The following is a 72089-nucleotide window of genomic DNA, read 5'->3' as shown; positions in this document are numbered from 1 at the left end:
TTTCTAAGACCAAGGATTATAAAAGAGAGGGAGGGGTGCCTTCAAGAGATAACAACTCTATTCTATTTCCCTCCCTCTCTTTCTTGGTGGTGGTCGGCTCTAGTCCTTGCTCTTCTCCTCTTCTCTTCTTTTTTGGTGGCCGGCGGCATCATCCCTTGGAGCTTTGTGGTGGTGGCCGGATCTTGGTTAGAGGAGAAGGATAGAAAGGATACTTTGTTTCTAGCATCCCTTGGAACTTGGTGGTGGTGGCCGAAACTTATCATCTCAAGGAGAGGTGCTTGGCCGAAACTTGCAAGAAGGAAGAAGAAGGGCTTGGTGGATTCTCATCTCGGTAGATCGTTGCCCACATAACGTCCGAGATAAGAAGAGGAATACGGTAGAAGATCAAGAGGTTGTTGCTTACAATGAAAGGTATAATTAGTAGTTATTTTTCGCATCATACTAGTTTTTCTTTGTATGAATTCCAAACACAATAGGTGTATGATTCTAGATTTCAAATTTATGATTCGAGTTTGTGTTTTTTTTGTTTTTTGAATTTGTGATTCGATTGTTCTATTTGGTTAAACCTAGAGTTATATAAGGAAATTAAATATTAGATTTCTTTAAAAGGCTTTGTCTAGGCGGTGGTGGATGATCTCATACCCAAGAAGGCTTAGTACCTCGCCATGTAGTCCTGGAAGCCAATTTTAGAAATTAATATTTAATTGAATTTATAACATAGATGGATTTGGATCAATAATGTTAAGCATCGTTTGCAATCCAAGTCTAAACCTTTAAGAACAGATAAGTTAAATTTGGAATCAATAATGTTAAATTCCGTTTGCGATTCCGAATTTAATATCTAAAGAACACAATAGGTTGTTAGGAAAGGTTCATGATTTGTACAAAATTTTTTATACAGTGGAACCGGTACGATCTTCCTAGGATCAACCAACAACACCATGCAATCTAATGATCTCTCGACAATACAGCTCTGCCAATCGATCCAGAGAATCGATCTTCCGGATCACTAAGAACTGTGCAGATTTGGTTAATCGGTCAACAACTACCCAAATCATGTCGTGGCCTCATCGTGTCCTAGGCAATCCCACCATAAAATCCATAGTGATGTGCTCCCATTTCTACTCTGGAATTGGAATCCTCAGAAGTAATCTGGCAGGTCTCTGGTGCTCAACCTCCACCTGCTGACAAACAAGACATCTAGCTACAAATTCTACGATGTCTTTCTTCATGCCGTTCCACCAATAGGAACGCCTCAAGTCTCGATACATGTGGGTTCCGCTTGGGTGGATAGCAAATCGAGAGCGATGAGTCTCCTAAAATAACTCCTCCCTGACCGGGTGAGATGGTGGTACGCATAATCGGCCTCAGAAATATTTAATACCCGCGTTATCTCGGGTGAACTCTGTCTACTGCCCGGAAGCTATCTGGCTGCCAATGGATTGTAAGTGCTGGTCACCGGCCTGGGCCTCTCAGAGCCTCATCCTGATCGACGACTGAGCAACCATGGTAGTCAGAATACCCTGCTCCTCAAGACCCAACTCGGAGAAACCTTGAATTAAGTTTGTGACCATAACTCGGTGGAAAGCCAAAGTCCCTCTGGACTTCCTGCTAAGTGCATCAAGTGGCTTACAGCCATGAAGTAGGAAATGAATTCCATGTACGAAAACCAAGTTTGAAATTTGGTGGACCCACCTGAAGGCATTATGCCTATAGGGTGCAAGTGGATTTTCAAGAAAAAAAACTGGCATAGATGGTAATGTAATTACCTATAAGGCAAGGGTGGTGGCGAAAGGTTATCGTCAAAGACAAGGCAAGACATTGACTATGATGAAACCTTCTCACCTGTAGTCATGCTTAAATCCATTTGGATACTCCTAGCTATATCAGCTCATCATGATTATGAGATATGACAAATGGATGTGAAAATAGCTTTCCTTAATGGAAACTTGCTTGAGGAAATGTATATGATAAAGCCCGAAGGTTTTATATCTGTTAATAAGAATAAAGTATGCAAGCTTCCACAGTTCATTTATGGACTAAAACAAGCACCCAGGAGTTGAAATATTCATTTTAATGAGGCGATCAAAGAGTTTGATTTCTCACAAAATCCAGACGAACCTTGTGTGTATCAAAAGGTTAGTGGGAGTATGATCATATTCTTAATATTATATGTTGATGACATATTACTTATAAGAAACGATGTACCAGTTCTACAGTCAGTGAAAGTTTGGTTGTCCACGACATTCTCCATGAAAGATATGGGAGAAGCAACTTATATCCTAGGGATTGAAAAGGTTGCTTAGTCTTTCACAGTCAACATATATAGACAGAGTGCTAAAATAGTTTAGCATGTCTGAATCCAAGAAAGGTTTCATACCTATGAGGCATGAAATTCACCTTTCGAATTCTATGTGCCCACACACAAAAGACAAGAAAATTTGCATGGATAAGATACCTTATGCATCCATAATAGGATCTATCATATATGTTATGTTATGTACAAGGCCTGATATATCGTATGGTCTGAGTGTTATGAGCAGATACCAGTCAGATTCAGGAATGGATCATTGGACGGTTGTTAAGACAATCCTTAAGTACTTGAGCAGAACTAAGGATATATTCTTGGTATATGGAGATGGTGATATGATCATACACTGGTATACGGATGTCAGATTCTAGACGAACAAGAAGTTAGAATGTATACTAAAAGTCTAGCTTTTTGTATAAATATTTATTTTGAAATAAGAATCACATTGGTCAAATGTCTACATTTATATGCTGAATGTAGTTGTTCAAGTAATTTATATTGAAGATAACATGGTGTGTGGTGTCACACAGAAGATCATGTTATCAGTTCCTTATAAATTATAAATAGTTGCTCACAACCAAGATGGAATGGACAAACTATTGGAATAGTTGCAGTGTAATTTGGTATTAGTTTATCTTGACTATAAAATTACACTAGTACACTCTGAGTGTATTGAGCAGGACCATTTGAGGTTGTTCTTTTTATACTGACTGTAAAAAAGAACAGGACCTCTGTTATTATGGAAGTGTGTACTCTTAATCATGATATAATAACAAACACGTATACTTAATATTTATTTCTTTAATTTATCAAAGGGTGAGATTTAGTTCGTTGAATCAAAATGCCCGATAAGTTGGGAAATGATATTATTTATATGGTGTGTTGTTGATTATAGAATGAAACTATGTCCTAGTGATCTAGGTTGATGATGCCCCCTTGAGGAGCTCATAAGGATTGTCATGTAAACCCTGCAGGTGGACTTAGTTCGACATGGCAATAAGGTTGAGTGGTATTACTCTTAGAGCTAAATATTAATTAAGTGAGTTGTCAGTAACTCATTTAATTAGTGGGCATTCGATATCTTAAACATAGGAAGACTAACACACTCATGATAAGAAGGAGCTGATATTGTAATATGGGATTGGTGCGGTAGTATAATAATAACTTTTGAGTGGTATGAGTTATTATTGATGAACTTGAGTTGGGTGTTCGAGGCGAACATGGGAAGCTCAAGCTCATCGGGAGATCAAAACCAATTCCTCCTCTCGATCCCTGTTGTAGCCTCTTATTTATAAAGCCTTATATCTACCCAAAGCCCAGTTTCTTAACCAAGCTTAAGGTCCGACCACATCCTTGTTTGGAGCCCAAGCAAGGGGTCAACCAAGCCAAGCTTGGAGCCCAAGCTAGGGTCGGCCAAGCCTTGCTTAGTGCCCAAGCAAGGGGCCGACCATCCACACATAGAAAAGGAAGTTTTATATTTCGTAAAATCTTTCCTTTTATAGAGATCCATTAAAAGGATTTAAAATGATGATTTTAATTATAAAACTTTCTTTTTTTTAGATCAGTCACAAAAGGAAATAAAGGGAGTTTTTATTTTGTTAAAAACTTTCCTTTTATGATGCTTTCCACATGATTTTAAATGAGATTTTAAATGAGAGTTTTAAATTTTAAAATCTTGCCTTTTATAGCTTTCTACAAAGGATTAAAAGAGAGATTTGAAATCTTTCCATATTTGTAGTTATCTATAATGTTTAAAAGAAAGATTTTAATTTTTAAACTTTTATTTTTGTAACCATGATATAAAAGGAGTTTTATTTTAAATCTTTTCTTTTATAGACATCCACAAAAGGATTTAATAGAGAAGATTTTAATTTTATAACACATGCCTTTTATAGCTAACTACAAAAGGGATTTTAAAAGAGAGATTTTAATTTTTTGTTTAAAATCTTTTCTTGTTTGATGCACAAGTAGGTGGCCGGCCATGTAAAGGAATAAAAGGAAGTTTTAATTTTTATTTTAAAACTTTTCTTTTTTGGATTCACCAAGGATTATAAAAGAAAGGGAGAGGGTGCCTCATTGAGAACAACCTAAGCCTTGCATCCTCTCTATTGTGGCCGAAAGCCTCTCTTCTATTCCCTTGGTTGCCGACCCTCTTCCTTCTCACTTCTCCTTTTGTTTTCTTTCTTGGAGGCCGACAACATTAAGCTTGGTTTTCTCTTGGTGACCTGTTGCTTGAAGGAGAAGAAGAAGAGAAGGAAGCTCTCTTGTCTAGCATCCCTTGGAGGTTAGTTGGTGGCCGAAACTTGGAAGCAAAGGAAGAGGCTTGGATGGATTTCATCTTGGTAGATCGTCGCCCACATGACGTCCAAGAGAAGGAGAGGAATACAACAGAAGATCAAGAGGTCTATAAGCTACTAAGAAAGGTATAACTAGTTATTTGTTTCTGCATCATAACTCGTTCATCTTCTTTGTATAGATCTTGAAAAACCAAACACAAGAGGCTATCAATTTTAGGCTATCATTTTTGTTATCGATTTCGTGTTTCGATTTCATATTTCGATATTGTGTTTCTATTGAGGTCTCTATAGTTAAACCTAGTTTACTGTAAGAAGTTAAATATCCGATTTCTTTGAAAGGCTTTGTCTAGGAAGTGGTGGATGATCCCATACCCAAGAAGGCCTAGTGACTCGCCATGTTTAACCTGGAAGCCGGTCTTTGAAATAGATATTTTAATTAACTTCCGTAATATGGTTTAACTTATGAAGAACACATCAGTAAAACTTGGAGTAAAAATGTTAAGACGTTTCCAATCCAAGTTTAACTTCTGAAGGACAATTTGGATTAATAATGTTAAGTATCGTTTGCAATCCAAATTTAACTTTAGTAGAGCACATGGGTAACTAGGACAGTTCTATGCTTGTATAAATTTTTGTATAGGGGAACTAGAACGGTATTTCGAGTAGCAACCAACACAAGGATGACTTCAAGTCCCCGTCTGGATTCATATTCATATTAAATGGAGGCGTAGTTAGTTAGAAGAGTTCCAAGCAAGACACTATTGTAGATTCTCCTTGTGAGGCAGAATATATTGTAGCTTCAGAAGGAGTAAAGGAAGTAGTTTGGATCAAGAAGTTAGTTACCAAACTTGGTATGGTTCCATCTACTATTGAAGCATTACCTGTTTACTGTGACAACACTGGAGCCATTGCACAAGCAAAGAAACCTAGGTCTCATCAGAAATCCAAACACTTGCTTCACCTCTATCATCTGATCAGAGAGATCATTAGTAGAAAAGAAATACAACTCGAGAATATTCCCACTGAAAGGAACCTAACGGATCCTTTGGTAAATGCTCTACCATAAAGCAAGTTTGAAAGTTACATCTATTGGTGTAGGTTGCACTAATGATCTAACCCATATTTTGATGAATGACAAAGTAAGTTAAGTTAGATTTATTGTGATCTAACGGGTTAACTAAGCGTGCAGGAGAAGTCCAGATAGGTCGACGAGCTGACCGGATATCTGGCAAGTAATCCAACTAGGTCGACGGGCTGATTGGATAGCTAATACGAAGCGAAGTCCAAATAGGTCGACAGGCTGACCGGATATCTGGTACGAAGTCCAGATAGGTTGACGGGATGATCGGATGTCTGGCAAAGCGGTAAGTTAAGGTAAGTCACTGGAGGGGAGTGACTTGGTGAGGACATGTTCCCCACTGGAGGGAATAGTAGGCGTTGATCCAACTTAGATCCATTTCGAAAATCTAAGTTGAGATCTTGACTAGATTCTGGTCTTGGGGAGACAAAATCTAATTACTACCCTACTTGGTATATATTGTGCTAACTTTATTTTGTAGGATAGTATAATTTTTATTTTCCCTGGACTAACTTTTTTGTGCTAGAAAAGGTGGTCCCGACGCTTGGAAGGGATCCAGGCACTCGGAGTGGTCCTAGTGCCTGGAATGGCCAAGGCTTATCTGCTCACTAGTTTGGAGCACGCTGATTGGTTGGTCAACGTCACGGTCTAGGCGCCCGGAAGGGATCCAGGTGCCCAGAACTTCCTATATAAGTAGTGTCACGCCCCAGGTAGTCCCTGCCAGAAGACATTTCAGCAGCATCTCCCTTGTACAGTTGACAATATGTATCTCAGAATACATATATCAATCCATCGACCCACATGGCCGGAACAATACAATACAAACACTATAACAATCCACGCAGTTTAATATACAGCCTCCGGCTGTCAACAAAATTTACTAAAAGAAAAGATGATATAGAAATCATCGTAGATATATATAAAACCTCCTACTCCACTACAACGAAGAATAACAAAATCCAATAGATACGTACAACAATATATAACCACCAGCAACAATCTTATGGTACAGTATCCTAATAGTACAACATATAGTACAGTCTCCTAACGGTATAGCAGGTATCCATAACTGAATAAACTGCAGTAACCAACAATAGGCATGTAATATAGTCAACTGCAAGAATAGTAAGAAATGCAATACTGAAATAAACTGTACTCACCTGCGAGGCTTGAGCAAATAACTGTGGGCATACACAGATAAAGATAGTCAGAGCAAATAAGTATGTATCCTATATGCATGTCAATCATATACAGTCACCAAAATGCATCATCCAATATGCACAATCACAATGAATGCAATCTGTGCATATGATACAATATGACATGGCCACCCCTTACGCCAGTCAGCCATCTCACACGCGATGGTGAGACCGAGTGGGTAGGGCTGTGACACTGTGCACTCTGCCATCACTACTCCTGAAGAGTGACCGAGTGGACGGGATGATGTCGGAGTACACCTATCCTCCTACCTCAAATCATAGTGAGGGAGCGCAATGCTCTCATCTCCCGGTACACGATGACGGGGAGGGACCCCGGCATGCTACCACGCTGCCTATCGCACTACCCATGAGTGGAGCCTCCGGCGGAGCACCACCGAGCAACCTACACACCCTGTGTGTTATGCCACTACCCATGCAGTGGTCACGTGGTGTGCAGGTCCATGTAGCCGGCCGATGAGCTCAACAATAATGGAGTCGTCAATCGCCCAGCATGTAATCATGCGATATGGTGCATGCGGCTACAGTATATCATACCTGAACATATCCTCATCCATATACGTAGGTGCCGAAAAGATAAACACATATATAACAAGGATAATAAACTATAGGAATCCAACATCACATATCCAACATGTCTATCTACTAAACCAGTATCAAGAGAAACACAATAAATAGCTTTATCTCTATGAACACAGATAAGCATGGCGAGAAAGAAAAGCATACTAAGGTATAGCAGCTAACAGTAGAAATATGTATCAGGTATCAACTAAACTAAAACCAAGGGAAGTACTAAAACTACCAATCACTAGTAACCGCCTATAGGTATCGAATAACTATAACCAAAGAAGTGATAAATCTACCAATCACTAGTAATTATATATAAACTGCATGTATCATATGACAATATCAACAAGATAAGTCAAAGGGTACCCGCCTCAAATAGAAGGTACAATCAACGCAATCCAGAGTCGACGTCGAGACGCCCGTCTCGAATCAGAGTCCTGTGTCAAACAATATATATATATTATTTAGCTAAATCCAAATGAATAGCTAAATAAAATTCCTAAAATTAAATTAGGGCAAAACCCTAATCAACACAACCTCAATCTACCTAATTAAATCTAAAGGTTAATTATGATTAGTTATCTAATCCCTAATCATCAATTAGATTAGATATCTAAACTTATATTAGATCCAATAGTTGACTAGGGTTAATTGTCTTAACCCTAATCATTCCATTAGATTAAATCGAAGTAAATATATCTAATCACAATCAAGATCTAACTACAACCTCCAATCAAACCTAATTCAACTAGTACTCCAATTTATCCCTAATCCAATGTATAAACCTAATTTATTAGTACATCATGTATCAAAATCCCTACCCATACCTCAATCAAGCTGCTGGAATGGGGTTGCTGCCGAAACAGGAACACCCCACAAAATAGAACAACCTACTGGAATCAACTCCTCTGTTCGGATCAAACAAAAGGAGATCATGGATTCAACCAAGCATTCCAACAACAACCTAATTCAAGAAAATAATCTATTCATCTTACCTCAATCTCTCTAAACCAGTGACCCTAATCAACAGTAAGGCAGAGGAGATCCAAGATCCGATCAAGGGAAAAAAAAACCAGCACAAGTCTAATCCAAGTCTTTCCCCAAACTAGAACAAGAAGAGAAAAACCTAATCTAGCTAAAATCCTTAAATCAACACAGATCCAATGAAGCCTTACCTCTCTGGATCACCTCTCGATGGCGTCGTTGTTCAACTCCAGCAAGAAGGGAGGCGGATCACCCTGTGAGCAGCGCGAGGGGAGGAGAGGGAAGATCAATTGGTTGGGGAGACAACACGAATCAAACCTCCACCGTGCCCTAGCGGTCGACGATCAGCGCGGTATCCGTCGAATAGATTCTCCTCGGTCGGAGAAGATCTGGACTCTACCAGTCCCGAAACCTCCTCATAAGTAACGTCAAGATGAATGGGAACTGATATATCTAACAGAACATGTGTCGGATTGGATACGTATCTCCTCAGCATAGATACATGGAATACATCGTGAATGCCAGCTAGAGATGGTGGTCGCGCTAGATGGTAAGCTACTACTCCAATCCTCTCCAAGATATAGAATGACCCAATATATCGTGGAGCTAGCTTACCTCGAAGACCAAATCTCTTCACCCCTTTCGTGGGTGAAACTCTCAGAAATACATGATCACCAATAGAGAACTCTAGGGGTCTCCGTCTCTGATCAGCATAACTCTTCTGACGATCCTGAGCATCTGACATCCTCCGTCTGATAGTACAAACCAACTCTGCCTTCTGCTGAGCTCTCTGAGGTTCTAGCAGCTGTGCCTCCCCAACCTCCTCCCAGAGGGTGGGTGTCCGACAAGGTCTACCATACAACGCTTCAAACTGTGCCATCTGGATAGCCGAATGATAACTGTTGTTGTAGGCGAACTCCACCAAGGGTAGGTGGTCCTCCCAACTGCCTCCAAAATCCATAACGCAAGATGTTAATAAGTCCTCTAAAGTCTGAATGGTCCGCTCTGACTGTCCATCTGTCTGTGGATGGAATGTCGTACTGAAACGAAGTTGTGTGCCCAAGACCTGCTGCAGACTCTACCAGAATCGGGACGTGAACCGTGGGTCTTTATTCAATATAATACTCAAAGGAACACCATGCAATATGATAATCTCTCGACAATATAACTCTGCTAATCAATCCAGAGAATCAGTCTTCCGGATCGCTATAAAATGTGCGGATTTGGTTAATCGGTCAACAATTACCCAAATCGCATTATGGCCTCGTCGAGTCCTAGGCAATCCTACCACAAAATCCATAGTAATGTGCTCCCACTTCCACTCTAGAATAGGGATCCTCTGAAGTAAACTAGCAGGTGTCTGGTGCTTAGCCTTCACCTGCTGACAGACAAGACATCTAGCTATAAACTCCGTGATGTCTTTCTTCATATCGTTCCACCAATAGGAATGCCTCAAATCACGATACATAGGGGTTCCACTTGGGTGGATAGCAAATCTAGAACGATGAGCGTCCTGAAGTAACTCCTCCATGACCGGGTGAGACTGAGGCACACATAATCTACCTCAGAAATAAACAATACCCTCGTCATCTTGTGCAAACTTGGTCTGCTGCCCGGAAGCTATCTGGCTATCAATGAATTGTAAATGCTGATCTCCGGCCTGGGCCTCTCAAATCCTCATCCTGATCGACGACTGAGCAACCATGGTAACAAGAATACCCTGCTCTGTCCGTCCCTGCTCCTCAAGGCCCAACTCGGAGAATCCCTGAATCAAGTCCGTGACTACAACTTGGTGGCAAGCTAAAGTCACTCTGGACTTCCTGCTAAGTGCATCAGCAACCATATTAGCTTTACCCGGATGGTAGCTAATAGTACAGTCGTAATCCTTCAGGAACTCCATCCATCTCCTCTGTCGGAGATTGAGTTCCTTTTGTGTAAAAAGATATTTGAGATTCTTATGATCAGTAAGAATATCAAAAGCAATACCATAAAGATAATATCGCCAAATCTTCAAAGCAAAGATAATAGCGGCTAGTTCTAAATCATGTACTGGGTAGTTCTTCTCATGCTCCTTCAACTGACGAGAAGCATAAGAGACTACCCTACCATGCTGCATTAAAACGACGCCCAAGCCCTGAAGAGATGCGTCTGTGTAAAGTATGAATCCGTCATCACCAGAAGGTAAAACTAACACTGGTGCTGATACTAATCTCCGCTTTAGCTCCTTGAAGCTGGTCTCACAAGCTTCTGACCATGTGAACTTTACACCCTTCCTAGTCAGACGTGTCAAAGGCATAGCAATGCTGGAGAAACCCTCAATGAATCGTCTGTAATATCCGGCCAGTCCCAAGAAACTACGGACCTCCTGAACTGACTTCGGCTGTTCCCAGCTAGTGATAGCCTCGATCTTCTGAGGATCTACTGAAATACCTCGGCTAGAAACCACATGTCCTAGAAAACCAACTGAGAATAGCCAAAATGCACACTTGCTGAATTTCGCATACAGATGATGTCGTCGAAGAGTCTCCAAGACTACGCGAAGGTGCTATGCATGTTCCTCCTCGGAACGTGAATAGATCAATATGTCATCGATAAAAACAATAACGAACTGATCTAGATACTCTAGAAAGATACGGTTCATCAAATCCATAAATACTGCGGGAGCATTGGTAAGCCCAAATGACATCACCAAAAACTCATAATGTTCATATCTAGTATGAAATGCTGTCTTCTGAATATCAGAATCTTTGACTCTCAGCTGATGATATCCAGACCGCAGATCAATCTTAATACACTGATGTATCTCTGAGCTGATTAAATAAATCCTCAATCAGTGGCAAGGGGTACTATTTCTAATAGTTACTGCATTCAGCTGCCTATAATCTATGCACAACCTCAGAGTACCATTCTTCTTCTTAATGAATAGTACAGGAGAACCCCATGGAAATACACTAGGGCGAATAAATCCCCTATCTAATAACTCCTGGAGTTGAACCTTCAGTTCGTCCAACTCTTTCGGTGTCATACGATAAGGAGCTTTCGATGTTGGTGCAGTCCCTAGAATCAACTCAATAGCAAACTCCACTTGCCTTCGGGGAGGCAAACCTGGTAGCTCGTCTGGAAAAACGTCTGGATACTCTCGGACCACCGGAACATCTGAGAGCTGAGGACTACTGCTGTCGTCAGCATTAATCAACGACAATAGAAATCCCTGACATCCATGTGACAGCAGTTTTTGAGCCTGTATCGCAGAAATGGTCGATATCCCATCGTCTCTGATGCTAGTGAAATTCCACGAGGGTAGGTTCGGAGGTCGGAAAGTGACCACCCTCTTCTGGCAATCAACTATGGCATGATATGCAGACAGCCCATCCATGCCAAGGATAATGTCGAACTCTACCATTTCCAGTACTAACAAATCTACAGTGAGTATAATGCTACCAAAATCTAACGGGCAACCTCTGACCTCCTGAGTGACATCCAAGGTATCACCAGATGGTAAGGAGACGATCAGTCACCGCGGTCTATGAGAAGGTAGTCTACCAATCTCTCTCATAAATGCACATGATATAAAAGAATGTGAACTACATATATCAATTAACATATCAACAGAAAATGCGTAAAGTAAAACTGTACCGCGGAAAACAGATCCGTCGGCCCGCTGCGCATCCTCTTTGGTGATCACGTGTACTCGTCCAGTATCTGACGGTGGTAGAGGTGGTAGTACTGCCAAAGGCTGCTGCGTCGGAGCCTGAGCCTACCACTGAGTCGGTACTGGATACTGAGTCAGAGATGGGACTGAGGGTTGCAGTATGTACTGAACCGGTGGCTGGGGCTGCAACTGATACTGTACCAATGGCTGAGGCTGCAACTGATACAGATGAGTCAGATACTGAGGTCCCGAAATGGAACTCTGGGACTCCATAAGGACACCAGAATGCTCCTGACCATGTATGCCATAAGAACCTATTGCAGGGGGAGCTATCCTCTGCTGACGATGCGAAGATTGGCCTTTCGGCCCCCCTCGCTGAGTCCTGGATTGACCAGCCTGTCTTCCCGAAATAGAAATCCCGGAGGCTACCTGTTGAGACTTCAGCGCACAGTCTCGTCTTATGTGTCCGGGCAGTTTGCAATGATAGCAAGCTGACTGTCCCAAGGAGCACGCAGAGGTGATGTGATCTCGGGATCCGCATCGGGTGTAGAAAGGGTCACTAGTGGGTTGTTTCCGATTCCGCTGAGCAGACCGGGAACGTCCTGACGAAGATTGTCTGGACTTCTGGGGTCGACCAAATGACCCAGAAGTACCCTGACCCGTCTGAGTGTGACTGCTCTGCTGCTGCCCAGTAGTCTGTGTCTGCTGGATCTGTCCGGAAGTCCGATCAGTCTGCTTCCTCTTCTTGTCTACTTTCACTCTCTGATGAGTAGACTCAATCATAAGCGCTCTATCCAGTGCCTCTGTGTATGATGCAATAACAAGATCGGCAATCTTCACCTGAAGATGTCCATCCAGTCCCTGGATAAACTGAAGCATACGAGATCTGTCATCGGCAACCAACTCAGGACAGAATCTGGCCAACCGGTTAAATTCAGCATTATACTCCATCACTGAGCGGTTATTCTGTCGAAGACTCAGAAAATCCGTCCATCGTGTCATCTGATATGCTCGGGGAAAATACTGACTCTCAAATGCTCCTCTAAATCTCGGCCATGTAATATGCTACTCGCCTATAATCAAGCGCTGTGTGTCCCACCAGATCTCCGCCCCGTCTCGTAAGTGGTAAGCAGCCAGCTCAACCTTCTCCCACTCGGAGCAGGCCATATAAAAGAATGTCCGCTTCATAGTCTCTATCCAGGACTGAGCTATGCTCGGATCAGTCTCCCCACGGAACAATGTGAATCGGCTCTTCACCGACTCTGCCAAGGCTGGGATCCATGCTCGTGCCGCAACTATATACGTAGGGGGCGCTGCAGAACTGGGCAGAACCACTGGAGCTGATCCTGTGGGTGGTACAGCTGGATATGTCGGAAGAGGTACCCTCGGTGCTGCCGCATAAACTGGGGTGGGTACTGCTGGTGGAACTACTGAGTAGACATAGGTAGGGGCGACTGAAGGTACAGCGGGCGGTACCGGATAAGGAACAACGGGTACTGTTGGTACTGGTGCCGAATCTATAGTAATCGGCACAAGTATCTATGGTGCCGAGTACGCAGTAGCAGGCATGGCTAAAGAGGGTGTCGGGTACACTGCGGGTATTGCTGATGGGGGAGGCGTCGAATATGTCGACGGTGGTACCACTGGTGGTACAATTGAGGTAGATACCTCTGTAGTCAGAACTATCGGAATCTGAGGATCTGACGTACTCCCAATAACTTGAGGAGTCTGTCCCAGCCGAATAGGCTCGACCCTAGCAGACCTCTCTGAAGACTCTGTTTCAGGAGAATCTATCGGCCTCTTACGTGGTCGCCCACGTCTCGGCACTAGAACACGTGTAGGTGTCATATCTGTAAACAAAATGTTACCCAGATATCACTACAAGTATGAAAACTATAAAATTACTTAATTTTACCTATTTGTCGTCTGGAGATGTCCTATCGCTGCTTAGTCCCCCAAATAGAACCTCATCAAAATATACCTCGAAATTCCAAATCAAAAAATCGATGGAAATCCATACAATCTGAAAATACCTAGATACGCTGACAAACTCCAGAACACAAAAATTCAAAATCGGAACCTCGGAAATCCATAACACATCAAACAGGCATCACAAACCTGTTCTGATACCAAAAATATTGTCACGCCCCAGTTAGTCCCTGCTAGAAGAAATTTTGGTAGCATCTCCCCTGTACGGTTGACAGTATGAATCTCAGAATACATATATCAATCCATCGGCCCACACGGCCAGAATAATACAATACAAACACTATAACAATCCACGCAGTTTATATAACAATCCACGCAGTTTAATATACAGCCTCTGGCTATCAACAAAATTTACTAAAAGAAAATAAGATATAGAAATCATCGTAGATATATGTAAAACCTCCTACTCAACTACAATGAAGAATAACAAAATTTACGAAGTAATGAAAATATATCCGCAACGGAAAACAAAAGTAGCAAACCCGAATGTTCAACATAAAGTCACAATACAAAACCCACATCACCGGTATATGCATAGAAACAATAATAGAAATCAACAACAAGAAATCCTCACGACAAGGGGGCTAGCGACTGGAATCTCCCGACGGCCTCAACCTGAAAAGTAGTAGTGTAACGGTGTAAGTCCAAAGAACTCAGCAGGTAATCCAATAGATACATACAGCAACATATAACCACCAGCAACAATCATATGGTACAGTATCCTAATAGTACAACATATAGTACAGTCTCCTAACAGTATAGCAGGTATGCATAACTGAATAAACTGCAGTAACCAACAATAGGCATGTAATACAGTCTACTGCAAGAATAGTAAGAAATGCAATACTGAAATAAACTGTACTCACCTGCGAGGCTTGAGCAAATGACTGTGGACATACACAAATAAAGATAGTCAGAGCAAATAAGCATGTATCCTGTATGCATGTCAATCATATGCAGTCACCAAAATGCATCATCCAATATGCAACAATCACAATGAATGCAATCTGTGTATATGATGTAATATGACATGGTCACCCCTGACGTCAGTCAGCCATCTCACACGCGATGGTGAGATCGAGTGGGTAGGGTTGTGACACCGTGCACTCTACCATCACTACCCCTGAAGAGTGATCGAGTGGATGGGATGCTATCAGAGTACACCTATCCTCTTACCTCAAATCATAGTGAGGGAGCGTAATGCTCTCATCTCCCGGTACACGATGACGGGGAGGGACCCTGGCGTGCTACCATGCTGCCTATAACACTACCCATGAGTGGAGCCTCCAGCGGAGCACCACCGAGCAACCTACACACCCTGTGTGTTGTGCCACTACCCATGCAGTGGTCACGTGGTGTGCAGGTCCATGTAGCCGGCCGACGAGCTCAACAATAATGGAGTCGTCAATCACCCAGCATGTAATCATGCGATATGTGCATGCGGCTACAGTATGTCATACCTAGACATATCCTCATCCATATACGTAGAGGCCGAAAAGATAAACACATATATAACAAGGATAATAAACTATAGGAATCCAACATGTCTATCTACTAATCCAGTATCTAGAGAAACACAATAAATAGCTTTATCTCTATGAACATAGATAAGCATGGCGAGAAAGAAAAGCATACTAAGGTATAGCAGCTAACAGTAGAAATATGTATCAGGTATCAACTAAACTAAAACCAGGGGAAGTACTAAAACTACCAATCACTAGTAACCGCCTATAGGTATCGAATAACTATAACCAAGGAAGTGATAAATCTACCAATCACTAGTAATTATATATAAACTGCACGTATTATAAGACAATATCAATAAGATAAGTCAAAGGGTACTCACCTCAAATAGAAGGTGCAATCAACGCAATCCAAAGTCGACGTCGAGACGCCCGTCTCGAATCAGAGTCCTGGGTCAAACAATATATATATATATATATTATTTAGCTAAATCCAAATGAATAGCTAAATAAAATCCCTAAAATTAAATTAGGCCAAAACCCTAATCAACACAACCTCAATCTACCTAATTAAATCTAATGGTTAATTATGATTAGTTATCTAATCCCTAATCACCAATTAGATTAGATATCTAAACTTAGATTAGATTCAATAGTTGACTAGGGTTAATTGTCTTAACCCTAATCATTCCATTAGATTAAATCTAAGTAAATATATCTAATCACAATTAAGATCTAACTACAACCTCCAATCAAACCTAATTCAACTAGTAATCCAATTTATTCCTAATCCAATGCATACACCTAATTCATCAATACATCATGTATCAAAATCCCTACCCATACCTCAATCAAGCTGCTGGAATGGGGTTGCTGTCGAAACAGGAACACCCCACAGAACAGAACAACCTACTGGAATCAACTCCTTTGTTCGGATCAAACAAAAGGAGATCATGGATTCAACCAAGCATTCCAACAACAACCTAATTCAAGAAAATAATCTATTCATCTTACCTCAATCTCTCTAAACCAGTGACCTTAATCAACAGTAAGGCAGAGGAGATCCAAGATCCGATCAAGGAAAAAAAAACTAGCACGAGTCTGATCCGAGTCCTTCCCCAAACTAGAACAAGAAGAGTAAACGCTGAGAAAAACCTAATCTAGCTAAAACCCTTGAATCAACATAGATCCAACGAAGCCTTACCTCTCTGGATCACCTCCCGATGGCGTCGTTGTTCAACTCCAGCAAGAAGGGAGGCGGATCGCCCTGTGAGCAGTGCGAGGGGAGGAGAGGGAAGATCAATTGGTTGGGGAGACGACACGAATCAAACCTCCACCGTGCCCTAGCCGTCGATGATCAGTGCGGTATCCGCCGAATATATTCTCCTCGGCCGGAGAAGATCTGGACTCTACCGGTCCTGTCGTGCTCCAGCAAGCTCTGGCGAATGATGATGATCGCAGAAGGAGAAGCTCTGCTCCGGTCGCCTCCGATTCGTTCGCGAGAGCGAGAGAGAACAGAGAAAGATGGAAGTCGAGGTCGCGAGGGGTTTGGGAAGAAAGGTTCGGCGTTTGGGAAAGAAAATAAGGAAAAAGTATTATATAAATAAAGCATTTCCTCATTTGAACGGGTATCCCAAACATGCTTTATCCGCGTCGTCAATTCGTCCCCTCAAAACCCGTCGTACGAGCTCCGAAAAATTTCCAGAAAATTTCTAAAAATTCCGGAAAAATTTTATAAGGCTATTTCCCAAATAACCTTATTATTTAAATTTTCTGATATCTTACAAGTAGCCTTCCACTAGGGGCAAACAGATAACTTTCTTTTGCAATCGCCGTCTTACGCACTGCTTAGACGACGTTCCGACGACGCTGTGAAACTTCTCTAACAACCTACAATTCTGATTTTTATTTCCCTTGTTGTCGGTAATTTTATACTATAGTTCTTGTATTTATCGTGTAACCTTTTTTTGCGAACTATTAGTGGATTGCCCAACGAAAGCACTCGACAAGTGTGGGTCTTAGAGTAGGAGTCAACAAAGGCTCTGAACCAAGTAAAACTTGGTTTGTTAGCTTTGTTCTTATTTTTCTCTTTCGCTGCATACTCGATTTAATTCTTGATCTTTGTCGATCGCTATTCACCCCCCCTCTAGCGTTCTTTTCGATCTAACAAGTAGTATCAGAGCTGGTACCACTCTGATTTGGTGCAACCACCAATCAGGCAAAGGGGGTGAAAATTTTGTTTTCTTATTTTCGATTATAAGTTTTTTTTGAAATTATCCAAATTGGTACAATTACCTCTTTGGAAAAAATTTTCTCGTAGCAAACCAATCTGAATTGGAGCAACACTAATTCAGTCTTAATATTCTTATTTTTAATTCCACACTACTAATCCAAGACCAAGTCTTGGGACCCTCTCTGTTTTTCCTTTTTGTGTGCAAGAGCAATGGCCCAAAACGAGGGATATAGCACTGTCCGTCCTCCCCTCTTCAACGACGATGACTTCCCATACTAGAAGAAGTGAATGAAGGTCTATCTGAACACCGACTTCGACTAGTGGTTCAGCGTCATCATAGGCTACAAGGCTCCCATCGATAACTCTGGAAATCCAATGGACCCGGAACATTGGAATCCGAAAATGAAGAAGAAAGTCCAGACCGACTTCAAAGCTGTCAACACACTACAATGCGGCTAACGAAGGAAGAGTTGAATTGTGTTGTCCCACATGAAAATGCGAAGGAACTGTGGGACAAGCTCATCGAATTGCACGAAGGAACTAGCAACACAAAGGTAACCAAAAGAGACCTCTATTTGAATAAATTATTTAATATAAAAATGTAGGAGGGAGAAACTGCAAGTCAATTCCACACGAGGATAAAGGACATCCTCAATGGGCTTCACACCATTGGCCAGTAAATGGAAAATCACGACTTGATAAGGTATGCCCTTAACACGTTTCCTCAAAATGCACTATGGGCATCCATCGTGGATGCTTACAAGATTCCGAAGAATCTTTCCCAATTAAAACTAGATGAACTATTTTGTGAACTTAAACTCCATGAAAAGACTAACTCAAAATAGGTCAAGAAAGGATTTGCTCTTTTTGTAGGTTCCTCTAAAGACAAGTCAAGAACTAAACCTGAACCTAAAGATGAGGCTGACCAAGACCCAGAAGATGAAGAATACCTAGTGAACTTGGTAAGAAAAATATTCACTAGGAGAAAGAAGAACTTCAGCAGAAATGATCTACAAAAGATCAACTCCACCACCGATCCTAACCACAAAAATGTGACCTGCTTCAGATGCAACAAGAAGGGGCACTACAAGAATGAGTGGCCATAGCTGAAGAATGACATAACCAAGAAGAAAGCACTCAAGGCGACATGGGATGAATCATCTTTGGATGAATCAGACGCCGAAGAACAGAACCACCAAAGTTACCTCTCGTTGATGGCCTGTGAATCAAAATCGGAAGGGGAATAGGAAGACGGGTCCGAACCCGAATCGAGCCATGAGTCCGTACTCATTTCCGAAGGTTCCGATGAGGTATACTTTAATTTAAGCATAAAGTTTTTTAAAGTCATTGCATGCTTAAATAAAAAATTAACTGAACAAGAAAATCAAAACAAGATTCTCCTTGAGGAAAATCAACACCTCAAGGAACAAATCGAAAATTCCAATCCAAATCAAGTTGTAAAACTTGAGGAAAACTCAATATTAAAAATTGAAATTAACAAACTTAAAGGACTGTTAGAAAATTTTATAATAAAATCTAAAAACTTGGATCTAATCCTTAAAAATCAAAAGGTTGTATAAAATAAATCTGGGCTTGGATACAAGTCTACTTCAACAAATAAATCATTCATATCACTCGTAACATAAAATAAAACACAAATTAAAGCTTAAGTTCCAAAAGAGTGTCTAACCATGCAAGTAGGAATTAACCAATACTATATACTCAAAAATAAAATATATTATGTAAAATCAAATAACCTAAATCAAAATCTGTAATACAAAACTAAATCAACTAAACCAAAGTCAAACCATAGAAATAACTGCAAGACCAACTCAAACTCAAACTATCATCAAGTCTATTATAATTATAAAAGTAATCGACGTAAATCTAAAACCAAAATTTAATAAATCCAGATCAATAATTCAGGGAGAGGCTCCAAACTAGTTGACACCTCCAAAAATAACCTACCCGACAGGGTAATTAGGATTAGAATAAAAAGGGATAAAAGTTCAACTTGACCTACGGTACTTGTGAAGTTTTGGATAATAGTATATTAGGGAAGCTTTGTCTATGCATGTCTAGGAAGATATGGCTTCAACCTGGTGTATTTGACTTAGTGGAACTAACTGAAGCTACCTCTTATAGATTCTAACTAGTTAGACCAAGGTTTTGTACTAAGTTCAATGGATGAGACTATTTGGAAGACCTCGAAGGTATGGTTACTCTAATGATGTCCATATGACTCACCATATCTCATAAGTTTATCCAAAGAATATTTGTTTGTTGAGCTCAAAGCTAAATATGAATCTAACACAAAGTCGAACCAAATCCTAAAATTGAACTTAACTCATCTTACAAAAATTATAAGGATTCCCTGATTAAAAACATAGATCGAGTGAGATGACTAAGAAATTAATTTTAAAATTAAAATTAAATTAAAACTAAAATTAAATTAAAAATTAAATTAAATTTAAAATAAAATTTAAACTAAATTAAAACTAAAATTAAAATTAAAATTAAAATTAAAATTAAAATTTAAACTAAATTAAATCTAAAATTAAAATTAAATTTAAACTAAATTAAAATTAAAATTAAATAAAAATTAAAATAAAATTTTAATTTAAACTAAATTAAAACTAAAATTAAATTAAATTAAATTAAAATAAAATTAAATTAAAATTTAAATTTAAATTAAATCAAAATTAAATTAAAAGTTACATTAAAATAAATTAAAAATAAATTAAATTAAATTAAAATTTAAAATTAAAACTATATTAAACTAAATTAAAATTAAACTAAAACTAAATTAAAACTAAAACTAAATTAAAATTGAACTAAAACTAAATTAAATTAAAACTAAAATTAGATTAAAATTAAACTAAACTAAACTAAATTAAAATAAAAAATTAAATTAAAACTAAAATTAAGTTAAATTAAATTAAAATTTAAAATTAAAACTAAATTAAATTAAACTAAACTAAATTAAAATTAATTTAAAGTAAAACTAATCTTAACTTCTACCTATTGTAGGAAACCAAGTGGATATTGAATAGTGGTTGCTCCAAACACAGGACTGGAGATCACACCAAATTCATCCAATTAACCTACAAAAGTTTATGAACAGTTGCCTTTGGAAATAACAGCAAACTCAAGGTAATTGGGATAGGTAATATTGAACTCAAAATTGATTTCATTGTTAAGAAAGTATTACTTATTGAAAAACTCAAATACAACATTCTTAGTATAAGTCAATTGTGTGATTCTGAATATAAGGTTAGGTTTCTTTCCTCTGAATGTTTAATTAAAAACCTAGATAACCCTACTATAAGCCTAAAAGGATTTAGAAAAGACAATATCTATGCAATTAACCTAACATCTTCCTCACTTAAGTGTTATTTAACACAAAAAGAATAAACCTGGTTATGGCATAGAAGGATGTCACACACAAATTTTAGAAATTTAAGTAAATTAAATGGATTAGTTAGAGGTCTACCAAAATTACCTAACTTAGACTCAACAATCTGTAATGCTTGTCAATAAGGAAAACAAACAAAATCTACTCATCAATCAATTAATTAACTTCAAACAAATTCAATACTAGAACTATTGCACTTAGACCTATTTGATTCCTATGGGGTCAAATCAATAAATGGAAACCTATATTGTCTAGTAATATTAGATGACTACTTTAGATTCACTTGGGAATTTTTAAAAAAAATAAAGATGAAACATTTGAAATCTTTACTAATTTTTGCAAACAAGTTGAAAATGAAAAAGACTTAAAAATTAAAATAATTAGAAGTGACAACGGAGGTGAATTTAAAAATCATAACTTTGACCAATTTTACCTTGAAAATGATTACCATCATGAATATTCATGTCCTAAAACACCTCAACAAAATAGAATAGTGTAAAGAAAGAATAGAACCCTACTTGAAGCCTTTAGGACAATGCTAAATGAGTATAACCTACCAAAATACTTTTGGGCAGAAGTTGTTAACATAGCCTGCTATGTGTAAAACCAAACCACAATAAATAAAAGTCATAATAAAACTTTATTTGAAATATATTATAACAAACAACCTAATATTAAATACTTTAAAATATTTGGATGTCTAGCCTACATACTAAATACAAGAGAACACTTGAGAAAATTTGCATCAAAAATAAAAAAATGAGATCTTTGTAGGATACTCATTAAACAGTAGAGGTTATAGAATATATAATAAAATTACACTAAGAATTGAAGAAACCTCAAATGTGAAATTTTAAGAGTCCAACCAAAACTTAGAACAAACCCAGATTCAACCAATTGATTTTGTTCAAAGTAACACTAGTCAAGGGAGAGCCAGTGAAAACCAAAGTCAAGAAGAAGAAGATCAACCTCAAAGGAATGAACCTACTAGAACTATAAGAGTGAACCTAAATCATCCAATTGACCAAATAATTGATGACCCAAACTTAAGAGTTCAGACTAGGTCATCCTTAGTCAGATATCCCTAATCTCAAAAATTGAACCTAAAATAATAGTTGAATCTTTACTTGACCCAGACTAGATCATAGCTATGCAGGAAGAGTTAGCCCAATTTGAGAGAAACTAAGTCTAGGACTTAGTACCACCACCTAAAAAAAAAGATAATAGAAACAAAATGGGTATTCAGAAATAAATTAAGTGAAAATGGAGAGATTGTTAGAAACAAGGTTAGACTAGTTGCTAAACAGTTTAGTCTAAGTAGAGGGACTTGACTATGATGAAACAGATTCCCCAGTAGCCAGACTAGAGTCCATTAGAATGCTACTTAGCTATACAACCCATAAAGGATTTAAACTTTATCAAATGGATGTAAAATCCACCTTTTTAAATGGGTTAATGAAAGAGGAAGTTTATGTAGGTCAACCACCTAGGTTTGAAAGTTTAGATCATCCTGACCATGTATTTAAACTTAAGAAAGCCTTATATGGTCTTAAACAAGCACTTAGGGCATGGTATGAAAGGTTAACCTCTTATCTAATTCCTAAAGGGTTCGACCAAGGATAAATTGATCCAACTTTATTTGTCAAATCAATCAACCAAGTTATTTTTATAGCTCAAGTATATGTAGATGATATAATATTTGGGTCAACCAATTCAGAATTTTTACAAGAATTTATAACCCTAATGGAACAAGAATTTGAAATGAGCTTAGTAGGTAAACTAACTTACTTTTTATGATTACAAATTAAACAAACAAATGAAGACACTTACATTTATCAACAAAAATATATTAAGGAATTACTTAAAAAATTTGGAATGAAAAATATTAAAGAAATAAAGACACCTATGACATCTAACACAACCTTAGATGATGACCCAAATGGAAAACTAGTTGACCTAAAATACTATAGGAGTATCATAGGTAGCCTTCTAGACTTAACTGTAGGTCGACCTTATATTTTATTTGTAGCTAGTATGTGTGCTAGATACCAAACTTATGCTAACGAATCACATTTGACTAACGTCAAAAGAATTTTTAGATATCTCAAAGGAACATCAAATGTAGAAATCTGGTATCCCAGAATACCTAATTTTGAACTCATAAGCTACTCTGACTCAGACTATGTTGGCTGTAAATTAGACCGTAAAAGTACAAGTGGTGGGTGTCAGCTACTTGGCCCATCACTTATCAGCTGATTTAGTAGAAAGTAACACTATGTTGCTTTATCTACTACCGAGTCAGAATACATAGCTATAGGAGAATGTGTTGCCCAATTATTATGGATAATGCACACTTTAAAAGACTTCAATCTAAACTTTACAAATATAAAAGTACTAATTGATAATGTCAATTCAATTAATTTAACTAAAAATCCTGTGCATCATTCAAAAAATAAACACATCGAAATTAGACATCACTTTATCAGGGATCATATCACTAAAGGCGACATTAAACTCAAATACATTAAGTCCAAGTCAAACCTAGCTAACATATTCACTAAACCCCTCCCTGAAAGTGAATTACTAGGACTCTTAATTTCAAAATTGCTTTAAAAAATTATTCGTTAAACATTCTAGGGTAAAATTCTTTATTTATTTTTCTCAAAAATTCTCTTATTTTTAGAATTTTCAAAATTACTTTAGCTTTAGTCTAGATCAAACCCTTAGAAAGCATGTTCCAATAGATCTAGGACTTGAGCATCTCACCAGCACACTAGGGCTGTAAACAAGCCGAGCTAAGCCGAGCTTTGGGGTGTTCAAGCTTGTTTGATAAGATAACTGAGCCGAGCCGAGCCGAGCTTAAAATGAACCAAGCTTTTGAAATGAGTATTCAAGCTTGGCTTGGTTTACTTTTTATGAGCTTGAGCTTGTTTGAAGTTTGGCTTGAGCTTGGTTCGTTTAGATGTTATCAAGCTCTCAATTCAAACTTGGCTTGAGCTTGGTTCGAGCTTGGCTTGAGCTTGGTTCGTTTAGATGTTATCAAGCTCTCAATTCAAGTTTGTTTGATTGTTTGAAACTTTTAATTGTTTAATTGGTTATTAAGATTGATAATTTAAATTTATTTATTAATTTAATTTAATTATTTATTTAGGATATTGAAAAGAATTTATTAATAAATATGGTTCGTGAACATTGTTCACGAACAATGTTCACGAACAATATTCACGAACGTTGTTCATGAATATTGTTCACGAACGTTGTTCACGAACGTTGTCCACGAACATTAACGAGCTGAACACATATGTGTTTAAGCTTGTTTGTTTAGCTTAACGAGTTGTTCAAGCTTGTTTGTTTAATTAATCTTACGTATATTGAACGAACATAAACAAGCTCTTACCAAGCCGAACACCAAGCTTGTTCATGAACGCTTGGTTCATTTACAGCCCTAGGGCTATCTTGTTTGTGTATTGCTAAACTTAGAAAGGGGGGAGATGCATAGGCAAAATGCATGGACTTAAGATGCTGATATCAGTGCATCAATACAAGTCGGGGAGTTAAAAAACAAACTAATAGTAATCAAGTTTAAGTTCTTCAGCTTAGTCAAACACTAATTGAATAAATTATTTTAGCCTGACTAATCAAGTGAAAACTGGTATCTTCTGATAGTTAGTAAGTAACAAATGGTTAGACAATTAAGGACACTTTTTAGTTGTTTATTTTGAAATAATGTCATGTTCGAGGGAGGATTAATAACTTTAAATATTTTTTAAGAGTTTTCAAAGCTGTAATTTTTTTTTCAAGAGTGTTTTAAAGATAACTTTTAAAAAATAGTTTGACAACAATTTAAATTTTGAAATATTACTTTAAAAGATATTTTTAAAACAACTTGACAACTATTTAAGTTTTGAAATATTGCTTTAAAATATATTTTTAAAAACAACTTGGCATGGTGTTCAAGGAGTTTCAAAATCTTACTTCAGTTTTATCATTTTATTCATCCCTTATATCTTTTTCAAAAATCCATTTCTTGAAAAAGGTTTCCAAATGTTTTGAAAAAGTTATCTTCGAAACCTAGCTATTTTCAAAATATTCTTTTTGTTGTTTTGCAGAATATTTTTTTTTGAATCCTCCAACTTTAATGTTATTTTCTTGCAAAACTCTTATGTTTTGAAACGTTTGTAGATTTTTAAATTTTTTAAAAAATCTGATATTAAAATCTTTAGTTTTTTGAAATTCAAGCTTTCTTTTAAAGAGTTTTGACAAAGTTTGAGTTTGACTACCCTCATGTTCAAACCTTCTTAAATTACTCTCTAAATTGTTTTTAACTCCCCAAGTAAACTTGGAACTTTACTTAGCCAAATTTTGTCTCTATTCTTTTTTGATGAATGTCAAAGGGGGAGAGTTAGGTGGATTAAGTTAGCAAAATATAAATAGGTGGATTAAGTTAGCAAAATATCAAAGAAAAACATTAAAATAAGACTAACTTAAAAACTATGTCATTTTTGCATATTATTTTTTCCGAACTTAACCCAGGTTGTCATTACATCAAAAAAGAAGAGATTGTTTGTGCAGGTTGTACTAACGGTCTAACCCAGGTTTTGATGAATAATAAAGTAAGTTAAGTTAGGTTTTTTATGATCTAACGCATTAACTAAGTGTGCAAGAGAAGTCCAGATAAGTCGATGGACTGATCGAATATTTAGCAAGTAATCTAGCTAGGTCGACGTGCTGACCGGATAGCTAGTACGAAATGAAGTCTAGATAGGTCGACGGACTGACCAGATATTTGGCACGAAGTTTAGACAGGTCGACGGGCTGATAGGATGTTTGACACGAAGTTCAGACAGGTCAACAAGCTGACTGGCAAAGCGGTAAGTTAAGGTAAGTCACTGGAGGGGAGTGACTTGGTGAGAACGCATTCCCTACTGGAGGGAATAGTAGGCATCGATCCAACTTAGATCCATTTCATAAATCTAAGTTGAGATCTTGACTAGATTCTAATCTCGGGGAGACAGAATCTAATTACTACCCTGCTTGTTATATATTGTGCTAACTTTATTTTGCAGGATAATATAATTTTTTTACCCTGGACTAACTTTTTCATGCAGGAAAAGGTGGTCCGGGTGCTCAGAAGGGATCCGAGTGGGCGGAGTGGTCCCAGTGCTCGGAAGGGATCCGGGCATCCGGAGTGGTCCGGCCGCTCGGAAGGGATCCGAGCGCCCAGAGTGGTCCAAGGGCTCGGAATAGGTCTGAGTGTATGGAATGCCCAAGGCTTATCTGCTCGCCAGCTTGGAGCGCACTGATTGGTTGGCCGACGTCACGGTCCAGGCACTCGGAAGGGATCCAGGCGCCCGAAATTGCCTATATAAGCAGCCTTCCACCTGGAGCAAACAGATAACTTTCTTCTACAATTATTGTCTTACGCGCTGCTCCAAAGACACTCCGGCGATGCTGTGAAACTTCTCCGACAACCTGCAATTCTGATTTTTATTTCCCCTATTGTCGGTAATTTTATACTATAGATCTTGTACTTATCGTGTAACCCTTTTTTATGAACTATTAGTGGATTATCCAACAAAAGCACTTGATGAGTGTGAGCCTTGGAGTAGGGGTCGACAAAGGCTCCGAACCAAATAAAACTTGGTTTGTTAGCATTGTTCTTATTTTTCTCTTCCGCTGCGTACTCGATTTAATTTTCAATCTTTGTCGATCACTATTCACCCCCACCCCCCTCTAGCGTTCTTTTTGATCTAACAACATTCATGCTTACGGTTTAGGACACCATAGTGATTGACATTAGGCCAAGTGGGAGTGTTATATTTTGAGAGATGTCCTAAGACAATCACCTTATTGTTTTATTATTTATTTAATAAATATAGATTCACTATTTGAGTGCATATTATATATTTGAATAGTTTTAAACTCATTTACTAAATGTTTTCAATACAATTCATAGCATTAATGAATTTATGATTGGATCACAACTTATGATTATCTCTACATGTGTAATTATAAACGTATTAGAATTTCTCTAGTTGTCAAATTGGTACATTCGAACATCATCAATTCTATAAGACTAGCACGGATTATATTCCTTGGTTCATCCAAGTAGTTGTTTCTCACTAACTAGAGACATTGGGATGTCGAGAGTTAAACGTGAATGGTAGTTATGGTAACTAGTTCATTGGAGTGACTTGTTATAAGACTTCATATGGTTCTCTACATATATGGATATGTCTGTGAAGTTATTACTGCATCTCAAGTGCAAGTTTCCTTTGACTTGAGGTATACAAGTCATCTTGGTCATGGAGACTTATACTTTAACATCTTTAGCAAGCATCTCTCGGAGGTGTAGACCCGAGATGATTGGGTATAAGTCAAAGTGATTGAAGGTATTTGTATAGCCCACAGAGGATTTACTACTCCTTGCGAGGAGACATATACCCTATGGTCATTTGTTAGGATTATTACTCAAAGTCTTGGGTCAAGCATCGCATGTTAAGAGTATGAGACTCTTATACATATGTACTAGTAATTTGAATCCGTAGAACAATGAAGTATTACTTGGGCTAGGTGTGATGTAGTTAGCCTAGAGGAGGCAGACATATAAACCATGTCCTAAACCAAGTGGGTATAAGACGAGTGAAAAAAAAGGTACGACTCACTGTATCTGCTGAATAGTTCAGAATTAGTTTTGAGATCAACTATGATTTTTTGGTTAATTGGGGATCATGATGTACTACTAGGTGCTACTCATGATCATTCCATAATTAAATAGTTAATTATGGATGACCAATGATCCTGTCCGAACGCCGAATCGATAGACGCTGGGCACGTGGCGCTCTTCGAACTGATGACGTGGATCCCTGACCGACTGTATGGATCTCCGGCGAACCTGCAAAGAAGTCGGGCCGGGAAGGGATTCCCGGCGACGACCCTCCGATGCTCAAGTCAGGCAAGAGGAAAATGCAGAGGTGGCTTCAAATATCAGAGAATGCGTACCTCTGGTGAAGTCTGAGGGCTCTTATATAGAGCTGTGGGGAGGCTCAGGCACACCTAACGAGGCGTATACGTGTCCTTTGCCCATACCTTAGCATGAGCTTACCAGAGGAGCATGCCTAACACCATACTACTATAGTCCGAGAACCTCTCTGATGGGACAGCAGAACCTTCTGTCGTAAGATTTTGCGTATGGTTTGATCGTTGAACATGTCTGTTGTCAGAAGATGTTCCCCAATGTCCCCTTGCCCTTGTCCTCTTTTATCCGCGCCGAGCACCCACCCGCTCGGCAAGCACATTATCGGTTCGACCGGGAGGACTCCCGGTCGCGTGCTCGGCTCGGCTGAGACTGTTCACAGCATTACTGTTTTTATGCCTTGGCCAAGCGGGTAGCCCGCTCGGCCGTCACCATGAGCGTCGGAGACCCGACTCCCCGTCGGGTTATCTTTGATTCTGTTCTGACCCGTTCGGTCGATTGACCCGACCCTTATCCGATCGGCCGAACCTCATACTGCCCTTGACTTTTGACCTCTACGTGTCATTGACTCCCCTCAAAGGGGGTCCCGCGTCAGTACCGCCGGATCAATTGCCTCCCCTTCAAGTCTAGTCGAAGGAGGCGATTAGTCCGACTGACTGGACCGTCAATCACGCCAAGCGACGTCTATATGCAACTATCATCCGCTCGGCCCCCACGGGGGTAGCTATAACGTCAGTCAACGCCGACATTCCTCGGATCTCTTCGAAGTTTGCGCCAATCTCCATCATTAAGGCCGAGCACGCGCTCATTAAATGCGCTCCAGTAGCTGAATGCCACGTGGCAATGCTGCCGTCATCGTACGACGGCGGCGTGGTGTCCGACGGGATCGAGGCGGTTTGAAATGGATGGCCCGATGCGTGCTTCGGTTCCCGTGACCTGCATCCGACGGTGGAGGCCGCTCGGGCCGAACCCTATAAAGCCTTCGCCTTCTCCCCCAGCCGCATCTTTGCCTTCGCGTGCTCCCCAGTTTTTCTATCTAAGCACTCCGGCGATCCTGCTCTTATGTTTCCGACGATCTCCGGCGTTCTTCCCTCGATCCTCCGTTTCATTGTAAGGTTCTCCTACTTTCTCTCTTTGTTAGCCTTGTGTTTCTTGTCGAGTTCTCATCCTCTGGTCGCTGTCTTGTTCCTCCTCTTCTCCCCTCTGTCGTTGGCCTTTTTTTTTCTCCTTTCGCTTGCTCTGCCGTTCGGACAATGGCCAATTCTTCTCAGCCTCAAGACCCAGCCCTCGGCCCGTGGTATACGACCATGGAGTCGCGCTTCGATCGGCGTGATACTGATATTCTGATGGATAATTTTGATATTCCCTCTGATTTTGAAATTATCCTACCCTCCCCCTCCGCTCGGCCACACAAGCCGCCGCGTGGAGCTTTCTGTGTTTTCCGCGACCAGTTCGTTGCCGGTCTGCGCTTTCCAATTCATCCCTTCATCGTAGAAGTTTACAATTTTTTCGGCATTCCGCTCGGAAGCCTAGTCCCTAACACTTTCCTCCTTCTATGCGGCGTTGTCATCTTGTTCAAAATCCACAACATTCCCCTCCGACCGGAGGTCTTTTATTATTTTTATTATCCTAAACAGTCCAAGCTGGGTACCTACATGTTTCAGGCTTGGCCCGGTTTAGTTTTCTTTAATAAACTGTCCTCTTCCAATAAACATTGGAAAGAGTTCTACTTCTACCTTCGTCTGCCCGAGCGGGCCTCTTTCCGAACCCAGTGGCAGGTCGGACCACCAATCTCCCCAGAGCTCAAAAGGTTCAAGACCCGACCGGATTATCTTCACGCTGCCAACATGCTATCCGGTCTGAAGTTTGACATCAATAAGTTCTTGCCTGAAGGGGTGATGTACATATTCGGCCTGAGTCCGATCAGGACCCCCCTCCCGAGTGGCTTCAGTAAGAATTTTACTTGTACATTCGCCTTGATTGCTAACTGATTTCCTCCTTTTTCCTTTGCAGCGGACATTGTCATGGAGTCCGTGATGGCTGGAATTTTGAAGAGGAAGGCGGCGACGCTCGAGGCCGCAGCTGCCAAAGAGATGGAGCAATTGGGCATCACCCCGGTCGGCTCTAATGAAGGGGAGAGCGGGACTCACGAGGAGTCGGCCGCTCAGGCCTCTCCCCAGGATGTGGCCAGAGGAGCCACCCCCAGCGGGGGACCAACAGTCCAAGAGGAACGCTCCGCTCAGGAGGAAGAGCGCCCTCTTCGACAAAAGAGACGCCGAACGGAGACACCACTCCGCTCGGCTACTTCCGCGGTCCAGCCGACTGAACGGACCACCGCCGATTCTCGCGGCAAAGCTCCAGCGGTCGAGGCGATTTCGTCTGATCGGACCCCATCCAAGTTGGATGCGTCCCATCCAAGTTGGATGCGTCTGCGGACCCTCTCGAGGCCATTCCAGTCAGTGCCCTTCCGCCCGCTCCCCGCCAAGTCGAACGTTCGGCCATTTTGTCCCAATTTTCTGCGCCGGCCTCCGATCCTTCCCCGGCTTCCGCCCAGACAACTCCCGGTCGGCACCGTACCATCCGGGTCTCCTTGCACCTCCCCACCGAAGAGTTGATGCCTGAATCCGATCGGCCAACCGCGCCCGAGCACATGATCACCATGAAGGGGCCTCTAGCCGAAATGTGGGCCGACGCTCGGGTGCGTGTCGCGATGATCCCACTCAGCAGTCTGGCCAACAACCATATGCAGCAGGCCACGGGGGTAAGCATGTTTTCCTTGAAGTCTTTTATACTGTAACTCCGCTCGGCTTATTAATGATTTTGTTTACGTCAGAGATGGGTAGAGGAGATTGTCGTTTGCAATCGTCTGGCCATGGTGGATGAGGAGCTAAAGAGGCTGAAGGCTTCGGGCAGTCCGCCCGGCTCCCAAGGGCCCTCCTATGCCGAGCTGCAGAAAGAGTTCAAAAAGACCCAGGATCAGTTGGCGGCCGAGCAAAGGAAGATGGCCGATCAGGCCCATACTTTGGCTGAGCTCAATGGACAGGTAAAATCACTGGACCGCAAAATAAGCTTGGCCACCGAGCAGAAGAAGACGACCATCTCCGATCTGGAGAAGAAGAATGTCGAGGCTCGGGGCCTGGAACAAAGAGTCAAAGAGCTAATGGAGCAGCTGGATGGCGAGAAGGCTAACCGCTCGGCCGAGGTGATTAAATATAAAGATGAGCTAAAGATTTTGCAAGAGTCCCTCGTAGCCTCCCAAGCTGCCTTCAAGGAATATCAAGAGGCTGAGCCTGGCCGAGTCGCAACCCTGAGGCTGAATTACATCCGTTCGGACGAATTCTCGGAGAAAGTCTGCGAACGGATGTACAATGCCTTCGAGCTTGCTATGACTGCCACCACCACTTATTTGAAGTCCAAGGGTCATCTTCCCGACTCCGTCCTCATCTCGGCCCAAGACCAAGCGACGCTCCTCGGCAACATCTCAAAGGACATTTATGATTTTCTTGAGTAGAAGTTTTTTATGTAATTCGGCCGCTCGGCCAAAGACTATCCTTTTTTTGTAATTCGGCCGCTCGACCTTAATTCCTCGGTTTTCAATGAAAAATTTATCTGCGTTGTGCAACTTCATTTTTAATTTGTATGCTTGCGGGTGATTGGTTGGAGCCTATGACACACAACTTGGCCAACTAGGCCTCTCGAGCGGGCGTAGGTGACATTCAACTTGTCACTACTTTCCCTTGCCGCTTATCTTCAAACGTCTTTCGTTCCGGCCGGAGGGTTTATAGTCGCCGGTTCGACTCTCGATTTTTAACGTTGGAGCTCGACGGTCTTCCGCCCGGAGGGTTTATAGTCACCGGCGCGACTCGATTTTTAATGTCGGAGCTCGACGGTCTTCCGCCCGGAGGGTTTATAGTCGCCGGCGCGACTCTCGATTTTTAACGTCGGAGCTCGACGGTCTTCCGCCCGGAGGGTTTATAGTCGCCGGCGCGACTCTCGATTTTTAACGTCGGAGCTCGACGGTCTTCCGGCCGGAGGGTTTATAGTCGCCGACGCGACTCTCGATTTTTAACGTCGGAGCTCGACGGTCTTCCGCCCGGAGGGTTTATAGTCGCCGGCGCGACTCTCGATTTTTAACGTCGGAGCTCGACGGTCTTCCGCTCGGAGGGTTTATAGTCGCCGGCGCGACTCTCGATTTTTAACGTTGGAGCTCTACGGTCTCTCGCCCGGAGGGTTTATAGTCGCCGGCACGACTCTCGATTTTTAACGTCGGAGCTCGACGGTCTTTCGCCATAAGGGTTTATAGTCGCCGGCGCGACTCTCGATTTTTAAAGTCGGAGCTCGACGGTCTTCCACCCGGAGGGTTTATAGTCGTCGGCGCGACTCTCAATTTTTAACGTTGGAGCTCGACAGTCTTCCGATTCGGCTGACGATGTCCTATACTTGTGCTAATTTTCCAATTTTTTACTCCTGCATTTCAAATATACAGCCAAACAGAAAAAATACAACATACATTACATTGGCGCACCTTTCATCCCGCCCGGTAAGGCTAGAGGTGGTTCGCGCTCCATGGTCGATCTAGTTGTCGTCCGTCTTCATCCTCCAGATAATAGGCACCCGAGCAGAGCTTTTCGATGACTTTGAAGGGGGCCGCCCAAGGAGCCTCTAGCTTGCCAACGTCCCTGACTGACTTTACTTTCTTCCACACTAGGTCGCCGACCTAGAACGCTCTAGGGATCACGCGCCGGTTGTAGTTCTGCTTCATTCTCTGCCGGTACGCCATCAACCGGGCGGACGCTTTGGCTCGCTCTTCGTCGATCAAGTCCAACTCCATATTCCTCCGCTCGGCGTTGTCATCATCATAGTTCTCGATCCGGACGGACTCCACGCCGACTTCAACTGATAACTGCTTCGCCACCGTACACTAAATGGAATGACGTGACTCCCGTTCCCTCCTTTGGGGTCGTGCGGATAGCCCATAAGACGCTTGACAGCTCGTCCACCCAACTTCCTCCTATATGGTTAAGTCGAGCCCGAAGAATTCTGAGGATTTCTCTGTTGGTTACTTCCGCTTGGCCGTTGCTTTGGGGATATGCCACAGAAGTAAAGTGTTGTTCAATGCCATAACTTTTGCACCATTCTTCGAGCTGCTTCTCGACGAACTGTCGCCCATTATCAGATATGAGCCGGTGAGGAACGCCGAACCGACAGATTATATGCTGCCAGATAAACTTTTTGACCATCTGCTCGGTGATCTTGGCCAGTGGCTCGGCCTCCACCCATTTGGAAAAGTAGTCGACCGCCACCAGTAGAAACTTCCGCTGACCAGTCGTCATAGGGAACAGACCCACGATATTCATTCCCCACTGATCGAACGGAAAGGATACCGTAGACGTTTTCATCTCCTCTGCCGGTCGGTGGGAGAAGTTGTGGTACTTCTGGCAGGAGAGGCACGTCGCGACGGTCCGAGCGGCGTCTTCTTGCAGTGTTGGCTAGAAGTACCCAGCCAGCAGGATCTTCTTAGCCAGCGATCGTCCGCCCGGATGTCCTCCGCATGATCCTTGGTGCACTTCCTGGAGGATGTACGCCGCCGCGTCTTCCGAGCTCACACATTTCAAAAGTGGGCGGGAGAAAGCCTTCTTGTAGAGTTGCTCTCCCACGAGCGTGAACCGGCTGGCTCTCCTTCTCAATAGATGGGTTTCATCCCGATCGGACGGTGTCACACCCGAGCGCAGGAAATCTATGATGGTTGTCCTCTAATCACTCGGGAACGCGAGGCCCTCCATCTGATCGATGTGCGCCACCAAGGATGCTTGCTCAATTGGTGGCTGGATGACGACCGGTGATATTGAACTTGCGAGCTTGGCTAACTGATCTGCCTCCTGGTTCTCTGCTCGGGGTATCTTCAGGATGATGACTTCTCTGAAATGAGTCTTGAGCTTTTCAAAGGCCTCAGCGTAGAGCTTGAGCCGATCACTGTTAATCTCAAAAGTGCTTGAGAGCTGCTGGGCGGCCAGCTGAGAGTCTGAATGGAGTGTCACCCGACCGGCTCCTACATGCCGGGCTGCCTGCAAGCCGGCTATGAGGGCCTCATACTCCGCTTCATTATTGGTGGCTTTGTAGTCCAGCTGAACGGAAATGTGCATCCGTTCTTCTTGGGGAGAAAGTAATAGCACACCAATCCCGCTCCCGAGCCGAGTGGACGATCCACCCACAAATATTTTCTACATAGCTTCGGGCTCGGGATTTTGCACTTTGATAACAAAATCTGCTAAGGACTGCGCCTTTATCGCCGAACGGGGTTGATACTGAATGTCAAACTCACTCAACTTTGTTATCCATTTGATGAGCCGTCAGGACGCTTCCGGGTTCAGCAGCACCCTTCCCAATGGACTATTTGTCCGGACGATGATTGTATGTGCTAGGAAATAAGGGCGAAGTCTCCGAGCGGCAAGGACCAAAGCAAAAGCTAGCTTCTCGAGCCCAGTGTAGCGAGATTCAACATCTTTTAGAATATGGCTCAAGAAGTACACGGGTTGTTCTTCTCCGCTCGTCCTCACTAATGCCGAGCCTACTGCCTGCTCGGTTGAAGATAAATAAATACAGAGCGGCTCACCTACAGCTGGCTTGGCTAGCACGGGCAAGGAAATCAGGTAAGACTTCAGCTCCTCAAACGCCCGATCGCATTCCTCGTCCCAATGAAACTTAGTAGCTTTGCGCAAGATCTTGAAAAAAGGGAGGCTCCGGTCGGTAGTCTTGGAGATGAATCTTGACAACGTAGTTATCCGATCGGTCAGGCGCTGTACTTCCCTCAGATTTCTTGGGGGCGCCATATCTTGCAACGCTTTTACCTTGCTGGGATTTGCCTCTATTCCTCGCTCGGTCACTATATAGCCCAAAAAACGCCCGCCTTTTGCTCCGAACAAACATTTCTGAGGGTTCATCTTGACTCCATACTTCCTCAGCGTTCAGAAGGTCTCCTCCATGTCCGCAAAAAGATCAGCCGCTCGGACGAACTTGATGAGAATGTCGTTCACGTACACCTCTAAATTGCGTCCGATCTGCTCCTTGAATATTTTGTTCATCAAGCGCTGGTAAGTTGCACCTGCGTTCTTCAATCCGAACGGCATTACATTGTAGCAGTAAGTGCCGTCGGCTATGACGAAACTAACCTTTTCTTGATCTTCTCGGGCAAGCGACACCTGATGGTAGCCCTGATAGGCGTCTAGCATGCATATTAACTCGCACCCGGCTGTGGAGTCCACCAGTTGATCAATCCAGGGTAGAGGGTAGAAATCCTTTGGGCATGCTTTGTTGAGATCCCGGAAATCGATGCAAACCTCCACTTGTTGCCCGGCTTGGAGACTGGCACCACATTTGCGAGCCAGCTCGGGAACCGGACTTCCCTTATATGGCTGGCCTCCAGGAGTTTCTCAACCTCCGCTCGGATGATGGTGTTTTGTTCGGCGCTGAAGTCCCTCTTCCTTTGCTTCACTGGCCGAGCGTCCGGTCGGACGTGAAGCTCATGCTGTGCTATACTTGGTAAAATTCTCGGTAGCTCATGCGTCGACCAAACGAAGACGTCGCAGTTTCTTTGGAGACATTTGATCACTTCCTTTTTCTGACTCGCCTCCAGATCGACCGCAATGAATGTGGTGGCCTCCAGATCGACCGCAATGAATGTGGTGGCCTCCGATCGGGTCGGGTGGATCTGCACCTCCTCTTTTTCTTCATAAACCAAAGATGATGGTTTTTCGGTTATGGCGTTCACCTTGATCCGTGGCGTCTTCAGCGCAGAATTAGATTCCGCTCGGACCATTTCGACGTAGCATCGCCGAGCCGCCAGCTGGTCTCCTCGCACTTCTCCAACTTTATCTTCAACCGGGAACTTAATTTTCTGGTAGAAGGTGGAGACGGCCGCTCGAAACTCACTGAGCGCCGGTCGCCCCAGGATAACATTGTATGTTGAGGGAGAGTCGACCACGACGAAGTTGGCAGTCCACGTCCTTCTGAGCGGCTCTTCTCCCAATGAAATAGTCAGTCGGACCTGTTCGACCGGTAGAACTTCATTGCCCGTAAACCCGTAGAGGGGGGTTGTCATGGGCAGCAACTCGGCTCGATCAATTTGCAGTTGGTCGAAGGCCTTTTTAAATATAATATTGACCAAGCTTCCTGTATCAATGAAAATGCGGTGAATAGTATAATTAGCTATTACCGCTTTGATGATGAGGGCGTCGTCATGTGGCACGTCGACTCCCTCAAGGTCCCTGGGCCCGAAGCTGATTTCGGGCCCACTCGCCCGTTCTTGACTACAGCCGATCGCATGGATCTGGAGCTACCTGATACTTGCCTTCCTTGCTCTGTTGGAGTCACCTCCGGTCGGCCCGCCAGCAATGATGTTGATTTCGCTGCGAGACGTGTTGCTTCTATTTTCTTCCTCCCGTGCGGACGGCCTAGGCCGCTCCTTAGATACCCGGGGATTGTCCTCGTGCCTCTGAGGATGATACCGCTCAGGAGACTGTCATCGATCGGCTTCACGGCGTCGCTGTCGCCTGTCGGATGATGGCGATCGACGGCGGCCACTCCGGGGAACGAGGTGGGTGATCAGGGGAAGGCTTCGGCAATCTCTTGTATTATGCGTGTCGATCCGGTGGAACGAGCAAAACATGGGGGTTCATACCTTCTTTTTTGGTTTGGGCCGCTAGGCGGATACCTCTTGGATGGCGTGGGATCTTGCATGTTGCTGAGGACGGGCTGCTTCAGCTCACGGTCCTCTGGGCGGCTGGTGGCCAGTGGACGGCTTCCGCTCGGTAGGGGCTAGCCGCTCGGTTGGAGCTTCTTTCCTTCGGGCCGCCTGGGCTTCCTCCACATTAATGTACTCATTGGCCCGGTGTAACATATGATCATAGTCTCGGGGTGGCTTTCGAATAAGTGAGCGGAAGAAGTCACCGTCCACGAGGCCTTGCGTGAACGCATTCATCATTGTTTCTGAGGTGGCCGTTGGAATATCCATGGCCACCCGGTTGAATCGTTGGATGTAAGCTCGGAGCGACTCCCTGGGCTCTTGTTTGATGGCGAATAGACTGACACTAGTGTTCTGGTAACGCCGATTGCTTGCAAAATGGTGGAGGAAGGTCGTGCGGAACTCCTTGAAACTTGTAATGGATCCGTCCGGTAGCCTCCGAAACCACCGTTGCGCCGATCCCGAGAGGGTGGTAAGGAACACTCGACACTTTACTCCATCTGTGTATTGATGTAGGGTAGCTGTGTTGTCGAACTTACCCACATGGTCGTCCAGGTCGATGGTTCCGTTGTATTCCTCGATCGCCGGTGGAACATAATGTTTTGACAGAGGGTCTCGCAGGATGGCCTCTGAAAATTGCCGATTGATCCGCTCGGGGGAGGCGTCCGTTCGGGGAACTTTGCCTTTTCTGTAGTCTCGCCCGGGCGCCTCGTCGGATGAAGATCCTTGATCAAGGTTAGCGGGTGCGATTTCAGGAGGCGTACGGAATAGGGCCCGATGAAATGGAACCGTGGCCAGCGGTGCTTCGGCTCGGCCTCCCGACGCGGACGTCGCTTGTTGCTCCATCCGCTTGGCTTGCGCCTTCTGTTTCTGTTGCTCCACGAGCTTAGCTCTCTTGCCTCGATTAGAGCGTCGAGCTCCTCCTGGGAGAGCATCACAGTGTGCGGTCGTCCAGCTTTGTCCATCGCTTCCGCTCGGATGCAGGTGCGTTCCCACAGACGGCGCCAATTTGATCTTGTGCGAACGCCGAATCGATGGACGCTGGGCACGTGGCGCTCTTCGAACTGATGACGTGGATCCCTGACCGGCTGTATGGATCTCCGACGAACCTGCAAAGAAGTCGAGCCGAGAAGGGGTTCCCGGCGACGACCCTCCGACGCTCAAGTCAAGCAAGAGGAAAATGCAGAGGTGGCTTCGAATATCAGAGAATGCGTACCTCCGGTGAAGTCTGAGGGCTCTTATATAGAGCTGTGGGGAGGCTCAGGCACACCTAACGAGGCGTATACGTGTCCTTTGCCCATACCTTAGCATGGGCTTACCAGAGCAGCATGCCTAACACCATACTGCTACAGTCTGAGAACCTCTCTGATGGGACAGTAGAACCTTCTGTCGTAAGATTTTGCGTATGGTTTGATCGTTGAACATACCTGTTGTCAGAAGATGTTCCCCAATGTCCCCTTGCCCTTGTCCTCTTTTACCGGCGCTGAGCGCCCACCCGCTCGGCAAGCACATTATCGGTTCGACCGGGAGGACTCCCGGTCGCGTGCTCGGCTCGGCTGAGACTGTTCATAGCATTACTGTTTTATTCCTTGGCCAAGCGGGTAGCCTGCTCGGCCGTCACCATGAGCGTCGGAGACCCGACTCCCCGTCGGGTTATCTTTGATTCTGTTCTGACCCGTTCGGCCGGTTGACCCGACCCTTATCCGATCGGCCGAACCTCATACTGCCCTTGACTTTTGACCTCTACGTGTCATTGACTCCCCTCAAAGGGGGTCTCACGTCCGTACCGCCGGATCAACCAAAATAAATCGAAAACCTATTAGGTCACACGTACTATGACTCTCTAAAAGATATAAAACAAGTTAGAGAATAAGATTCTCAAATCAAGAGATAAATATTTGGTTGGACCATACATAAGATAAATATAGAAATATTTGTCAGAACGGAAGCACAGATGGTCTACATCTCTTATAAAAGAGTTGGACCCTATTTGATTTAGTCATGAACCAATTTAGTTTAGCCATAAACTAACTTGATTTAGTTGTGAACTAAATCAAGGGGTGAATAAGCTAATTTTTGGTTAAGATATAATGGGTTGGATTTAGGTTTTCTAATATAACTCGTTAAAAAAGACTATACATTGATATGGTTAAGAAAAAACTAATATACAATTCATTATTGGCTCTCTCTCCCTCTCCCTCTCTCTTGCTGCCGACCACAACAAGAGGGTCTCCTCTTGTTGCCGTCAGCAACCCAAAGGAAGAAAATCTTTCTTTTATTTTTTATTCCTCTTCATGATCCTTCTCCTTCGCTCATGGCTAGTACCTTTCGAAGGCGAAGCTTGTTCTCTTAGAGTTGTCTTGAAGAGCTTGATGTAGATACGAATAAAGGTGAGATTCAATAATGTCACAAAAGGTTGATGCTCTTCTCGTTATAGGTCATCTGTAAAGTATACCTAGAATAATTGTTATTCGATTTCATTTTATTTTATGATCTTATCTACGCGATTATCTCTTGCATGTGTGTAGTGTGTGTGATATAATAAATTATTTTATTTATCGTTAAGTCTTCTACTATGCATGTTTATGAAACATGTTTTTAGCACACACCTCATCGAGCATATCCCAACATCTTCCCTCAGCGAACTTCTATCCCCGAAGTTTATCCACATAAGGGCGCCTCCTTCATGTCCAGGGTGCCTCCACTGAGCTCCAAGATACCTCCCCGCAACTTCGAGACGCCTTGGACACTATTCATCTGAGGTGAACTTTTGCCAACTAACTCCTGCAAGACATGTTAGGTTAAATAACAACAAATAACCTATAAAATAGAGTTAGTAAAATAAGATAAAATTATTAATTAGATCCTTTCTTACTAAGACCAGGATCTAGTTATAATCTCAGCTTAGACTTTCAATATGGATCTAAGCTGGATCATAGCCCTCACTAGATCACTTTCCTCCAGTGCTTACCTTACTTACCATTGTAAAATTACTCAACTTTTGATCCACCAAGTCTTCATGTCAGATGCCCCATCTGGACTTCAGCCAATTGTCAGGTCCTGTGAACCCAACTGAACTTCCTACTAAATATCAACCTATCTGGTCTTCCCCTACCAGTTATGAACTTAACTAGACTTCAATCTGGTGTCAAGTCCCAATGAGTCTTTTAGTCCTGCACACTTGGTAAAAAGGTTAGATAACATGACATCTAACTTTAAACTATTTATTATTTATTAAAACTTGAGTTTGACCATTGGTTCTTAACCACACCAATAGTGTTAACTATGTGAGAGTTTGCGTTGCAGGATCCGACTATAACGTATCGACAATGACGGCTACATCACTATGAGAACTTGGGTGTAGTGTTAAATAGACAAGAGTTCTCACACTATAGGTTGAATAAGAACAAATATTATTAAAAAACTAATAGTCTAAGATTTTGAACATAGAACATAGGAACCCTCACTAGTAAAATAATATAGGTAGTAGATATAATGATTAAGAGAAAAAATTAGTATTTTGTGTGTACAAGAGATAAAATGGGTAGGAGAGAAGGCAAAGATAATAGAGAACTCAGGTTTAAAGTTATGGTATATGGGAAAGAGTAAACAAGAAATGAAGTATTGTTGTAGATAGTTTATTAAAGGAGGAAGTTGTAGGAGTAGTTGAGAATGAGATAGAATTATAACTTTCAAGATAATAGTAATGAAAGAAATTATGAACGTAATTAGCATATATACACTACAAGTAGGATTAGATGAAGATACCAAATCAAGGTTTTGGGACAACCTAAATAAAGTATTACAAAACATTATATCAAATGAGATGATTTAATAGGAGGCAATCTTAGATGGGCATGTTGAGGTGAAAATGAGGAATATGAGATGGTGCATGAGGGTTATAGGTTTAGAATAAAAAATGAAGGGGGAAAACTATATTAGATTTTACGATAGTATATGAGCATATACTAGTTAATACGTTTTTTTTTAAAAGAGAAGAACACTTGGCCATTTTCAAAAGTGAGAATATTTACTTTCTTATAGTTAGGAAGAAGAATAAAAAGATTTATAAAGATTGCAAGGTCATCTTTGGAGAAAACTTAACTACCCAACAGACTTTAATAGTGTTGAATATAAGCCTCAAGTATAGTGTCAATAGAAGGAAAATATATATACCTCTTAACAATTAAGTAGTGGAAGTTGAAGGAGGGAAGACAAAACATATTTAAGGAGAAAGTTAGAATATAAGAATTAGGTGAAATATACGATGATTCTAATATGACATGTGATAAGATAGTATCAAAGTTAAAAATAGTAGCTAAGAGTATACTCAGTGAGTCACTGGGGCATGTATCACCAAGGAATCTTCATGGTGGAATGAGAAAATATAAGAGAAAGTGAAGAAAAAAATAAACCGCCTATAAGGAACAATATATTTATAACAACGAGAAAATTTTTAAAAAATATACAATAGCAAAAAAAAAAGATTAAGAAAGCAATGAATGAAGCAAATAATGAAATTTTTAAATGGTTATATCAAAAATTGGATACAAAAGAAGGGGAATGAAATATTTATAGAATAGCTAAAACGAGAAAGAAAAAGACAAGAGATTTTATCCAAATAAGATAGTAAATGGTGGTGAAATAAAAGAGTTGTGGAAGAAGTATTTTCATTAACTTTTTAATGAAAGTTTAGATGACCAACTTAACTTATATAATTAATTTAAGTAGATCAAATGAGTAAAAAAAATAAATTTTTATCATAGAATTTAAACTTCTGAAGTAGAATGAGTTTTAAATGGGATGAAAAATGGAAGACTCATTGGACTAGATGATATTCCGACAGAGGTACGAAAGTACCTAGGGAAACAAGGTATTAAATGACTTACAAAATTATTTAACTTGAAATTAAAAATAAAAAAAATATCTAACCATTGGAGAGTAAGTACTCTAGTTCTTTTATATAAGAACAAGGAAGACGTATACATTGTACAAGCTATAGGAGTATTAAACTAATGAGTCATACCATGAAATTTTATGAAAAAATAATAGAAAAAAGATTAAAGAAGGAGACTATGATCAAAAATCAATTTAGGTTCATACATAAAAGGTCAACAATATAAGTTATACATCTTCTAAAACAACTAATTGAAAAGTATCAGGAGCAAAAGCAAGATCTACACATGGTATTCATTGACTTAGAAAAAGTTATGATAAAGTTCCAAGAGAAATTATATGGAGAATTCTAGAAAAGAAAGGTGTTAGCGCAATATATATTAAACTAGTTAAGGATATGTATGAGGATGTAACGATCAGAGTGGAAACTTCTGGCGGATTAACTGGAGCATTTTCAATAAAGATAAAGTTACATGAAGATTAGCTCTAAGTCCCTATCTTTTTATATTAATCATGGAGGAACTCACTGGACACATTCAAGACACATGACTGTGGTGCATGTTATTTACAGATGATATTATTTTGGTAGATGAGACACATGAAGGAGTAAATGCTAAACTAGAATCTCGGTAGAAAATACTAGAAGTGAAAGGTTTTATGCTTAGTAGAGTAAAAATAGAATATATGAAATTTAAATTTAGCAATATTAGACGTAATGAGACTATTATTAAAATAGGAGATAACGAGTTGTCTGGAATTGAGAGTTTTAAGTATTTAAGATCAATTTTGTAAAAGATGGAGAGCTTGAGAGAGATGTCTTATATAGAATACAAATAGAATGATTGAAATGGAGGAGAGCGTCGGGTGTTTTATGTGATTGTAAAATACCTCTAAAATTTAAAGGGAAGTTCTACAAAACAGCGATTTTCTATGTTATATGGCGCTAAATATTGAATTATGACTCAAGCACATGAGCAGAAAATGAGAGTTATAGAGATAAGGATGTTAATGTAGATGTATGAACATACGAGGATGAACAAAATAAAAAATGAGAGCATTAAAGAGAAAGTCAGAGTTACATTTATTGAGAAAAAATTTTAAGAGACACATTTAAAATGGTACAGATATGTACTTAGCTGACCAATAAATGCTTTAGTTATGCAATATGAAACTATAATAAATATGCATATTAAACGAGGAAGAGGAAGATCAAAAAAGACTTAATCAACAATAATATAATAAAATAAATTTATTTAAGTATAAATGATGATATAATAGGAGATAGAGCCCAATAATATAGAAGGATCCAGATAGTCAACCCCACCTAGTAGGATAAAGTTTTTTTTAAGATAATCTAGATATCCAACTCTTCGAACTGACTAATCATGAAGGTAACCAACCCGATCTCATGAAAGTTTTTTACAAACCATCAGGATAAATCGGGAAGCGCTAATGAAGACTCATCCAAATAATTAACATTCTTAGATCCATTTCTCAGGAGAGAAAATCCCTTATAAAGCTTGGTTGTTATTATTATATGGTATGCTAGTTGCAATATGAAAATCAACTTCTAGTATAAATTAGTGCTTCTAGAGAAGAAGTATGTATTGCAGTTCTTGTTCGTACATAAACATTTGAAACTCGTATACTCATGAAAGACGCTGGAGGTTCTCATCCTTGGCAGACCTGGTTGGATATAAAGGTTTAGGGAATAGGGAAGGGAACTCTTCTCTTTAGCTTCCATATCAGTTTGTCAAGCTGGATAAATATACACTTGTAGTTCTTTCATTGTCAATTTAGACAGTGTGCCCCATCATTGTTGTTTAATTTAGACCTACTTTGAAATGTTGTTTTACTTGAATTTTGCTTTTTGAGATGAAGGCTTCTTTGTCGCAAGTAAAAGTTTTCACTTACAAGTTCATGTTAGTATTTATAGACTATTGACTTCTCTGATAAATTTTCTCAGTTGTCTCACTTTTGTTGTTCCACCAGTCGTGTGCTTGGTGAAGATATCTGGTTTCCTACATACGTTTTTCTGCAATTTCGATTTGAGCTGACATGCCACCGGGCGCAAAGGTATCGGCATTTCTGATTATGACTCTTGTTCTGAGTTTCTCTTGCCATCTAACATTTCATTGAAAATTCTTCCAGTCTTCTCTGAAATATGAGAAGTCAGTGATATTCATCTAAGGGTAGCAATATCTATGTTTATGGTTATATGACCAAAATGTTTATACCTTCTAATCTGAATTGTTCATTGCATAATTGAATTGTGCAAGTATCAGAACAGAAGAATGGATAGCTATTAGTTTTGCATGGTAGGGGTATGCCATTTGTTTTCCGTTGTTCCACTCCCATAGTGTCATGGCACATAGTTTCAGAAGTTAAGAAACAAGATTCTTGTTTATTTTTATTATTACATATATATATTATGTAACAGACATTCTTGCGTCAGAAGGCCACTCTGGCATCTCATGGGTTCCCAAATAGTTCAGAAGGTATTGAGGGACAAAGCGCAAAAGTCGCGTCTACAACTGAACTGAAATCCAGTGACAATGGTCAGAGAGAGTGTGTCACGGTAGAGTCTAGTCCATTTGTTGCGGTTCACCTCCTTTGTTCATAGAGATGTAGAATTGATTGCTACGAACGATACTTCCGGCTTTCTGGTTACATGGGCAAATCCAATCTAGATTCTGTCCCTGAAATAAAAGTTGATGCCATGGAAGGGCGTCGTTTCTATTTGTATGATGATATCAGGGTTGTGTTTCCACAGCGAGACTCGGATAAAGACGAAGGCAAGTAGACAAGGTATGATCTCTAAAGAAAAAGTGATAATTCTTCAAGCTCAGAATCCATTCCATCTTTTCAGAATGTGGAATCAATAAATCAATCACATGAATGCTATATTTTGTTATTGCTTGGTTTCTACCGATGTTTCCAACCGATATTTATGTTGAATTTCTTGTTACAGTTGCGGGTGGAGCACCACTTCCCTGCAGATCCCAAGTATTTTGATTTGAGTAAATTGACAAGGGGCACACGGCTCATTGCTTCCCTATGAATTGTACATCGCTCGGTTCCATGCAATAAGTAAACAATAAACGTAGCGAAAGAGAAAAGGAATCCATCAGATATTCATACAAATTCTAATTACATTGTTAATTTTGTAAAGATGTTATCTTTTGATGTGTAAAATCCTTTTATGTATCGGGAGAGTTTGTGTACATTCGTGCCTCTATCAGTATCCTCACGAGCATAATCGTCGCTCGTCTCATAAGCACAATTGGAGTCTTTCAATATCGTGCACGTAGTGCAAGCTAATATATATATATATATATATATATATAAAAGTTTAGATTAAACCCTAACTGTTAAGGTTATTTTATCTTATTTGAGTGTGATCATACATTTTAGTAATCATATTTAATCAAGGGGTATACAGATATTACTTCCGCTATATGAAAGAGGCAAATTCCATCTATATCATTTACATCTCTCTACATAACTCATTGAATACCCAATGAACGACTTTATAAACCTTATTACAGGTGGTATTTGTCGATACTAAAGTACGCAACTCCTTATGTAGGGAACTGTAGTAATTTTAGGTCAAAGGACTATTTATACAAATAGAATATTTATAGCACTCATATAACAATTCATGAGTACTCTCATGGTAGGTCAATTCAGTACATATTCTTTAATATATACTCATATGTTAACTTGATATATTATATTCCTGATTTGTGAGATTAAATTATTAATTAACTTATATGTTAGTGTCAATATATTAATATTGTCCTTGTCTATTAATACTTAAGTAGGAATAATTATCTATATATATAATATCTCACAATCAATTCAACTAATGGATATGTTATAGAATAGAACCTATCACTTTAGGACATTATTATATTTATTCAAATTTACACAGATATAAATAAATATAATAAACATAAAATATTATCTTTTATTAAAATATGATACAATAGTCTTATATCAATCATCTCATGATTTACTAGGGGTAGACACTGACCCACTCACCACCTCAATTTACTTCTTCCATGCAACATGTACATATTGCTCTTCTAATAAATAAATCTAAAATCAACTTCACAACTCTGTTTTGCTGGTTTCCTGCTGTTTCTTTGTGTTATCTAGCAGTTCATTTAGGCTTCACCTCATTAATTCGATAGAGAGCAAAGAAATCCAAATCTCAAAACCAGAGGAACAAACCAAACTTTACCACTAGTTGTGATATGCTTGTTAGTAGTAGTTTTCATTTGATAGTAAATCAAAAGGTTCCAATCGATACAAAAGCTAGGAACATATTGCATTGTTGATATGTTTCACAGTTAAAATTTTGAATTAGTGCATAAGTTTGAATTTGAAGCTGAATACCGTAGATCGTTGTGGTATAGAGGCCTCAACATCATTCGACTTGACCTCCATGTAGTTGATTCTTCATTGTCAATTTTTACATCCAGGACTATAGTATCAAATTATTACTCAAATATCTACAATTCAATCCCAAACTACGATATATTTATAAAAATTTTTCCTCCAAATAAAACACATAATCATGGGATGCTGGCCTTTTAAACCGTTCACTTCGAGTGCTTCTCAATTTACTCTTGCAGTCAATGAAAAACTTCCATAAAATCAGAATAATCGTCCCAAATTTAATGTTATCTTATTCATCATTTTATTTTCATCGTCAATTTTTTCAATATTTTATCTACTAAAAATTCTCTTAGGTCTTAGCTTAACCCCACCCTTATATTGTTGTCATTAGTACTCTCGGTCATCCCAACTAGGGCTGCAAACGAATCGAGCCGGCTCGCGAGCTTTTCGAGCCGGCTCGAAAAATATTCGATTCGTATTCGAATTTATCGAATTCGAGCCGAACTCGAACATGTTCGAACTTTTTCTCGAGCCTAACTCGAACCCAAATTATATTGTTCGAGCCGCTCGCGAGCCGCTCACGAGCCTTAATATTTATTAATATAAGTTAAATATATATTAAATAAATAAATTTCGAGCCTTTCGAACCTATTTTCGAGTAATAATTCGAATAGTTCGCGAACATGTTCGAATATTTCGAGCCGAATTCGAACCCGAACCCTAATTCGAACCGAACTCGAACCAAACATTTTAAAATTTTCGAGCTTCGAATCGAGCTCGAACTCGAATATACCTATTTCGAGCCGAATTCGAGCCTTAAATTTTTCAGCATATTCGGCTCGATTCGATTCGTTTACACCCCTAATCCCAACCTTGTGGGTGCATACATTCCCTTGTTGAACAAATTTCTATCATGGTAGCAAAAGATAACTACACTCGCCCCCAGCGCCCCCGCCAATCCATCCCAAGACTAACACAGAGAAAGTAAATCACATATAGTTATTAGTCTTTGGAATAGTGACTAGCGCATGAGAGAGACATTTACTTCAACTATGCCGAAATTCAAACTCCAGACCTTATGATGGCAGCACCTCATGCGATGCTCACTAGACCGTCCCGAGGGGACAAAATTTCTACCATGAACAGGAGATGACGCATGCACCCCTAGAAACTTTGCTTGCACAATTTAGATTCATGATTTGTCTATCCCAAGCTCATATCAAGTCTATTGTTTTCATTGTTGCAATTGCATTTCTAGACTGGCCAAATAGCATGGTAATTGCTTTGTTTGTAGAAAGGCTTACTATACTATTAATCACGCCTTAATAACATTCATAATTCAATCTAAAACTCTTGAAAATTTTAAAATTAAGATCCTAATCTATATAATAAACATATGCCACACTCACCATGTCATTAATCTGTCAAGTGAAATGACAACCTTAATGACTAAGGGACAAACTGATAAGAAATTGATTTTTTTTTTTAGTTTTTTGGAATTTTGAACTATCAGTTTGAACTGTGAGAATTTTGTAATAATAACAATAATTGCTCTTCCAAACTAAAAATTTTCATAGAGCAAGTCCACATATACAAAGCTCATCAGTCAAAATGATATTTAATACCTGGGAGGATCAACAAATATATTTTATAAATAAGGACGAACAAGTTAATCGAAAACAAACACGAAGAAAATGCACAGAAAACCAACATCACCCATTCACATACGAGCACTACCCAACCCGACAAATACCTGTCTGTTGCAGAATACCTACCATGAAGAACAAGGGGCGAGCTAAAAGAATGTGCAAGCATCTTCTGGTATGAGGAATAATCCATCTGATCCACTCTGAGGGGTGATTTAGCTGCAATACTTGAAGAAATATCTAAAGTTGCAGTTCACAACTGCTTGACCCTTCCATTGGCACCGTTCAAAGAAAGATCTTTGTGGTTCTCGGCTTTCTGACAGCTTGGACATGAGATTGCTATCTGTTAGGGTCCTCCAGGAGTATAAGTATCTCATCGTCATCAAGGTTGCCAGCTTCAAGTGCATACTGAAGGGGAGTTTTACCATCTTCGTCCATAGCGTGTGGATCAGCTCCCCTGTGATTCCATAAAGTTGTTAGCTAGTTGGATGAAAAAAGAATGAAAAAGTAGTCAATAGATATAATATATTTATAGATCTAACACATGCAATTTAAGTATGTCTGTCTCCAAGTTTACAACACCACAAAATAAACATCTTACTATAACTTTCTGTATTTGAAAATGTTTCTAAAATTTGATAGTAGTAATCATAAATTCTTCTGCTATTTCTATTGAGAAATATTCAAAGAAAGCCAAAAAAAGAGCTGCGAAATTAGGAAAATATTTTGCATAGTATCTGACGAGCTGCAAACTGCCTTGAAAGTGGTTCTCAAAGTTCTCCCAAGACTTGTCTACGAGTTTTTAATGAAGAAAATCACTAATTTCTTGCATCAAATACCACTATGTTCAAATAAGGATAAAGATGACTATCAGTATAGGTAACAGAAACTGCTAACAAACTCTTTCCATTGCAAGAACGCATCCGAATAGGAAAGGAAGCAGTATTCTTATGTGTAGACTTCCAACTGCCATAGGTTAAATATCCTAGAAGCTATGGTTTATACAGTATACTGATGTGCCGGTTTTGCTTTAGGCTCTACTCAATACCATTTGTTATGACCGAAGGATGTTCACATAACTCCACAATGACATGATATTGACCACTTTGGGCCTAGACTCTCATGACTTTGCTCTTGGGTTCTACTCAAAAGACCTCATGTCAATAGAGATATCATACATCCTTTTAAACCCATGATCTTTTCTAAATCTTTCCAATATAGGACTTTGATTGAATCCCAAAATATACAAACAAGAAAAATCATTTCAAAACATAGCAAAGAGCTCCTTAGAGTTGTATGACGTTTTACTGAAATACTCTAATACTTGGACTCTTAATTTGCCCCTTCAGTATCAATGCCAGGCACTGATAGACGAACACTGGAATTTCAAGTTGACACACGAGTGTTATTGGTTCTGTAAAAATTTTTAGGATCAACCTTGTGGTACACTTAGATCCACACCGGATACCGAGAGCAGAGCCTGAGAAACATACTTGAAGTACTGAACTGCAAATGGTAAACTTTCTCTGAGAGAAGTCATTTGTTTGGCAACCTAGTGCTAACAATATGTTTAGAAATAGGTCATGACACAGTTATTTTTTATTTTTTATGTTGAACATGTATCTCCAGGCACAAAAATACTAAAAGAGCAATGGAGACAGTGAATACTTACAGCTTTCTCATGTTTTGGTGCTAGATCTTAAGTTTGTACAAACTAATTGCAGTTATTCTATCCTTATCCACATGGTCATAAATTATCTAAAGATGAAGTGCAGGAACAAGCTTAGGCTCCGATGATTTTGTATGAGGGTGCCTATTATTTTTAAGATACGATCCAGTATTTTATTTAGCTAGTAACAAAGTAGAAAAAGCAGCAGGCATTTGAAAAATAACTGCAATGAGTCATATTTCAGATAAGATTCTGTCATGAATTCAAGTACATGAGTAAAACAAATCACCTTGTCAGTAGTAATTTGGCTAATAAATGTCTGCCTCTGAGAATACAATGGTGAAGCGGTGTCCTCCCCTTTACATCAGTGGAATTAACATTAGCACCATACTGTAGGAGGAGTTCTACCATGCCCATATCTGAAGTTAGGCAAGCAAGATGAAGTAAAGTGAATCCTTCAAAGCATTCATTCAATTCATATCTGTTGTCACTATTGCCTGCTGAGCTAATAGAAGACATAGTAGAAGACTTATGCAAGGTATCACTTAATAAGCAGCTTGAACTACGATCTAGCACAGCAGTTGGTTGATCTTGTAGAAGCATAGCTTTTGCTAGAGTCAAAGAAGAATTTGCAGATGCCGAACCATAAACAATATGCACACCAGCATCTGAAGCCACGATATGGTGATAGACTGCTTTCTTGTCATTAGCACAGACACTGTCCCACATCTGTTGTGCAACTGAAATCTGATCTCCTGCTGTTTTTTGAACAAAAAGCTTATCTGCATACTGGTGGGATAAAAGATGTATCACTATTTTATTGGACCCTTTTTCTCTCATTAAAAGTTCTTAAAGTAAGAACTGGAAAATGGAGATTCAAAATCGAAGAAATCGTAAGCACTGAATGAAAAATAGTTAATCATTCTGAATCCAAATATATGCATGCAGACCTAAGAATTTGAGGGTATATAATTGAACAAAGAGATTATATTGCGACCAATCTAGAAGAAAAATGAATATAAAAATTCCTTTAGAATATCACATCTTGCCACAGCTAAAAATTCGAATTCCCTAATTTAGGATAAATAAAAAGCATATTCACTTCTCAGATGTGATAGCTTCTAGAGAGAACAAGTTTGTATGGAATCCCCGGAAACTATGTCAGGCTGGCCAAAACACACTTTCCCAGCAATTTCCCGTTTCTCCAAACAATTTTTGGAATTCATTTTGTAAATTTAATGAAAAGTGAACTCTTCCATTTAGAGCAAGATGAATTAAAACGTAGTTCAGCAATCAGTGCTTTAGTGCAAACACCATGTTCAACTTTTTCAAGTGCAATGAAAAGCAAAAAATGTGAAAATTTTCAGTTTTTCCCAAATAACAAACATCGAAATGAAATATATTAGTCTTGATGTCAAGTCAAATTATCTTAGTGCACTCTTAAAAATTGTGGGGTTCTGCATGCCCTAGTGAAGTATATGAACTGTGCAGTAACCTTGGTACCAAACTAGACTAGGAAAGGGCACGAGCAGGAATGTCTATTTCAAACTGCTAGAATAATGAAATTAAAGGAATTCATAAATCACCTAAGAAACATGACCAACTGATGAAGGTTGCCATGGTAAAGTATTATCAAAGCCGTTCTCATATTTCCACTAAATTGGAGTTAACATATTTAGTTGCTTCATGTGATAAATGTTAGCAATTATATCACAAATAAAATAGAAATTGTAATCCCATTATCATAATGAAAAATTATTGTCAAAATGACTAAAAGTAACATTTTCAATTACCTAACATTTTCTTTACATGTCCAAATAATCCCCAGCACATAAAAGTTCATGAAGGAAAAAAATTCCAAGTGTCATACATTTTATGGTATGAAAAAAAGGTAAAACAAAAGGCCTTCTTCCAGTTGATGTATCCGAAAACATGCATCATACCTTTGCCTGAATGAACTTTTCTTTCACTGTAATTGGATCTGAATGTTTAGGCTTGTTCATAGAGGAATGCTCTTGATTTTTGTTAAGCACGCAAAAACTGAACAAAAACATGTTAAAACAGCTAGAAACAATGTGGGAAAAAACAAAAAAAGAAGAATATGCAACTGAGGGCTGCATTATCATTACCTAGAGACATCCTCTAAGTTCCCATTACTTGTCAATGGTAAAGATTTCTCCCAGATGGAGTTTGCAAATGTGTTACCCAATGACTGAAAGAGATTGATAACAGAAGGCTCCCACACTCTGACATCAAGTGTTAGAGATCTCACCTGCAACAATAAAGATAGGTTATCAAAAACACTAATATGTGATCAATCTTTGACCTAAATCTTTCAACGTAAGCCAAGTCTAAACAAGAATGATAATTTATTGCAGACACTTCTTTACCTATGAGGCAGAGATTGAGTTTCAGTAGCCATACCATATCATTAATATGAAATTAGTTTATCTCTCTTTGATTGAAAGAGAATTATATATTTGACAATTAAAGATCACAATCTTTATAATGAGAAGCATGCAATCTCACATAGCAAACTACTAAAATGTTTGGAGCTTCATGGATGGGGTGGTTGATGAGAGGCAGAGCCCAAACCAGCCCACAATAACTAGCCAAGTCAGAGGAAGGCACCTTCTCAAATAAACATTCAAAGGGAACAAGTATACTCCCTAGTGGAAATAAGGTTCAAGCAAAGGAAACCTGCAGTAATGCTAAATATTTGCACACTCAACCCAATCGATATGTTCAGGCGGTTCTCATACCATGATGAGGGAGGCAAATTCCAAATCAACAGAAAACAACTAGCAAATTGGGAGGGCAAATAAAGACGCTCATATTATTCCACTGTGGAACTAAGGTTCGAAGGTGGGTGCTCAGTGTTCAAGGTTGAATTCTTATATCTCTTGCATTATTTGAAAGTGGTTAGAGGTTGTTAAATTCTGGAGGTCTCTGCAAAGGTGATATGTCCTGCTGTAGTCGGTCCAATTGGTTTGGTTCTGAGTTGTTGAACCAACAATTTCAAAATAACTAAAGCATTAAACATCAGAAGTGACTTGGTGCAAGCAACTGAGCATTTGCTAAAGCTCAAATTATTAATCTTAGAAAAGAATGATGCTTACAATATAACCCTACTTGTAAACAGTGAACAAGTTCAGCCAGTGGCTCAGTGACATCCTGTCAAACTTTTCCCAAGTACATACAATTTGAGCTTTAGTGCTTTTGCAGGACATACAAATACAAAAGACAGCTAAGGATTGCTATATCAGTTGTTTTTCCCATTACAGCAGAGACCAACTCGTTAAAATAACTGCTTACCTAAGGACAAACTCTATCTTAACATATAAACAACAGGTGACTATTCAGATGCCAAAGTTGGTAATTTTTTGCATTTACACATCACACATTGTACCATTTCTGTATAGTCAGACAATAAAAAATAAAATAATTATCTTTATTGCATGTGCAAGGCATACCACACATTGCATGTGCAAAAATTTCTTGGTCATTGCTCAGACTGATAAATGTCCACTGTACTTGGTATACTATGGTATCTTATCCCTGTTCTACTCTATGTAAAGGAGAATCCCCAGTAATTGCAGTTTTTCTGGTAAATCATAGTTCAGAAAAAAAAGGTGTAGGTTTCATAGTTATTTATCACTAGGGCTGAGACTGCCCTAATTACAAGCATGCTGTCCATGCCTGATTTGAATATACTCATCTTTTAAGGTAGGAAACCTTTGTTCAGGTTTCGACAATTAAGAATCATCCAACAGGAAACAATAATTTAAATTTGGATTCCAACATGCTTGAGTTGTCTAACTTTGAACTCTAGACAGAATTACATATTGCAAAGATGGCATCAACCCAAGGCTTACCTTCGAAATATGCACCCCAAGATTCCGGTGAACTCCCGAGCACTCAATGCAAAGAAGAACTCCAAGGTTCAGGGATGCCCAGTCAGGTTCAGCAGCTCCACAATCAGCACACATGCTGTTACCACACACTTTCTGCAGTGCATCAATTGGTTTCTCATGCTTCGAGTTGAATCTATGTTGCTGCGAGCTTCTGATAGAACGATCATGATGGCTACTAAAACTGCTCTTTTGAATTGATGAATCTTCATTGACCAACTGGTCAAGATCAGTTGAGCTGCTGAATGAGCTACTTTCACTCGGTGCTCTATAATGGCCACCACTTGAGGGGCTTGTAAGACGCTGAAATTTTCCAACCAGAAACAAAAAAAATCATGACCCTTGACTCAAAGAGCATGCAAGGATAAAATGCTCCATCACAAACCTGATCAGGTGACTGAGAGCTTAGAAGAGAAGCAATGACACCGGTTATTTTTTCAATCCAATCCATCTGATCCATGGCGCTCTCAGCCTGCATGAACCAAAAAAACACAGAATAAAGTGAATGAACAGTGCATGATCTTAATATTAATGTAGGTGGCTAAAAAATTGAGTTCAGAAACAACAGATAAGTTCATTTGGAACAAGCAAAAATAATATGTTCCCCTTGCTATAAGCATGTACTATGAATATAAATCAACGAGGAGTTGAAGCTTATTAGATGCCTAAGATTCTACCTGTAAGGTGTAATTCTTTGTTGGAGAAATGATCCTGAAGCAGAAGCGAAGGTCTGACTGCTCTGCATCAACTTTTATTGTTGAAGTTAGCAGGTTGACAGTATGGCGTGCAACAGACTTTTCATCATGCACTCCGCCATGATGATGAGAAGAAAACCAACGACTCAGTAATCCAGAACCATGATCCGATGAGTTCTGACCTCTCAAAGTACAATGGTTACTTCCCTAAAGCACAAAGCACATAAAATGGGCAAGATAAAATTAGATAACACTATCAAGTTAGGCACAGAGATGATAATATGACTACATTTTTTAGTAATTATATACAACAGAGATGACATACAGTAGATCTGTTCCATTGCTTGCGATAATAGTATAACATGCCTCGACTATCAAGAACAAAAAATCTTCTCTTCCAGTCACCTCGTAAGTTTGATGAACGCTTCGAGAGATAACCTTGTCTAATGGTCTGAACCTGAGAACAGGAGAGGAAGTTTTAGTGCTAAAATTGCTCTGTAAAACCTAACTGAACAGATTGTCCAGCTTGCAAATCAAAAATGTCACCTTCCCATTTGCAGCTGATTGCATCACTGCTTCTATCATTTTATGGGAACTCCTTCCAATGGCTTGTATACCATCTCCATTAGGAGAATCATGTGACTCATTTGACAACCATCTACTTTCACGGTCAATCTGTCTTTTGAACTCCTGCATCCTTTCTGTAAGTCCTGCTTGTTCATAGTTGGATCTCTCCCTTGATTGCTGTGCATAAGCCAATACCTTGAACAACCATAGCAGGAATATAATCTTAGACTCCAGCAGCCTCAAAGGATATGAAGGATACTAGAAGTCAAAATTACATATTTACCATGCAATAGAACAGAAGATAATAATTGGTAGCTAATACATGGGAATGCAAGCCCATAAATGTGAACTAAAAAATGTGAGAAGATTCATTTATAAGTAACAATGAGAACCAGCACTTTCATGGTCAATGACATGAACTATTGTTTATTCAGAAACATGTTATGACTGCACTTGGTAAAGCATTAAAAGATTTTTCTTCACAGGCATCATTACTTAAACCTACAGGGAGATACTGAGATTCCACTATCACGTGTCATGAAAAAGGCATAGAACACCTCAAAGACACCCTTTGCAACTAGGGGAGAAGGGTTCAATTCTATCTAACCTGAGTACATCTATTAAAAAAAAGGAAAAAAAATGACTAAACAACAAATTGCAAAAAGACTTAGTAAAAAAACCAAGAATATAATTAGAGTTTAGACGTTGCTTTAATTCTCAAGGTGGCATGTTTTCAAGTTAGTACTATAACCAGAATTATACTTAGTAGCTGTTGAAGATGTAAAAACTATGTTATAGAATTTGTTTATGATGATAATTATTCTACCACAGGCTCAAAATAGGATATATCAAAAGACAAATAAATGAATATCAAACAGAAAGAAGAGTCATAATCAGAATGTAACCCTATATAGATGCTTTTGTAGGCTTGTAGCATCAAGGTAATATACTTAGTCATCAACATTCAGTTTCGAAACTGGCAATCAAGATTCAACATCCTGTTTTGGAATTGGCAAACAAGCAGTGCTATTCTATGAACTGATGAAATGCATGAATGAATTTGCTCCGCCATTAGGATAATCATACAATAAGTAGAATGATTCTCAAAATAGGATATGAAGCCATAATGCATGACAAAATGTGCAGAAAATTGAAAGAGGAATCATGACTAGAAATTAGAATGTGAATCCTACAGGACTACCTGGTGGATATATGGCTCCATCTGGTGAAGTAGCTCGTATCCCTGAAATGAAGGTAAGAATAATCATTTGTGAAAATGATGAAAATACAGCAGAGAAACTATTGCATTACTTGCTTGAAGTAACGAAGATGGGCATCCATAGTTCCACTAACAGCCTCCAAAAACTCATATCGCTTCTTTGCCTCTGTGTTAGAAATAGCAGTAACCTAGTAATAATAGGGAATAAATTATAGTATCATGCATTTGCAATAAGGTATTGTAGGACTTTCTGACTATGAGACTCATGAACAAATTGTATATATTAAGATATACCAAATTAAAACGGGCTTGTTCAAATGAAGATCTCGCACTGTAGAGCTCCTGCAACACGGAAACAAAAGTGCTACCTTAGGCCACTCAGGAAAATATGTGCAAAAAATATACATTATATAAAATCATTTTATATTACAAAATCAACTCCAGTACAAAAGATGGCAGTATTTACATCCTCTAAGACTGTTGCTACTTCTGCTCTTGTGCTTTTCTTCAGGGATAGGTACTTTTCACGTGCCTGTGGGAGCATGGGAATAGCCAGTTTAAAGAGTAATAATAGGATACCAAAGATAATTGACAATAAATAAATCCATCAATTCCACAAGCCACAGATACTGACATCCATTTCATATAAGTGTACAGATAAATGCACATAATATATATACACAAATATACGAGTATAAAGGTATGTGCAGTCACTACGTATAACCACTATATACTGGCACATCAGTTCCTTTATTTCATCAGTGGATTGAGATGCAGCCACCATTTGTATATGTTAATTTGGTATTTCAAATCTTGGCTTGAAGGCATTGACTGTGGCTTTAAAACATTTACAATTCATAGATAAAATTTGTCTGAGAGAGAATTTTAACTCCAGTATTCCAGTTAGTTAAAGTTCAATCATCCTCTAAAGCATTGTGAGAAGAAGCATAAGAAATATGGAAAAAGAGAGAATAAACAGAATCAAGTAAACAAGAAGATCCAATTTGTGTGGTTAAGAAATGTTGCCTATATCCAAAACCACAGTGAGAGCTACCTCAAAACAATAATACAGAAGAAGGTTTTCTGCCTTTCATAAAGAGTTATGGAATCTGAAACTGAGTTTAGTCACAAGTGAAACTGGGTCTAAGTAAGATAGAAACTAAAAAAGGACAGCCCGGTGCACGAAGCTCCAGTTATGCGGGGTCCCGGGAAGAATCCATTGTACGCAGCCTACCCTACTTTTTGCAAGAGATTGTTTTCAGAATTTGAATCCCGTGACCTTTTGGTCACAAAGCAACAACTTTACCGTTGCACCAAGGCTCCCCTTCTAAGTAAGATAGAAAATCCATCCAAAAAATCATCTTGTGGCCGACCAACTTGCAAAAATGTGAAAGGAAAGGCTCCTCTAGGGGTCAATGCCACCCCCATCCTGACATGGGCTTTGCCTTTACATCCCTAGCAGGAAAATATATCCCACAACCTCAAAAAGAGTGCCTTGCCTCCTGTGGCCTTAACGAGATCACCAATGAGCTTGACCTTGTATGTGCTAACGCAGCATATTGCATAGTGCATTACTCAGATTCTTCTGCAGTTCAACTTGAAAGACCAAGAGATCAGTTGTTAGCTCTTACAGTTAAGATATAATGGATGATCTGAGAAAAAGAAATTGAGCAAGGTCCGTATATGTAGGCTGAAAGCATGCTTATATCTTGAGTATGTTTAGTCCAGTTACACATCGGGCGTTACCCCCACAATGCAAGGGTCGACAAGGAGACATGGTAGCCAAAGGGAAGAAGAAGATGTAAAGGCTTAGGGTGCCAGGATTGTGGGAACCCTAGGATAACTTTCTTGCAAGGTGTCAAGTTCAACGCCCAAAAATTTCATGCATATAGGCAAAAAATGGAATACTATCATAGGATTTCAGCAACTCTCAGTGTATAGAGAGTAGTCAAGGTAGTTTTATAGAAACGTATGTCACATTACTTCTAGTCCTTGAGACTCCAAAATGAATAGATAATTTAAATAAGCATTCCTAAATGATGTACATATCTTCTTTCCATTCCCGGGAACTACAATCCCCATAGTAAACAAATTCCATCATCATAATCATCAAGTCTTGTTAATCTAACTATTTTGGATTGGATATGTGGACCTTATTTCCATTAAACCCTAAATCATAAGTAAACAATCGCCAAATAAAAGTCTATAAGCAACGAAATATGTACATCAATGATAATTCAATCAGAAACATACAAAAGGAACAATATTAAGTATTTTTCTCTCCTCGGCCTCTCCTACATGACACGTGTAAGTATAGCACACTAGAGAAAGATTCACAGTATTGGGTTTATTAAGGTAAAATAACATATAACTACTAATTTATTTTTATAAAAAAAAAGTGAAGAAGAAAAAGGAACATAGTATGAATATATTATATATCTGACCTAATTATGGGATTATTGAAAAGATGATAAGGATTAAGAAGAAATTATCTGAGTTCTTCAAAATAAAATAACAGAATTGAATATTATTCCACATGAAACAGTTGCCCAAGTATCAGTCTCAAAGATTTACACATATTTGTAGAGGGAAATAAGACCTGCCAAAGATTATGATTCTGTATGCAAAGGATAACTGAAATCAAGAGTCCAGATACAGATAATGTCATATCCAAATGGGAAGGTTTGGAAATTGACTTCCAATATCAAATGGGAGAATGCATAATTACATACACACCTGATCATATAGGATGCTAGCCTTATCAAACCGTTTGCGAGCTTCCTGAACAATATGATCACAATTGAGGTTAAACAAAACAACGGAAATGATGAACAAGTGTAGCACAAGTGTGTACAACAAGCGTCGAGCAACCTATCATGTAAGATAGAATATGATTTCTCCATCTAGTTTAATAATTGCAAAGAGGAAATGATTATACCTTAACATCATGCAAATCCATCTCCACAAATTGGAGCAACCTATCATTTAAGATATGTTCAACCTGGATTCAAGGGAGAGAAGGTAGCCAGTGTTAGCAAGATTAATATAAATAAGCAAACAACCAGAATTTACTATGATAAAAAGTATACCAAGCTGAGTTATCATTTATGAAATGATTATCAGGTGCTATACGGACATCATAAAGCTGCTTTTTAGATGACACCAAGAACTAGTGCATTATAAAACAAGAGAAGTGCCTATATGAGCTTTCCCAGCAGGCACACAAATTTGTTTTTCAAAACAATGATTACTATAGTAACAAAAAAGAAGAAATGCAGCACCACCTGCTGCATCATAGTGAGCTTCAACCACATCATAAGCACAATCAACAGGTAAAAAATAAAATAATACCATAACACTTGATGCTTCATTTCATATCTAGGTCAACTCAAAATCTAACAAATGTAATGGAAATTCATTCCTCATGGTAAAAAATTTAACATCTCATGATATTCTATGTTTATTTTGCATAATCTTGTGTGGTTCATATAGCTATTGCAAGGAAACAGTGATGCATAAACAAACTTCCAGTTGCAGCTCACTCAGTTGGGGAAGGTCTAAAAACCAAGATCATTTAAATAGCTAATATTAAGAAAGAACATTGAAGGTCTAGGCATACTAGTATAGTGCTAGTTGGCTATATTTATGGACAGATTGGCTTGAAGTAGCACTGCACATGATCAACCAATTACTTAGCCTCCACATGGAAAGAGAGTGTAGTTAACATCCATATGGAAAGAGACAAGAATGTATGTGTTCTACCTGTGAACGTAAAACCTCTTTGTAGGTTCCTATCTCTCTCAAAGCAATTGTAAATTTGGTCATAACAGGCCCTGAGATACACAGCTCATTAGAAATCAAATAAATATCTGATTCTTAATCTGTGTCACAAAATATATGAACAACAAACGAAAGGAAATAAAACATGGTAACACCTAGTACCAACTATTTTATTGGTAACAAAAAAACAAATCCAGAGAAATCAAGTAATTTCATATACGTAGCCTATGCAAAATCATGACAGCAACAAGTGAGAGACAAAACGTATAGAAAGGAACTATAGTTTTTGCAAAGCAGGAAAGGGTGCAAAAAAAGAATTTAATATAAAATCAAAAATATATTCTTAGTTTTTCCCAGTTATATTACATTCCCTGGTAAAAAGTGAAACACATGTAGAGCAGACACAAGCTCAAAGACGTCGTCTTGTAAAAGAGTACTTGAAATTTGAGTTTATCACTGAACCACAGCCAAGAAGAGGCATTCACTAATAAAATGAACCATCAGTTGCTCAAAATAAATGTCAAGAAGTAGACAACATGAACAAACCTCCAAAAGCCACACTGATGGGATCATTATGCCCTCCTCCAAACATTTCGAGAGAGCTTGCAAAAGCAATGTCCCCATCATATCCTTCTCCTAGTCCTTCTCTGTAAATCAATAAAATAATCATAAAGAACAGAAGGCAGAGAAAAACTGAAATTTTGAACTAGACATCTTTGCATGTAGATGAAAAAATTCAAGATGACAACAATAGAAATGCAGATCCTCAAAATTGCTATGGAAGAACTTTGCCCATTGATTCTAAGCCCAGGATATTTTCTTGTTTGGGTTTGTGATTTAGCACAAAGTAAACATAAGATGAAGGGATAAGAAATAAAATTATGAATTACTGGATTCATGATTTTAAATCTCAGTTTGATGTCGATCTCAATCACAAGACAGAATGATATTATTGGCAACTTGTATGGATACGAGTCAGCACCAATCTACTATGTTGACCTATATTTTTTATACATATTTGGATGAATACATGAATATCTAGACTTAATGTTAAATCCACTATAATTTCTAACTCTTCTTGGTCCCTCATAATTTGCTTCATTTAGATTATACCATTTGAACCTATATGGTTTAAGGTTATTTTTTACCCATCCAAACCAGCACAATTTTATGGCAACTTATGATATTTGCCAACCTGCCCTAACTTACAACAAGAAAACCAAATCCTTTAAGAATTTCATAAGTGATCTTGTTAAAGTCACATATAAATCACAAAGGAAAAGTAACTAGCTTAATTTTTAGTTTGTATGTTTACTTTTGCTTTTGAAGATTCATGATGTAACATCTTCATTTCAGTGGAAAAAATGGTCTAAACAAATATAATTTTCTCATCATATAGTTAAGCTTCAAAGAAATTAGAATTTGAAAATCAAAATGTGATAATATGCTTTTATTACTAGTCATTGTTTTAGAGCTTAATAATATTGCAAGAATGACATATTGGCAAATAGTAGAAAAAGGCATGTGTTTGATAAAATAGTAATAAGAATGGCATCACCCTAAAAGAAGGATAAAGAGGCATACATATGAAGAAGTGTACAGGTTGCCTCAACTAAGAGACAATTCTTCCCTTTCGATTAATCATTCTATTGTATGTGTTGCAAGTGTAAAGGTAGCAAAACTGATGAAGAATGCATAGACCCAAGGGAATGACTAAAAGGTATAGAAGAACATTCCTTAGCATTGCTACTGTTAAGATCCTTAATAAGAAAACCAAAGTGGGCATTAATATCCGTTGAAAAGGAGAAAAATAAAGAAAAAGGTTGAAATATTCTCTATAGGAGAGTTCCTTGTAGATTTCCACCCCATGAAATCAATATGTAAGTCAATCGGCAAGCCAGCAACTCCACCTAATGAGTGATAATGGGGAAAATTGTTAAGGTTCATCCTACCTAGGCAATCCTTTCTGCATATACTTGTAAATTTTACACCTTAGACTATTGAGTAATTAGCAACTATGATGTGATCCTTAACTTTCTTGTGCAGACAACAAATAAGGGTAGGAATAAGAAACAACAAAAATTTCAGCAATAATATAAATTTGCACATACGTATATTTTCGACATCCTTTATAAAACTTAATGCATCTCTCCCTCAATGATTCTGCACTTTCTTCAAGTGATTGAATCTGTTTATCATGAAGAGAACCGAAGTAAGAAAGAATAAAACATAATTCCCATAACAATGAGTATCTTACTAAAATAAACCACATGCTATACCCAATAAAAAGTATGATGCAAAATATACTTCAAACATAATTCCCATAACAATGAGTATCTTACTAAAATAAACCACATGCTATACCCAATAAAAAGTACGATGCAAAATATACTTCGTACTAACTTTTAATATATGACAAACATGGCAAAAGTTTGAATTATTGTTCATTCAAACAGAATATATTGCTTTTTTTCTCCCTGAACAACTTGTAAGTATTTATATTGATATAATTTTAATTTTGATTGTGGATTTGTACAGGTAACTAACACAACTGACAAAGGTTGAGTTAATTCAGAAGTTTTATATATAAGATTAAATTGCATAGCAGAGATATGAGATGCAGCAAGACTGCAAAATGAGTGTTAAATTTTTTTAGAAATATGTTTGAAATTAAAAGTTGGCCCTCCTGACTAAAGCAATAAATGCCAAATAAGGCTCTTTTTCATTTATTTTCGATGTTAAAACATTCCGGAAGGCCATTTTTCTTCAATTCTCTCATAATATGGCACCATCAAGAAGCAGTAGTGCATTGAAAATGGAAAAGACAATAATTGGCATTGTGTCTAGTATCCTTTACCAAGTTGTCGTTAATATGATTAAGATACATATTTGAGAAAATGTAAAATGTGGTTGAATAATAGAAAAAAGAGTGCTTTTATAAGAAATATTTTAGGTTCGAACCTTTGAAGTGCAAACAATAGACGAACAGGAAATTTATTTTGTGAAGAATATGCTAGTGCTAACTGTTCGATTCACTATAAATTAACAGTGGCAAACATAAAAGTGATCAAGTGGTAAGCATGTCCAAGAAAGGCTTGCGTCAAGGGTCACATTGTCTTAATTCTCTTGTTTTGTTTTTTGGATAATACAAATAAATGATGCAAACACATGCCACCAAATCTACTGGTCAATGAGTTGCAATCACCATAATCTAACTAAACTTTGGTAGAAGCCAATTATTTACATTAGGTCGACAAATCCAGAGGCAAAGAGCACGTCAATTAAGATTACATGACAAATAGCTTTGCCTTAAGTACCAAAGGCGTGGTCTTTCGAGCAATACTCCAAAACACAAAACGCGGAATCAACTAAAAGGTAAGCACCTGCTTCCGAAACATTGGGGAATCGTCGAGCTTGGTGAAATACATAGTGAATTCGCGCGATAATTGCCCCCTGGAAGCGCCGCCAAACCTTCTGCTTGCTCCTCCTCCAAAGACACCGAGATTCTCTCACAGCTCGAAAATCCAATCCAGCTCGAGCTCCCCCGTCATGAAACCACCTTCCTGGAAGAGAATACACTCGCCATGTCCCATTCGCATGCAGCATCACGAAACATCTCCGCACGTTCTCGATCGCGACTCCGCCGCCGGATCTCCCGCCTCGGCGACGCGAGCTCTTCAGTTCCGAGCTTCAGTAAATCCGATAGATTGCAGGCCCGAAGCGAGCCGAGAAGAGATCGCGAGGCGACGAAGAGAAGAGAGGGACGAAGTGGGCGACACCAGCACGATGGAGGCACGAGACGGAAAGGGAGACGAAGGGAGGACAGAGAGGAAGAGGAAAGCGTGTGAGAGAGAAGTTTGAAAAAGAAAAAGAAAAAAGAAAAAAAAAAGGAAAAAAAAAAAAAGAAAAAGAAAAAAAGTTTTTCAAGTTATAATCTCCGTACCTGTGGTTATAATTAGCGTGCTTAATGGTGGGTGAGAAATGGGTGCGATTTGCGAGTGCGAATATACGAAGGAGGTGGATGTACCTGCCTAACCGGTGAGACTAAGCTGTCGTTAACTATTAATTAGATAGATAAATTCATTACTAGTTCTTATTTTATTTTAGAAAAATAATAATGATATATATCACAACAGTAATTTTTTAAAGTATTAGACAGGTGATACATGAGTTAATTCTTTAGTTATAATTTTTAAAACAGAGAAGAAGGAAAAAATAAATAAATTGCAATAGGAATGGAGGGGTCGGTAGGGCAGGATCACCGCGGGTGAGGACATCCGCCAGCGTAATGATGGCAGGAATGCTGGGTGCCATTAGTGACACTGACAATTTCAGCCTGGGCCAAAAAGAGATGCTATTCAAGTGGGACCCACCGATCTAAGAGAGAAAATATATTTTTTACTGCAAAAATCAAGAGCTCGATTTCATTAACTTCTTTTGAAAAAAAAAATTTAAGTATTTTTATTGTTTTTAAAATACTTTTATTTTATTGTTGTTTACTTATATTATAATATATTAAATTAAATTAATTTATTTTTCATTAATTTAGAAAAATTATAATGCATAAAATATTATTATATTAATTTAATTAAAATTATTTAATTTGATTAAACTCTTTTTAATACTATTATAAACTTGTAGCAGGTATATAACTACAATTTTAAAAAAATTATAGTAAATTAAAAAAATAATTTAATTTAGTTAAAAATATAGTAGATGAAGTACCATTATATTAAAATATTTATCATCATCTTATTTAAAATTGTTTAAATTTATTCAAATTTATTTCCACTAAATCAAAATAAAAATTTCTAAAAACTATTTCAATTGCATTAGTTATGGTCGTCGCTTTAAAATAGTAGTAAACCAGTTATAGCTAAATTAGAACCATTTTAATTAAGTTTTGAATACTTTTAACAAATTACAAAAAGGATAATTTTGACGGAACAATAATTTATGCGTTGTAATTGGAGCTCAAGCAACGGTGAGACCTCCAACGAATAAACAAAGAATTTAGTATTTAAGTCTAAGTCCTGATATATTACAAGAGATTTTTCCTTAATAAAAAAGTCAGCTTACAAGTATTGGTCAACTTCATGAGCTTCCATGAATACTTTATAATTTAACCAGATCATTGGTAGGAAAGAATACATAGTATCAATTTTAAAAAAATTATTAAATTAGAGTAATTTTACTTTATATTATAATAATTTTGACTATAGCGATTAATCTCGTCCAAGGAAGCTAAGTAGATAGGCGGCCAGTGAGGTAGCAAGAATGTTGACGAAGGAAAGTTTTCGAGCTGAGAGCTGTGAACCTAGAGCTGGGAGTTTCAAACTTACGCATACCACAGTCAATGAGAACGCTAGAGCGAGAACTACCGATAGAGTCTCTGGAGCAAATACTCTAACGCTGAAATCAGAACGGTAGCCGAGCAAAATAGAGAAAATGAACAGAATAATAGTAGATGTGGATGCGTGGGTGTGTTTATGTCTCTAGCCAATGGAGAGGATCCCTTTTTTATACTATATCTCATAACTTCTGAAATAATAAGGCGTTAGAGAATGTCAAGTGTTGTCAGGTAGTAGAGAATGTATAACAGTCTCTATCTAGATAGAAGAAAGTTTCATTATTTGTATATGTATATTTTCTGGTAAGTAGTTATTATCTAACAAATTGTTGTGATTTTCTAGTAATGTTGTATGATAAAGAGAGTCCGATCAACCTGGAGCCGACCAGGTTTAAGCTGAGAACCATGCCCGTGTGAAGAGTGGGGAGCTGCCCCCAGGGCGTAGCGTAGATAGTGGGCACATGACATTTCTGGAGTAATGGTCAAGAAGTCGATGCATAGAAACTAACGACCTAAGGTTTATCCCACCATGCATCTAACGTCTGTGTACCTGCATTTATCTTCCTCTATATCCATGGGGCCAACACTAAAGGGGTCATTAAGGTAGCAAATTTACCTTTGTGAAGAGTGTGGAGTTGAGCCCTATAAGTCCAACCAGCTAGCTATGTGGTCACCCGGGTTTATGCTGGAAGCTCTGTTCATTAGGAGTGAGGAGCTGAGTCTCGTAGATCCAGCTGGTTCTGTGACCACCCGAGTTTATGTTGAAAGCCCTGTTCATAAGGAGTGAGGAGCTGAGTCTCGTAAGCCCGATTGGCTTTATGGTCGTTCAGGTTTATGCTGGAAGTCATGCCCATGAGAAGCGAGGAACTCAGTCCCAGAGATCCGACTAGCTCTAGGGTCAGTCGGGTTTATGTTGGGAGTCATGCCCATGAGAAGTGAGGAGCTGAGTCCAATAGGCCCGACCAACTCTATGACCGCCCAAGTTTATGCTGAAAGTCATGACCATGCGAAGTGGGGAACTAAGCCCCAGAGATCCGATTAGCTTTAGGGCTGGTCAGGTTTATGTTGGGAGTCATACCCATGAGAAGTGAGAAACTGAGTCTCGTAGGTCCAGCTGACTCTATGGTCACCCGAATTTATGTTAGGAGAAATGCCATGAAAAGTGGAGAACTGAGCCTTGTTTGTCCAACCTCACCTTACCTTTGGGGTCACTCACAACGTATTATATCACAAGTTTCCCATTCAAGTCTAATTGAAGAAGGTTCATGATTGACTGACTAAACCCAAGTCCTTCTGTCGTCCAATCATCTGATTGGCTAGCGACTCTAACCACTATCACTCAATGTTAATATTAATGTTATCTTAAGATGCCGCATGAGTGGCTTTATGTTAAATGAGCGGCGAGTTTAAGTAATTGGGGATGTGGGATGAATGTCGAGTGATGATACACGCGGCGTGTTGAACGAATAGCGGTTTGTAAGGAATGTAGAGTGGCGATATGTGAGTGTCAGACCATCAGCGATTTGTGAAGGGTGCCTAGTGGCGATTTATAAGAAATGTCAAGTAAGCGATGATTTATTAGTGCCAAGCGAGTGGCGATTTGTTGATTAGTGTGGATTGACTGTGAGACATACCCATGTGAGTTGCTATTGGGAGTCATGCCCAAGTGAGATTCTGGGAGCCATGACCATGTGAATCGCTAGGAGCCTTGCCCAAGCAAGGTGATGGGTGTCACGCCTCGAGAGTAAAATTGTCCGCTGAAAATCGGACAACACCTCCCTTGTAGCAATGACAAATGAATTATGTATACAAGGTTACAAGCTCACATAAGAAATAATCAATAGTCCACACAGTGAGAACATACACAACCACGCAATTATATACTCAGCCCACATGGCTGGAACAAAAAGAACATAACCACGTAGTTATATAGGCAACTCACACGGTTGAAACGTAAAGAATACAACGGAAGAAAATAAAACTACACAGCCTACACGGCTGGTACAAATACAAACTACGTAAATAAAACACTGACTGCATGCCGACATGACTTACACAACAATACAAACTCAAAACAAATAAATGGGCCACAAAGTTCAAAACCATAAAAAAACCAACATAATACAATACCAAGACCAAATACAGAGTATTGATAGCGTAATACCAAATAGCATGGAAAGCCAATCTCAGATGAGACGTGAGACTGACAGCCAAGATCCTCCAAACAACTCCTTAGACCTCTACCTGCTACCTGGCGAAAGAAAACCAGTACAAGGGGTGGTGAGTGTGGATCACTCAGCCGTTAATAAGAATATGGTAGTACATGGACAAAAGTGTAAGGCGATCAAAGATATACAGTCTCAGTAGGGAAATAAGAGTATGATCATATATGACATGATAAACATACATACTGTTGGATCGCGGTGGTCGACTAGAAGGGGGGTTGAATAGCCTGAAAAATTAAATGCAAAACCTTTCTCAAACTTTCTTAGACTAACACTTGCATAAATTAGCTAAGCAGAAATTAACAAAAAGAAGAGGCACCGGATTTAATTTGGTTACAACCGGGAAGGTTATTAATCCAAGGAAGATGATCGCACTAAAAACTCCTTTAGGCGGAGAAGCCTCTTATAATGATGAAGCGCAGAAATAAAGAAGCTAACTAGAAATTGAGCGTACAAGAGTTGGAAGTGAATTGCTTGAGTTGATTGAAAGCTTCAGGACCAAGGTTGTATTTATAGCCTTGGTCGGGGAGCCCTGGGGGGATTAAACTTTATCCCTCAACGTTCAGATCGTGATTGACACGATCTGGTCAAAAAGTCAACTCTAGGCGCCCCGGAGGGATCCGGGCACCCCGGACAGTTCCTGGAGCCCCGGTTGGGAAAGTCAATCCCGTTGACTTTTTTCAGCGGGGGTCTTCTGCTCCGACTCCATTCGTCTCAGACCGAGTTTTCCACTTGCTTGGGTGATCTCTGCTATCCGGAACAGGGCTCACCCAAATCCAACTTCCGATCTTCTCGAGCAAGCTTCCGCTCCGGCTTCTGGTCCCTCGGAATCGCCGCGTGCTTCCTTCTCGTCCGCCAGCGTACTCATCTGCAGTCTTCGTCCCTCGGTCGCACCCCGTGCCAACCTTCTCGCTAGCTGCGTCTCTTGCTCCTTGAGCAGTCTTCCGCTCCGATTTCTCGCCCCTCGGAACCACCGCACGCTTCCTTCTCATCCGCTGGTGTACTCTTCCGCAGCGCCTCTTCCCTCGGACGCACCGCGTGCCATCCTTCTCGCTAGCTGCGTCTTCCACTCGCCTACCTGTACTCCTAAGCTCCTGCACACTTAGACACAAGGTTAAAAATACACAGGACCTAACTTAACTTGTTGTTCACACCAAAACAACCTTGGGGTTCCAACAATCTCCCCCTTTTTGATGTGAGCAACCTAAGTTAAGCTAGGGTAAAAATAGACATAATAATAAACTAACTAATTTTGCAAAGAGGTACAAAATGATAAAAAAAAATTGTCTACCTCTCCCTAGACTTATACTTTTCCTTTTTCCTTCTCCCCCTTTGATCACATAAAAGAATAGGGTTCCGAAAAAAAATTTGAGGGTTAAAAAAAATTTCTAACTTTTTAAAAAAATTCTAAGTTGAATAAACTCTAAGTTAGAGAATTTTTAATAATTTTCAGCAAAAAATATTCTAAGTTAAATAATTTCTAAGTAAAATTTTTAGGTAAGTAAAATTTTTTTAAAAAAAATCTTGACTTAGGAAATTTTACAAAAATATTTTTGAAAATTTTTCTAAGTGACGATTTTAAGCAGAAATTTCTAATTTAAAAAAAAAACTTTTAACCTTTAAGTTTTACGCAAAAAAATCTTAAGTAAAAAAAAATGTAAAGATTTTTTTTGAAAATGTTTAAAAACTTTTCAAAGCATTATTCAATTTTCATCTTAATGCTTTTATCAGAAAGTTAATTAAACATTTTATTTCAATAATTTGGCTTCCAGGTCGTGGCGAGGCACTAGGCCTTCTTGGTTATTGGAGCAACAACCACTTCATTAGACAAAGCCTCATAAAGAAATTTTAATGCCTAATTTTCTTGCTGAAAGCTCTAAATCTAATTAGTTCAAGTTCAAGTCAGACAAGACTTTGGAACCCAATATAGGTTCCAGCCTACTTAATTGGCTAGGAATTTCTTAGGGACATTTTTCTTTGAAATATTTCTAATCTGTCCCTTATGATATCGAAAATACCAATTTAAATTGTTGTATTTTCTAAAATATATTTTATTTGAACATGCATGATTTTTTAGACTATCTATTTGCATTTTCAAATTATTATTTTTCTGATTTCAATTTTTCATTTTCTAGTTTTGATTTGTCTAAATCTTCTAGAGGGCAAGATTTAGCTAGTATTACTTTTAAAATTTTATTTTCTCTTTCTAATTTGCAGCAATCTTTTGTTAATAATTTAATGAATTTAAAAAGTTTATCGGAAGGAAGAGATCGTACCTGACTTACCTTATCGATCTCGTTATCCGTGTCTTTCCCTGAACTGCTGCTATTTTCTGACGTGGCTCCCTCTTCATTGATGCTCTCGATGCTCATTTCGGAAGAGCTTGACTCGCAGTCGTCGTCTTGATGACTCGCCATTAATGCAAGTCCAGAGAATGCCTTGACTTCCGATTCGGACAACGTATCGTCCCACGTCGCCTTTAGGGCCTTGCGCTTTTGGAAAGGCTTCTTACATTTATCCTTGTTCTTGTTCTTTAACTTGGGGTAGTTGTCCTTGACGTGCCCTTCTTCGTCGCAGTGGTAGCAGCGGATGGTCCTTTTCTTAGTTTGGTGCAGTTCCGATATAGTATGAGCGGAGCAGTCTCATGCCAGTATATCGAATTCTCGGGTAATGAGAATGAAATTCTTTATCTTCGTGGGAGATTATGTGTGTTTCCGAGTCATTTCTTATCCGGGAGGAGTTACTGCAGGAAACACATCGATCTGGATTTGCAATACATCCGGGTGACGCCTGATGTAGAGAGACTTAGAGCATTCCTATTGGTCGAACGACATGAAAAAGGGCATCACAGATTTAGTTGCTTGAGGTCTAGCATGTCAGCAAAAGAAGGCTGAACATCAGAGGTTAGTAGGAGTGTCTCCGTTGATTTGGATATTAGAACGGAGTTGGGAGCATGTTTTGATGGACTTTGATGTGTGATTACCCAGGACACGGAGTGGATATGATGGTTTGGGCAATCATTGTTGAGTAATGACTTGCTTCCTAGTTATGGATTTATAGGACGGATTCTTTGGATTGAGTAGCAGGATTTTACTCTAAAGGGATTACCGGACCAGATGATGTATTTTTGAGTATTGTTTTGGATGGAGATTAGTGATTTCAAATCATGGTTTTGATTGTGATTACAACAGACTTTGGATTAGGAGTTTTGCTTTAGTATGGATTTTTACCCTCAGATTGATGGATAGTTTGAGCGCCCTATATAGATGTTGGAGGATTTGATGATAGTGGATTTTGGATTTCAGAGGTAATTGATTTATCCGCAGTGGGTTAGATAGTAGTGTGGAAGTAGCGGAAGCAGGATGAGGTCATAACCCACAGAGTCACCCCTTGCGGTAGGAGATTTGATCATGATATATGGTTGGAGTAGTATATGAGTATGTTGTTTAGTTGTTACCCTTGGATGAGGATCCCTGAGTTGACCAATAAATTTGGGAACCAAATTTTTATTAGTGGGGGAGAATGTAAGATACCGCAAAATTAAATAATAAATGTTATTGGACGAAAAATCTTATTGGATTTCTCAGGAATTTTTAGAAATTTTTTGAGAATTTTTCGGAGCTCGTACGATGAGTTTTAAGGGGGCGAATTAAGGGATTCGAATAAAGCCTATTTGGGAAACTCATTTCAGTGAGGAAATGTTTTATTTATAAATTCATTTTCTTTTTTTTTTCTTTTCTCCCCAAATCGCCGATTCCCGACCTTTTTTCCCAGACTCATCTCTCCCGAAACCCCCTTCCCTCTCCGGCGATTCCTCCTCGCTCGATCGCCGACCGCCGCGAGCCCACCGCCGACAACAATCTCCTCCAGCGTGTCTCGGCCGAGTCTCCCTCTCCCTCGGGATTCCCCTTCCTCTCTCGCGTGAACGCCTGACGCCGACGGTGCGCGTTCTCCATCGCGATCGTAGCCTCGCAGAGTCGCCTGAGGAAGAGCCGCTGGATATCGAAGGGTACCGACCATCTCCGGCTGAGAAGGCGTTCTGGTGGCTGTCTTCTACGGGCGATCGTTAGTGATCCAGAGGCTAGGGCATGCGGGGTCCTCGACTTGCATCATCTTCGATCGATCGAATTCCTTTGTTCTTCCTCTTGGATCTGCCCAGAGGAAGGCTACTTGTGCCATCACACGTTGGGATAGATCGGGCAACACCGGCTGTAGGTGATGATTGAGGTAAGCATCGACGGGAAAGATCTCGTGGATTCAAAGATTTTGGTTTATAGGGTTCCAATGTAATGTTTCTCTTGTTTTGGATTAGGGGAAGGCATAGGAACAACTTGATGGATTTCCTTTGCCCGATCATTGTCCTCTGCATTCTTACGGCTGAGTAGGGTTTCGGATGAAGAGATGGAGGGCTATTGAGGTGAGTGTTGTCCTGTTGTGTTAGGGTTTCAGTAATTCATTGCTGTACAATTGATTCTAGACAGATTTTGGAAGGATTGATGTATGGATGCTTCTTTGGGTAGCTGTCAGCGAGGATTCTTGTTGGCTGTGAGCCCTTGATTATGGTCATACCTCAAGGTAAGTGTTCTACAGTGAGGTATTTTAGTTCTTATCAGTAGTGTGTTATGCAATTGGGTTTTTCTATGGGTTGTGGGGTTTTGTATTGCTTAGATTATGAGTGGTGTGATGTGGTTGGATTAATCGAGGTGGATGAACTATGTAGGATTGATTCTTGATGTTAGTTGTTGGTACATAGCTTAAATGATGGTGATAAATGGATTAAATGATTAGAATTAGGAATTTGGTTG

The 72089-nt window shown here is 39.5% G+C and overlaps 1 protein-coding gene across 1 annotated transcript; it reads right to left on the bottom strand.

Annotated features, from left to right (window-relative positions):
• Positions 1–47811: 47811 nt before the first annotated feature.
• On the bottom strand, positions 47812–63559 carry LOC121992348 (ADP-ribosylation factor GTPase-activating protein AGD3-like). The gene is made up of 19 exons (XM_042546654.1): positions 63093–63559; positions 61821–61897; positions 60256–60356; positions 59692–59762; positions 58868–58930; positions 58666–58710; positions 56396–56461; positions 56224–56271; positions 56022–56117; positions 55912–55953; positions 54690–54905; positions 54469–54600; positions 54126–54350; positions 53834–53920; positions 53413–53751; positions 51667–51809; positions 51481–51577; positions 49827–50326; positions 47812–48325 (listed from the first exon to the last, which is right to left on the bottom strand). Exons 1-19 carry the CDS (start codon positions 63135–63137, stop codon positions 48208–48210), a joined length of 2511 nt encoding a protein of 836 aa, XP_042402588.1. The 5' UTR covers positions 63138–63559; the 3' UTR covers positions 47812–48207.
• Between the last annotated feature and the right edge of the window lie 8530 nt (positions 63560–72089).

Source organism: Zingiber officinale, chromosome 6B, assembly GCF_018446385.1.
Source record: "Zingiber officinale cultivar Zhangliang chromosome 6B, Zo_v1.1, whole genome shotgun sequence".
NCBI classification, from domain to species: Eukaryota; Viridiplantae; Streptophyta; class Magnoliopsida; order Zingiberales; family Zingiberaceae; genus Zingiber; species Zingiber officinale.
Note: the sequence above shows the minus strand (reverse complement) of the source record. Positions and strands in the feature narration are given on the sequence as shown.

What these genes read in the sequence shown, in the direction of transcription:
- LOC121992348 (XM_042546654.1), bottom strand. Translation starts at nt 63,137, where the DNA reads ATGTATTTCACCAAGCTCGACGATTCCCCAATGTTTCGGAAGCAG. An exon ending in CCCCAATGTTTCGGAAGCAG is followed by an intron (nt 61,898 to 63,092) that starts GTGCTTACCTTT and finishes CATGATAAACAG; the next exon opens with ATTCAATCACTTGAAGAAAG. An exon ending in TAGCAACAGTCTTAGAGGAT is followed by an intron (nt 56,272 to 56,395) that starts GTAAATACTGCC and finishes TCCGTGTTGCAG; the next exon opens with GAGCTCTACAGTGCGAGATC.